Genomic DNA, 72,089 nt, shown 5'->3' with positions numbered 1-72,089 from the left:
TATGAGAGAAGAGAGAAGAGCAATGGATGAAAGACAAAATTCTTAAGTGTCAAAATCAGAAGAATTCTTAAAGGAAGCCAAAAATGAGTGGCCAGAGGGATGTCTCAGAAGCAAAAGGAATTGTTAAAACGCATCATTGAGATCCATAACATAAAGATTAAAAAGCTTCCTCAGAGTTGTCGATGAGAAGGACAGTAATAGAATTTGTCACAGTGGTCCAGTGTGGCGGTGAGAGTGGAAACCAACCTGTAGTTGAAGAATAAAGTGGTGAAAAAGTAGAGGCAGAGGGAGAAATCTAGCTGGAGGCTGACTGGGGGCCGAGTGAGAGGGGTTTGTCTGTTTCATCTTTACGGGGTCTACTTCATCATGTTGATAACAAGAGGCAAAGGAACCAAAATGAACAAACAGAGTAAATGAGAGGGCTGTGTGGCTGGCTGGCGGAGGAGATCAAGTTAGCTGAGCTAAGGAGCTCAGAGAGATTCCAGGCTACAGCGCTGAGTCATCCACGTGACTACGGACATCACCTGGAAGGCAATAAGACCTTGAGATAGACGGAAAAAGTAATCTCTGTACACTCATGGCATCTACAACAGTGCCATACACTTAATAATATTGTATTAGTTGATTTGGCAATGCATTGACTATTTCTTCTATGTTATTTATAAGGTCTGCCACCGAAGACAGAAGAAATGTTGCCTTCATTGAAGTTTTAGTGTAATTGTTCCTTTGGGACAAGTTCTCCCACGATCCCCCTACTTAATTCCTAATTTATTCCCACTGCATAAGTCCACATCTTTGTTATTGAAATGATTATCTTGGGATGCAGCCAATTCAGTTCTTCCAAGAAAAATCATTTCTAGAAATTCATTAGTAAGTTTAGTCCAAAAATAAGAATTAATGCAAATCTCCTGTCCAACTGGAGGATAAAGCAGGGCAAGTAGGAGGCTGTTTGGTGGGTGACCCAGGGCCTGGGCTCATAGGCTGGATAACTAGACTCATTTCCTTTCCAAGTCAAACGCACCTTCAGCCTTTCCCTTTCCGATTCATCAAACACATTCAGAACACCTTTTCTACAAATTGCCACCTTGGTCTCAAATTAGGTAGTTTCAATCAGCTTTCTCTCTCCACAATGTCTAAGTAACACCAGATTTGGGGACAGCATTTTAATTATGCCATAATTATTAAGGCAGCAGGTGGCTTTTAATAAGATCTTGAAACACAACTGTTTCCTCGATGTCAAATCAAAATCCACACTTTGTTGTGTTGACAGAAAACACTGAATGCTTTTCTCAGCTCTGGGGAGGTGAATCAAGGAAGATTGTGATTATTCTAGAAATTGAAGTTTCTGATTGAACTTATTTTTGTGTTTTACGTGATGGGGAAATACTATTTCTTGGAAATGAACAATAGCTACGTCGGCCCCAAATAAAAAGAAATTCATGCAAATTAGTTCCAACCTGGTGTGAATGATTAATTCGGAACTACAACTAAGAAGTTTTTTTTCACTTCTCAGTTTTATTGAGAAAAACCTGAAAATCTGTGAAAATGTACGCACTTATTCAACACGAGAGTTCTAGCAATAAAAACTTTTTAACAGTTTAGTTGAGCAAAGAGCTGCTATTACCTTCTTAAACCCAAATAGGTCTGTCAGATTTTTTTTTGTTTTTGCATATAGCTCAGAAAATTCAGTAAAATTTCTCAGAAATTACCTTCTCTCTATTTTTGAGAAGCTTGTTGGTTTAGAAATAAACAGAAACCAGGTCTTCTGCCAGTGGAGTAAACGCTCATATTTTAAATTATTATTTTCTTAAAGTTCACCATCAAGTCCCCTGCATATGACGGTGGAGTAAACAGATGACCTTTTATCAAAAATATAGAAATGCTTCTTATACTGCCAAAATATTAAACTTTTGCTTGGCGGATCCCAGATATTTTACTTCTTCTACTTCCTACGCACCTGTTTGCTTTTAGATAGAATTTAAAAATTTACAGAATGAGATAAGCTAGACTTCTAAGCTGCCAAGATAGTACCATAAATGGCTATTAGGGCGTTTACCTTTCCCACTCCTTTATCCCTACAATATCCAGCATTGTTGCTCAACAGCTGACTTAACTTGCTGTATGAAGAAAATGTCATAAGTCATGGCATGTTGGCCCCACTAAGAACTCACATTAATTTAGGTTCTAGGATTTAAGGAATCAGTAGCATCTCACTGGATACCCAGCAGTGGGGACTCTGCAGTCTTCAAATCAAGCAGTGTAGTGACCAGTGAATGACTGAACTGAAGCTAGTCAACTGGGATTGTCTTGTGCACAGATTCCTTGAGTCCAAAGAGTTTGACTGATTGCTTTTTCCCGCCTTGTCGCGACATCTATGTAAACCAATTTCCATCCCATAAAACTCAACAAGGAAAGCACTAGCAGGCGCTGGTGTCAGGAGTGAACATTGGGAGCTCTGGAAAGTACTTCGGTGGGCCCTGATTATGGAGTAGGCGTTGGCGGTGGAGACAGTGGAGAGGAAGCAAGCTCTAGAAATGTAGGTAACTTGGACTTGATTCTAAGAGTACTGGAAACCCATTGACTATTTGAAACAGGAGATTGACATATGCAAATTTGTATTTGAGAATAAATTTGAGGGAACAAGACTGAAAACAAGGAGATAATGTAACAGCACAGGAAGAGATGCAGAGAGCATGAAAAATGGTAGAGAAAAATAAAAACTTTAAGAAATGCAAAACTAAGCCAAAAAGGTAATGGAATTCTTAGTAGTGGGGACAGAGTGGAATCAAGGATGGCTTGAACAAGTGCATGGAGGATGCTATCTAATATCTTTATCTGGGAGCAGAATTAAAACTTTACAGCAGAAATAGAAGTTCATCACATTATTGAAAAAAGAGACACACACACAAAAAATCTCAGAAGAGTGAGTTCTTAAAGGATCGGGACCATACCTGACTTCTGCAGTGTCCTCTATGGAGGTGTCGTGGGTGGTCAGTAAAATTCTGATATTTTCTCTACATTCATTCTTTCCCATTGGGTATTGTCAGTTTTCCTATTATATTTTTGTCTCTCTCTCTTCTTTTGTATTTTCCCAAACAAGTATTTAGCACACAGTAGAAATTCTACTAAAATAAATTCGTGCAGAAGTACCTCACATACTAAGATGCAAATTTTCTGTGCGATATTTGGCATCATACCTCACTTGTAAGGCAATGATTTGAGAAGAATTGCCAGTTCCTTATATAACATATGCACAATTTCTTCTTCTATAACTTTTATACTCTGGTATTGCAATCAGGATGCGAAAATGGCTTAAGACATTTCCATGATGAAGAAATATAAAGATTTTAAAAGATGCGTTTCTTCATAATTTCAATAACAGCATTACCAATAAATTCCAGGTCTCATTTTACTATCATTATTAAAAAAAGAAAAGAAAAAAAAAGAAAAAAAGAAAAAAAGAAAAATTAAAATTTTTTTACTGTGATGGTAAAACATAATTCCTAATGTTGTAAATGATATCATTAACATTTTAAACAAAAGTTATAGTCATTCTTTTAAATATATTGTTATTATAAATCTGTTTCATTTTTAACATATCCAAGAATCAATATTATAAGATGTCCATTTTCCCTGATTTCATAGTGAAAGTAAATTAGAAGATAGGGTTTGCTTGGCATAAATTTGCTTTACTGAAAACTACTGGAATGCGCCAATGGCAAGACATATTTGAATGACTATGATTGCCATTATCTGACTTACACTTGAAAAGAATAGAAGGAAATAAAGTTTTTTATGTGTCCTTCACAGCACTTCATTCATTCTCTCACCTGCTCATTCATTCAGGAAATATTTATTGAGCATCTCCTAGGCGTGGACATTTCTGGCCAGCTAAGAGCCGCCTGACTTCCTTTTGAGGTGTTAACTTCCCTCCACTGTTTGAACCTTGGTTGGGTGGTGAATCAAAGCATCTCTGTCCCACCACAGAAGTCCAAGGGCCCCATGGAGGCTCCTGTCTCCATATCTTTCCTCTCACCATCCTGGCATACCTAGTGTGCTGATATATGACCTAAACTTGGCCAGTTAGACACTCTTTCCTGGAATGATAGTCTTTGAGGAGTGTAACATACCGACAGAAAATTGGTTAGAACTGGTCCCTTCATTCCAGTGTTGGTGGCAGGAAGGAAAGAGGTCACAGACTTTATTTTCTGTGTCTGAAACCATCGAAGTCCTTCTTGATCCCTGCCTCTTGCAAACCTGCTCTCTCTGCCTTCTCTTTTGTCCTCTCTGTGAGTACTTATTTTTCCAATAGTTCTCTTTTTCACTTAATTTAGCCACACTTCATTTCTGATGCTCACAGCCAAAGAATCCCAGCTAAGAAAGACACAAACCCTGAATCTGAGGAGCATGCAGTCTCGTAAGTACACACTAGATCTTTAGATCAGAATACTTTGAATGACAGTGGATATCATGTACCCTCCAGCTTTCTAGTTTTCAAGCCACCAACATTCCAGACTTGTGAAATACCAGGAGCACACACAGTCCCCATGTACTCACTACACAGTAGGAACCCAGCAGTGTATTTCTGAGTTGCTCTGTTATTTTAGGGGAGTGGATGTATGAGAGGTAAAACATGAAGCAAGGATGGTTTTGTCCATGTAACAATATCAAAATAACTTTAGATCTCCTCTAGCTCTAAGTAATTGATGGCAGGTGTAATCTGCTGCCATAAAGATCAAATGGAACCACTCAATGAGTTAATGTGAAGATCAATTTCATTTTCTTACCAAAAAAGCCTACTTTACATGATTTTTGGCGTTCGATTACATTAAAAAGGATTTAAATCAAAGGAAACAAAGCATCCAATATAATTTAATAAGAAATAAATCTATTACAGCGTATAGTTTCATTGCTTTGAGGAGATAAGGAAGAGTAAGTTTAACTTTTTTCTAAATGGATATTACTGGAGTACTTTCTCACGTAGCCTCTGCACCGGAGTCGAAAGATTTTTGCACAAATGCCAATAATGGTTTTAAACAATATAAACACTTGCTTGAAGATGGATACTAATGCCCTCTTTGGAACTATTGTGGTCTATCAGGTCAATAATATTCATTTAAAAAATTTTCCAAAAGTGTTTTCATACAATAGCCCCTGAAGATAATAAAAGAGCCATTATGGTCTCCAGAGTCAATAATCTACGTTTTTAATACATACCCCCAAATTCATTTCCTTTTCTATGCCAATGTCTGTTTAAACTATTTCAATTAATTATTAAGAGGAAGAGTTGTAATCAGTTTGAACTTTATCAACTGTTATTCATCATATGGCTCTGATAACAGGTTCTTTTTCCTGATATGTTAAACTAGATCACTACCCATAGGTTCGGCCAAAGGAAGATGGAAAAAATCATGTGTTAGACTGTAGCAAGAGTAAATATTTCTGAAGAAAAGAAAGGACTTTCTATATCAACATTGGAAAAACTGGGCAAAAGCAAGTTTTGTGCTCAATTGTCCAAGTTGTTGCAGGTAATTTCAAATTTTCTGGATTTTTTTTTAAAACTTACTTTTATAAAATGATTACATCAGAAATGTTAAACCTAGCCAAACGACACAAGCATGACCAATGGGCTCAAAACAGCCTGTTTTGAGCTATCATTTCACCTTTATTTGATTTGTGAGCATAGGAAACACTTTAATGTTTAAAACACACACATTTTAAATATAGTTTATATATTTAGGATCCAACGATTGAGACTAAGATTGCTTATACTTGTACAGAAACTCTGCTTAGGTTTTAAGGACTAAATTGTTAAATTTATTCTGGAGGGAAGCACTGACGATTTGAAATAAGGTTACATTTATTTTTTAAACATCTTGTTGGTATGTATGTATGCATGATTTAAAGTGTTGGTATTCTGTAATTTAACTGTATGATTTTATGCCTGCTGCTCTTCGGATGCTCGTGAAAATGAGATGCCCATTCTCCTTGCTTCTCTGCTGAACAATATTTCAATAAATATTTTCTTCCCCTTCCTCTCTATTGTGTCTTTCTAAAAAAGCCGTTTAGCTTAATTATTTAACCTTGGTTTATTTTGCTGGGTGGAAAGAAGCTAGCATTTCTGCCTACCCCTGTTATTTGAATCTGACAAGTTTCACAATTTCAATTAAGCTGGATTTTCTAATCTGCTGGTCTTTCCCTGCTGGTCGGGTGAAATCCTAAAAACAGGGCAGCCCATGGGAGCTGTCAGAGTTCACACAGCTGTGTCGTGAGGAAGGTAGATGGGCCCTGGAGTTACCTGAATCTGCAGCATGAGGGGAAATGATGTGGCCATGGTGGGTACTGGGAGTCCTGCCTTAGTAGGAAGACTCATCTTCTGGAACTGGGCACAGAAGCCAATATGTTGTGGCTGGTTCAGGAACTGTAGTGTACACAGATAAACCATGTTGGGAAAATAAAGACCAGTGCAACTTGCAAGCCAAGGGAAGTTCTGACTTCATCACCCTACACCCTGCTTGGCACCACCTCATTTATCTTATGAGATCTGTGTTCAAGTTGGCAGGATTAATCACTGAAATGAGAGTCTATGCCACAATTCATTCATTCATTCAACAAAGAGTTACTGAGGGCTGACCATGTGCCACACCCTATGAATTTGGGAAAAAGTGGTGAGCAAAGACCAGCTGGAGCCCACTGCCTTCATGGAGCTTCGTGGCTTCGTGAGAGAGACATTTATCAATGTATCAAAGAAAAGAACGTAAAATTAAAATGACAATAAAGAGAGGTCATAGGTAGGAAGAAAGAAGGGTCTGCTCTAGGAAATAAGGGTTTGGGTGGGAGATGAAGGATTATTATAAAAATAATGTATTAATAGTAATATAGTATTAATTATTTCTAGTGATAACAAGTAACATATACTCAATTTTCATTATATGTTTTGGGCACTGTTTAAATGTAATAATTCATTTAATCTTCACAGTAACTCTGCAAGGTAGGTATTGTAGTTAGCGTCATTTTACACAAGGGAAACAGGCACAGAGAGATGAAGTAACTTCCCCTACGTCACACAGCTCATAAAGGAGGAAGTGGAATTTGAATCAACACAGCCTAGCTCCAAAGTTCTTGCTCTTAACCATTACGCTTGAGCCTTCTAAGCAAATGATCTGGAATTGTAGGTCCTCAGCCACTAGAAAATCATTATAATAGTGAATACTTATAAAGTACTTTCCCTTTGTCAGACATTGTTGTAAAGCTTCTGATTATGTTAACTCATTTAATCCTCAAAACAATACTTCCAGCTGGTTTCTCTTATTACCCCCATTGTATCAGGGAGGAAATGTCGAGAACTGCTTACAGAGTTCTTGCTCTGAATCTCTTTGCTATTCAGCCTCGTACTAAGTAGGTAGTAGTTGGAAGCGCAGGACCCTTCTAACCATGTCATGACAGGGTCTCAGTTGTCTACTTGGGGACAAAGGATGCTCTAGAGTGCTGTATATAAGCAGCTGGAGACACCTGCAAGAGGATGGATTATATTGTATTGAAAAAAACTTGCTTCAGTATTGTAAATATTTACATAATCTCACAAGAATATTAGGAATTTGTGATAAAGAAGAGCTACGGAACATAGCCACGGATTACAAATGTCGCTCTACAGACCAGCCGGTTGAGTAGATATGTAAGAAGTGAGTTTACATACAAATCACACCAAAGGGGAGCCACTGACTCCAATCTAATATCTTTGAATCTGGGCAAAGTCTGTTGAAACAGTTCTCTGACAAATCAAATGATTTTCTAAATATTTGACTTTTTGTATATCTCAAGGCACAGACAAAGTTAGCTTACGATTGTTTTAATACTATATTAATTAAAAGCACTCATTAAAGGCCTGATGACCCTTTGGTTTTCTATAGAATTAAATGAGGGCTGTGTTATCTGCAATTTTAGAATGGAAAACAGAAATATTTTATTAGTTAATATTTGTGTTTACAATTTCATATTCTGTACACAATTTCCAAACCAGTCACCAGAGACAATTACCCATAAGGCTGTGTTTTCTTCTAATGTGAGCTTCGTATGCTTTTTAAAAAAGTTTAACATTAAAAAGAAAACACTACCGTCATGTTAAAGTTTGGTTCTTTTTTTTTTTTTTTTTTTGAGGAAGACTGGCCCTGAGCTAACATCTGTGCCCATCTTCCTCTACTTTATATGTGGGACTCCTGCCACAGCATGGCTGGACAAGTGGTGCGTAGGTCCACACCTGGGATCTGAACCTGATGAATTCCAGGCCACTGAAGTGGAACATGTGAACTTAACCGCTGTGCCACTGGGCTGGCCCCCAGTTCGTAATTTTTGAACCGATATTCATAGAGTACACGACAGTCATGAAAGGTCACTCTATGGCATCAATGGGGTCAGCATAAATGAGGAAAACTGGACATTACCGGTGGACTAATGGAACCTCATTGGCCACGGTTAGTCTGTGTTGGTCTTCACACAACTAAGAATTAGAAGTTCTAGTTCCAGTGATTTAAGATTCACTGTTTATAATCCACTAGGTTAAATCTTTTAGCAAGAGCTGGTTCTTACCTACCTCAGGCCACATGTAGCCATGAAATAGAAAACTGTTTTCTGTGACTCTAAACCTTGGGTTAGTAGAAATCTATTTATAGGTTTCTTCATCAAGTGGGAAGAAAAGTCACATTTCTCCCTCATGATCTGTGACCGGGGCTAGGGCTGAAGAGCACAAAAGAACAGAGTCCCAGACCCACATATTTGCCTTGAGTTGATCCTAGACCCCCACTGGCTTGGGGTGATCCTAGACCCCCAAGCATCCTTGAAGGATGGAGAGAGCTAAGTTTCTTCTAACTGCAAAAAAGGAGATTCAGCTCCGTCTTTCTAAATTCGGAGCCAGATTTTCAGTGGTGAAATTTCTTACCAGGGTGATTATTAATTTCTTAGACTTCTGTTATTCAGTTTCCAAAGGGTCCAGATTCCAAATCAAGAAGTTAGGAACATCTGAGTTACAGACACATACACATGCATGTATGAGATCCCGCGAGACACACACATTACATTGTTTTTAAATACCTAAATCTGGAGACGCGTGACTATGAGTTGATAGACATGTTCTTAAAAGACTCCTAACAACTCTCTAAGATCTTTGGGGAATTTCAGTTCCTCTGTTATAATAAAGTCATAATTTCAGACCCTAAATCCCAGGTTTGTTGTCACTTGCTCCTGGTCTCTCCCAGATAACAGGTGGCTCTTGGTACACATTTGAAGAATGAATGCTAATATATTTGCACTTGAGAGCTGTTAGGCTTCCCGAAGAGAAATGAAGATGCACAGAGATTAAAGCAATTCATGGAAAAAGGTAATTTTGGGGCATGTATTTAAATAGAAAGACTCATCAATATTTTCTCTATGAATAGCATGCAAATTGACTTTTCCCATTATTATCAGATTATTTCTAGCTATTTAAGAAGTCATTTTAAAAAATCAGTTTAAAACCAATTGCAAACAAGTTGTAAAGGCCTGTCTGCTTTCATCTTATCAGCGAGAATTTATGAAGCGATCTCCCTCTTCTTGTAAGTGACTGCTCTCAGAAATTCACAGAGCTTTGCTTAAACTATGTGAAAATAGAAACCAGGCACAGTATTTCTGTCATGAAAGACATCTTTCTTTCTACTTCTTTCACTATATTTGATCATAGACAATGAGATATATAGATGTATACAGACATGTACATGCCTCTCCATGGATAAAATTCTCACTAATATTTGGTCCATCATTCATCTTGACTATTTTGGCTTTCTCCTGGTTGACTTTTCTCATCTCATTTCTTTCCCTCATGCCCATTCTGAAGGTTTCTTCCAAGACTACCAATTTTTTCTTTCTTCTTCTCTTTTTCTTTTCTTTTTTTTTTTTTTATCAGTTCTGACAAAGAGCTGTGAATTTCCATAGAGCTTGCCTTTTTTGAGGGAGTATTTCTTGTTCAAAACACTGAGGACAGCTTTATATTTTGGTTATGAAGGGACAATTTTTCTTCAGTAGAACTGCCTTTTCCATCAAAAGAAGAAAAACAACTCTTTCCCTTCCTACTCAAATTTTAATACAGAAAAACTTTAACGTAGCTCTATGGATAGACAGTTGAATCCACAGGAAGCCACACATTTACCAAAAGAATTCATGGGATTTACTGAGTCAGTAATTTCTATTTGAGGCAATATTCTGAAAAATGCAGACTTGAAGCAGAACACTGAGCTTTGTTTTATAATAATGATTTTGGGGTTGTTTGTGAGGGTCATGTTTGAATTACATATCCTTTCATGCTCATAAATCAGAGGGGAATAGTAGCTACCGTCAACTCATCAACTTTTTTAATTCTGTGAAGCAAATCTCTCTGGAAAAATGAATATTAATAATTAGACAATATCCAATTAGGGGCCATAGGTCAGTGCTAATCCCTCAACTCAAAAATCCACAAAGTGCATGTAATAGTAGAAACTTAAGTTAACAAACCCTATTAACATAAAATTAATGATAATAGTATAGTGTGAGGGATTTCAGCCCCCTTCAACTAAGAGCCTATTGACATATTTTTTTTTTCCTCAGGAATTCATTTTCAGCATAAGACTTTAATATTGCTCTTTGAAAGAAGCATATAATCTTCTTTTTACATCAGTTTAAGAACCTGTGTTTGGATCGACTCTTAAATAGGAGCACTTTTTCCTCTCCAGTGGAGAACACGTCTAAATCTATATTTTCCTTTACTTGAACAGGGGAATTGCTGTGTTTCCAACAAACTAAACAAGGAATTGCTCCACTCCTCACTGTTGTAGAGTATCAAACAGATGCTCAGAATAATTTAGAGTTTTATTAGTATATCATCTTGCTAAAGACTTTTATATTCATGATCACAGCAGTCTTTAAATGGGACTCCATTTTACAGGGAAGGCAATGGTGGCTGTGATTCATTAAATGAGTCATACAGGGTCACCAGTAATACCAGCTGAATGAATTTTGGGTGGCAGAATGAGTCTTGAATTGACATGGTCTCCCCGTTTCTCATCGCCTCCATAACTTCATCTTCTACCAGTTGCCCAGCAACCTGAAGAGACTTCCTCTGGCTTTGGTTTCTCACCCTGACCCTTGGCTTAGTCAAATGGAAGGAAAATAAAGAGGCAGGAGAAGGGATGGGAATAAAGTCAGTTTCCTTCAATCCATGCCCATGTTCCCATTGGATCTAGTTAGGGATTTTCTTGCTCTTCCATAAAAAAATAATGTTTTAATATCACTCTCCTTCAACTTGCTGGAAACTATGAAGAATATCAGAGGCAGATCTGAAAGATATGTATATGTCTTTCTTATAGACACAAAACTGGAAACTAATCCTCCGTATTTCAGGTTTCACATATAAATTAAATCGACCAAATGCGACTGAAAGCAAGGTATTCATTCAGCATCCGAACAATAAAGGGAAAAAAGCTCCAAATATATTAAGTCCTAAATTATACAGTACACACAAGTAGACACAGGCAAGAATAATCTACAAACTGTTCCCTTTATGTATAATTCAGTACACAGATGCTTTTTATCTCACTAAATCAGAATGCGATAACAAGTGCTAAAGCTTCATTATTAACCAAATACCCCCCAATAAAATGCTGATGCTGCTTTTCAGTTCTCCAATTTAGAAATTATTTTCATGGGTACATTTTGAGTGTGCCTGATTTTTTTTCTTACAAGTTTCTTGAAAACAAATTTCTGTGGGATGCAAATGTCATAGTTTTAGTCTGATCCTTGCTTTTTGAAATGAGAATATCTGTTCATTTTGGTTGTCACAAGTCCTCAGCTATTCCAAACTAGAGACAAAGAGAGAGAAGAAGTAATTTTCTTTTATCCTTTCCATCCATACTCCCACGAAGTTTCATAAAATGTTTATTTTAGCCAATACAAAAATTTAACCTCAATAGTTTAAGAAATGAAGATCTGAAACAACAAAGAAACACTAGTTTTAGCCCATCGAATTGGCAAAGCTTAAGAAGAATGACGATGTTTGTGTCGGCTGAGGGGGTGGGGAGAAATGGGTATAATTACACACAGCTGGAAGGACTTTAGAATTGGTACAGCATGTGTAAAGCAATTTAGTAACATCTGTCAAAATACATTAAAATGTACCTAGCTTTCGACCCAGAAACTCCACTTCTAGGAATACCTAAAGAAAGTATCAAAGATGTGTATAAAGATATTTGTCCAGATATTTTTCTTGTGCAGTCATTTATAGTAAAAAAAACTTACAAAAATATCCAATAATAGTGGATTAGTTAAGCAAATTGTGGTACATCTATTTTATGTAAAAATTTGTCTTGTACATACATAAGACACAAAAGAGTTGGAGATGAGAAAATACTTACTATTCTCAGTATTTTTTTTTTTTTTGAGGAAGATTAGCCCTGAGCTAATATCCACTGTCAATCTTCCTCTTTTTGCTGAGGAAGACTGGCCCTGAGCTAACATCCATGCCCATCTTCCTCTACTTCATATGTGGGACGCCTACCACAGCATGGCTTGAGCAACAGTGCATAGGTCTGCACCCAGGATCCAAACTGGTGAACCCTGGGCCGCCAAAGCAGAACGTGTGAACTTAACTACTGTGCCACTGGCTTGGCCTTCTTACATAGTCTTTTTAAGTGAAAAGAAGAGTTTATAGAACAGAACACCCAGTGTGATGCTGTACAACTGTAAGGAGATCTATTTCTGGGAAAAAAATACGCCAAAACGTTATCAGTGGTTTTATCTATGTGGTAGATTTCAGATGGGTTCTTTCCTTCTTTTTTTATTTCTCTTCTTTCTTTTGCTCTTCATTTCCTCCAGCCTTCCCTCCATTCCTTTTATTCTCTCTTCCTAACGTTCTTTGTTGTAAGGAAATTTGGAATAAACAGACAAAATTACTGCGTATCTCCAGTGGAAACTATGCATTGTTTAGAGAACACTTTCTTGTGTTGTCTCATTTTAGTCTGTCATTGCCTTTAAGTTATTTTACAACTCTGTAAATCGTAGGTAACTGAGAGCAATGCAGGGTTGTTTTTGTCTTTAGATGTACAAATTAATTCTGCCCAGTGGAACTTCAATGGTCAGCCCTTCTTTCTGTTAGCAAAACCAGTTTGGTGTCCTTTTGTAAATTCATTTCAACATTCTTTTACTTCATATAAATTTGTATTCTTTGACTTCTCCTTTGAACTGGGTGTAACCTCTTTTTTGGTTCTCTCAGTTAATTAATAGGTTAAATAAAATATCAGACAAGTGTTCATTTTATATCTGTACGAGATTCCCTTTAGCTTTCTGGAAAATAATCTTTCAGTATGGGTTTCCTACTTTTATAAATTAAGCATGTATTACTTTTTTATTAGAAAAACCAAATACTAGCAAATGTGATTTAAAAGAGTAGATTGTGTTACAGTCGAGTATGACAATGTCAACATAGCAGTTTTAAAAAACATCTCACATCCAGTTTTCTTAACATCTCTATAAATAAATTTAATAAACACTTATTGAATGCATAGTATTTTTAGGTCAATAGACTAAATTGGAGAGTGTAAGGATAATAAGACCAGGGCCATAATGTTAAACATCCTGTAACATCTACAGTTTTTACACTAAATATCAAAATATCTATTTCATTATTAAATATCTGAAAATATCAACTATTTCAATAACTACTTACTCAAAATGGCTTTGGCCATTTTTGGCTTAGTCCCTGCAAGGCAGAAATAATGTACCGCTGAGAAGCACAGTGGTTCCTAAGATTCAGCAGTTGTTAATTTACAGAATAGGGACACGCAGGTTCCAGAGTTTTACATATTCACGAAGTGCTGTTTGCCTTCAGAATCCGTCCATTAACATATTGTCTATAATAGAGCCAAGAGTTAGATATGGAGGTAATAAAAAAGAATAAGACACATGACTTTGGGCAGGCGAGGCAATTCAGCGATTATGCATAAAATATAATACACAGTAGGCTGGAGAAAATACTGGCTTGGTCATCCCAGAATTTGTTTCAATAACAAATGATCTTTTGTGCATACGAAGTGTGTCTTTTCTTTTTCTTGGCCAAAGTCCATAATACAGTATGAGAATACGGAGGCACGTGTTTTTGTTGGTGTTTGGCGGACCTGCTCTTTCCCCATTCCCTTGGTTTTCATGAGAAGGTTGCCCTATATTCTTCTTGCTTCCTGCTCTTCCCTTGCTCTTTCCTTTGGAGAGAAGGAGCACCAAGCTCGTGGCTTTTCCTGCACAGGAAAGAAGCATCCGAAAGGGGACGAAGAGCTCTTTTCCCTCATCAGGATGACTGGCTGGCCTCCACAGCAGCAGCTCTGGGGGAACTCTTTGGTTTGGAAACTCTGCTTCATAGGGAAAGTGCTACTTCTCTTCCTTGGTCACATAGCTGGGTGGGTGCAGATTGCTGCCATCTGACTTTTGGGCACCATGCATCCCATTTTATAAGGGCAAAAACAAGAATCCAACACAGGCATCACAGGATACTTACAGTTAATAGAACACATCAGCCTAGAACTCTCATGGCATCCTGGGGAGGGCATCAATATCAAGCAAAGGTGAGGTCTTAATATTTGTATATTATTAGATTAGTTAATATCAATGGCTTCACTCTTTCTAAAGCCCCCAAACTATCTCCGATTTACTCCACAAGATCTAGACATAAGTAATTGACACTCCTGCATTCACAAGACTGTATTTGGTTTCCCAGGTGGATGCAGTTCCTAATCCAGGTGGTTTGAAGTATAAACTCTGTGAAGACTCTATTTGAATAGCCTTTGGTTTTGATAGCATTTCATATTGTAGATCTTACTTTTTGTAACTTCAGATAGAAACAAATCTCTTTCAATTTCCCCAGCTCCAACAGCAAGCATTTTAACCACAGAGGTCTCCAAAATAAATATAAAGTGTATTCCACAGCAGGTGGAAAGCCATCATCAAGATTTCCAGAAACTCCTCTCAAAGCCCTTTGAACATCTTGAAGACGTGAACACATTTGTTAACCTTCAATTAAAATGTTTGGTTGGTGCTGTCTCCTTCATCTTTCTCCTTTGTTGACCAGTTGAACTCTCTACTTAACATTTCCTATCAAATCTGAATTGTGGCATTTTGGTTACTTCTTTTCATTATTTCTCTGTGTGTTTTAAAAAAATGTTCTAGAATTTTCATGTTAATATCCCATTTCATAGCTACAACTTCTAATTGATTTGTCAATGTTTACAGTCTTTTCTATGAAGAAAGTAGTATTTTTAAACTACAGAAAATCTGGAACATATTGAGCAAAGGTGGAACATATTGAACATATTGAAAAGAGAGGGGAGGAGAAGAGAAATCGCCTGTATTACTTAAGTGCTATTAACATTTTTATGTACATTCTCATGAGCTTTCCTCTAAACTTATAGTGTTTTAAAAATATTTTCTCTAATGGTGCTGTGTGTAGATTTGTGTTACGAAAGTGGACTAAAAGGATGAAATTTGCTGCTTCTTTAACTGGCCCTTGAGCTATGTGATTATTCTCCCCTCTTCTGCATTTACCCCTCTATCCATCCGTCTATCCAAGACCTGTGAAAGAAAAGGGGCACTGAAAAACACAGCGAACAACTTTTAAAGTTTACGCATAGCTAGAGGCTGTGGTTACGTTTGCTTGTTTTTTCATTTTCTTCTGGCCCAGGATGGACGGTGTTACTGGTCAACTATTGCTTTAAATGTGCCAAGAAGGTGAAATTAGAGCAGAATAATATCTGGAATTCCACGTGATCTGAATTTTTTACTAAAAAATAATTTTATTTACTTATTTTACAAAGAAAGGCACACATTACTGAACACTTAAAAACATTTAAAAAAACAAATATTTTTTTTAAAAGCAGTAAAACAAACAAGCAAACACAGGATATCATCTGTCACCCATATACTCAGAAACAATCAATGTCACTCCTTCGAATATACTACTTGTTCCATCCATAAATATTTATTAAAATGTGTGCTTTATGCCAGACTGTCTTCTAGGCATGGCAGTAAATAAGAGAAAAATTCCATGCTCACAAGGAGCTTCCATTCCACTGGAGAGAAATAGACTTTAAACTGGAAATAAATTATGAGGAAAATAATGTTACCTTGTAATTACATTGTTATGAAGATAATAAGTAGGATATATATATAACAAAAGGATCTATCTCTATCTATCTATCTATCTATCTATCTATCTATCTATCTATCATCTATCCATCTATCTATGTGGGAACGTATATTTTCTACCCATACGTATATATGGGTAGAAACATACTACCCTTCTACGTGGGAATGTGTATTTTTTGATTTGTAGCGTCTCTGAAATTATTCTTCTCCCATTAGGGGAAGTAGAACTATATTCCCGTCTAAGGGAGGAAGTAGGGCCAATTACAGGAATATCTTAAAATCATGGAAACATGACTGGGTGATGTCACTCAAACGAGTGTTTGTCTTAGTTCCTTGTCTGTTCAGAAGTGACACGCATTCATTTTCTCTTAATTTATGACCCATAGAAGGATATGATGGATCCGTGTACCTCCTAAAATAGTTTGCAAACTTTTATATTTGCGGTATCTAGGAGGATGGTCATTAAAGATTTCTTTAAAGTCTCAAAGAAATTCATAAACTCACACTTAAGAACTCCTGGATTTAGTGTCTAATACCCACTTTTACTCCAACATTCTATGACATCTTTGCCGCAGGAGCATCCTGACAATAGCAGGATGCATCAATATTTATGCTAATATCACATCTGGTACATTTGGATCAGTTCAGAGTTGGAGCCGTATTTCAGTGTTTCAAGTAAATTTTGTTTCTAGTTTTCTTTTGAAAATCTGTGTCTCTTCTCTGTTTTGGGGTCCTGTAATCTCTGCAGATTTTCATTTCTGCTCTCGCAGAGTGGTTTCACTTGTACAGTTGCTTTATGAATAAAAAATCACATACACACATACTCATCTACGTTCTGATGAATTCAAAAAGAAGAACTAAAAATGGCTGCACAATCATATGCTATGGTCTGGAATATAATAATTTTAATTACTGATCACAAAACAAATAAAGTATGTGTATGTTGACAGCTATGAAAATGAGAAGCAGCTGCTTTTAATCCTTACTAGAACAGTCAGAGGATGTGTAAACAAACAAACAAACAACAAACAAACAATGATGAAAGTAGCCTTGTCTTCAGGGTATTGCAGCAAACTCTTTCTGATTCCTTTATGTACACATTTTTCATCCTGAAAAATAAATGAAACCATCTCCTTGTAACTCAGTCTTCCCAGTGGAAAATCTAATCAATGGTAACTGTATTTATTTATGCAGAATTTTATACCTCATTGACATTCTCAAAATGAGATCTCCAACATCCAGAAGGAAAATTCTCCAATATATGTCAAAGAATTTAAAGTACCTTCCTACTGACATGCATTATACGCTGAAACCAACACTGTGCCCAAGAAAAATGTTAGTGTTCCTCCACTGACGTGCCCACTCATTTGTTTCTCTAATACTGAATGTTGGCTTCAATTTCCCTGTCCTTAAATTAAAAAGAAGAGAGTTCCAGATTTCAGATTAAGAGAAGAAAACTCATAGATGCATAGATCTAGTGCTGAAGAAGAAGCAGCCTTAAGAGCTCAGGCTGGAAGCCTGCCCATTAATTATACGCTCTATTCCATTATGTTAGTAACTATTACTCCTTGCATGAGCAGGTACGACTCACCCTATAATCTATGTCCATATCAAATTTCTGTATGTTGATTCACGTTTAAAAGCCACTTTAAATGATCTCTTGCTTAAACTCTATGAGGGCAGGTATCTGGTCTACCCTCTTCACTGTTAAGTTCCAAGTGTTAACATAGTGCCTGGCATCTACAGAGACCTCAAGAGGAATTATTTGAATGAATAAATAAATGAATAGATGAATAAATGAGTTAATTAATGAAGATACTAGGAGATATTTCCCGGTTAAGACTTCCAATGACTTCTTTAATTTCTGTATTGTATAAATGTATATTTTCATGATATTAAGTTCTCAAAACTCACTATTTACTCTAATGATTATTTTATTAGAGAGTCCCTTTTTCTCTTCTCAGTGTTTTCAATAGCTGCAGTCAACTAAAGCTTTTGTGCGATACCTCCTAAGAGTTCATTTTTTTTTTAGAGGAGGAATGACTGGGAAATGTTACAAGATTCCAGCTGCTGAACAGTCCTGACGTCATAGGATGGTGTTGGTAAGCAGTGTGCAGTCTATACAACTATTCTGGAAGTTCTTAAATCATGGCATGATTTAAGGGTGGCTAAGGAAGCCAGAACCAGGAAGGGACAAGGTCTGGGGAAACTTACCTGGTTCTGGAGCTGGCCATTGGAAGTCCATGAATTTGTCCAAAGGCAGCTCGGAAGCTCAGGCTTGATTTGGATGGGAACAGAAATTAGTGATATAAACTGGTGGTTGTAGCAGGAATGCTGGCAGCCCAATATGCTCAAAATCAAGTGGGTGATGGTTATGTGATTTCAGGGTTAGGGCCTAGATAGGATGCTACAAGATGAAGGCTAACCTTATAACAAGACATCAATCATGGAGCCTGTATTTCAACTTGGATCAATATGACACAGTCTAGAGGCAGGACACAATTTAGAGGAGGGGGCACATGGCACCAAGGGGAAATTCAAGATCTGCCCTGCACCAGCTCTGCAATACTGAGCCTAATTCCAGATGGCAAGGCTAATTTCATGTGGAATGGCTGAGGGTCTCACTCGGCCTCCTGCTCAATTCTAGAATGGCTCAGGGTCCAGGAAGGGCTCACCTGCAGGTGAAGGGCTCTGAGCACTACAGCTGAGGTTTGAGAAAGGCAACAACTGACAAATTCAATCCATCAAGAAGTTAGCACCAAGTCTAGGTTCTGAGAATTCTCATCCATTTATAAAGGAGCTCTAAATATGTGTAAATGTGTCAATTTGCACCCCAAAGCTATCCCTCTCACAAAAACTATATTTCTATTCAGGTTCCTCCCTGGTTGAGTGTTCAGATGGGAGCTTGTCAAAGAAAAAACAAATCTGAACTTAGTAGGGAGAGATTTTTATTCAAAAAGAGGAGAAAAAGGACTATTGCAATCAGGTGAATGTGATCTAATATGACCTAATGCTCTGCAAGAGTCTTGTGAGTCTGGCAAAGGGTTTCTCTCTCTCTTTTTCTTTTTGTGGTGAGGAAGATTGGCCCTGAACTAACATCTGTGCCAATCTTCCACTATTTTGTATGTGGGATGCCACCACAACTTGGCTTGATGAGCAGGGTGTAGGTCCGCACCAGGGATCCGAACCCACAAACCCCGGGCCACCAAAGCAGAGCGTGCCAACTTAACCACTATGCCACCAGGCTGGCCCCAAAGGATTTCTCTTTTATACAGAGGAGTAGACAAAGTTAGAAAGAGCTGAGTATGAGGAAGTGGGATGGATGAAAAAGTGGCACAATCGGACAGTAGATCAGAGTGTGTTTTACCCCAAGGCCAGCCTGTTCTCAGGAGGGGTTGTTTGCTTGATCAAACTGAAGTTGCGCTAAAAGTTCAGGCCTCTGGGGGAAGGAGAGACATTTACCCAAGTTTGGTCAATAAGTATTTTGTTTAGAATGATTAGCAGTTCAGCTAATTATTTATGAGGTAAGGAAGGGAATTTTGAGTATCTCTGTCCAGCCTTGTCATAGTAAGACAAGGGGGCAGGCATCTGTGAGTCAAAGTCATATGGAGAAGGGTGCTTCTCTGCAGTAAGCTGTTTTCCAGAACATAAAAGTGTGGAGGGATGCCTTTAACCCTCGCTGATCACAGGCCTTGGGTAGGATTCAACACTGTCAAGCTCAACTCCGAGGCAGGCTTTTCTTTAGTAGGACCTCACTCCACTCCAAAGGGGGCATGGGAGCCACTACAAGTCCTGGCTTCTGCTTCAGGTGGCTCCTTCCATCTCAGGTCCATGTGGTTCTAGGTGCCCAATGCAAAGAAGAGAAGGGACGATATCATTGAAGTGACCGCTGGAAGGTCTTGCTTATTCGCCCGCTCCCTGGGTACCCACATGGCCAAATCTCGAGTCATCCAGACCACAGCAAGGAAACTGCCAAACTTACATGAATTTATGAAATTCTCTCTCCACTGTATGCATTTTCCAATAGTGAAACCCACTTATTGGGCTAAATATATTGACAAAATTCAGACTTTGATACCATGAATACAAAACTTCTAGATAACTGACTGAATCTTTTTTGTCTTCTTCATCTTGGTACAAAGGATTGTCTTGGCCAAGGTCATAAAAATTATCCTTGGGGCCAGCTGTGGTGCAGCGGTTTGGTTTGCATGTTCTGCTTCGACAGCCCGGGGTTCGGCAGTTCGGATCCCGGTTATGGACCTATGTACCACTTGGCAAGCCATGCTGTGGCAGGAGTCCCACATATAAAGTAGAGGAAGACAGGCACGGATGTCAGCTCAGGGCCAGTGTTCCTCAGAAAAAGGGGAGGATTGGCAGCAGATGTTAGCTCAAGGCTAATCTTTCTAAAAAAAAAAAAATTATCCTTATAGTGATCTAATGAGAGATAAAAGAAAGGATGTGATATTTGTGTGCAAGCAAAACCATCAAGAAGCATAGTAGTATTTTTTTTCTGAATACATTTAAAAAATAAAGATCCATATGGTGCCAGGCCACTGACCTGGGAGGCAAGAGAGTCTAGCTCAAATACAAATATACTGTTTGATTAAGAAAACACTTTTTTATTCATATAAAGTATTTATTAGGTATTGGATTTTATAAACTGTTGGATCCTTGAGTCTTTATTTTAGAAAGGTTATTCTGAATGCATTACCATATATCCTGTGGAATATTTCACATAAAAGGAGGGAGAAAATGTATAAATGTAAACAGGCTAATTGTATGCAGATATAAATTATGGATGTTGGTCTTATGAGAAAGCATTGCTGATTTGCAGGGGTCTTACTCAGCAGTGCTGCATCTTGTCTAAGGGGATATTTAGTATGGCTGTGATGTGCAGAATTTAAAACAAAACTTTAAATTCTGGAGAATAAAATATAGCCCAATTTTGCTAAGACCACAGTGTCGGGAGAACGAGGTTTTTAGTTTATTTTATTGCCGTTGACGTTGACACTCATTAGCTCTGATATCCCTGGTGTGTTCTTGTCTCCAGATGCTGTGCAAATGCGAAGGATTGGGAAGAACAGTTCATGTGATGCTCCACGGCAGTCATTGCAGGTGACACTGTCTCCAGTAGTCTGTGTGGTTTTCTTTGCTCAAGTGGGCATGTCGTACTCACAAGTAAAGATAAGATAGGGAGACAGTGGGAATCTCAGGTGACACAGGTTACTAAGGCTTCTTTTTTCCCCATTCACAAAACAATTTCAAATAGGAAATGTATCAAGGGTGCAATAAGACTAAAGACAGTCCAGCTGAATGGTGTCAATGGAAAGAACTATATGATTACACCGTATAGTAGATAATTCATCATGCCACCGCCAATTTTTATCTAAGTCATACCAACAAGCTTAAGTTTGAGCTTGAGACACTGCCCCATCCCATCCCAAAGCACCGAGGATTATGGGAAATGAACAACTTCGTAAGTGTAAAATAATTGGCCTAATATTTTATGATACATGACACAACATATTAGAGAGATTTATGTGGACAGCATAACCCTTTAGCTGACGTGTGCTGTAAATGCCTCATAGTAAACAATTGACCAGCACAAGGCTGACTCTCTGGGCCTCATCCACCTGTTAGTCTAATCAAAAGGCATAGACCTGAGATACGAACAAAGGCATTTTTTTCTTATTCTAATTCAAGAGTAGTAAACTTACCATTTAAATACAGCAGGAGTTTCCAGGATATACCTCAATAAAATATATTTTAAAATATTTTTTAATGCAGTCAAAAGAAGGCAGCGTTGGTGTTAATTCCCTGAAAGGAATGAAACGCATTGTGTAGCAGAGTTTTTCTACATGAAAGAATGAAAAAAGCACAAGGTTTGCAGTTGTGCACAGGATCTGCTTTTTCTCTTGGCTTGTACTGTTTGTAACCAAGGCACTCCCCAAGGGGATATTTTGAGGTGTGACCATCCTATAGACCAATTATCAGGAAGAAGTTTGGGCTCAGTATTTCAATTCTTTTTAAACTTACCTTCTCTCCATATTGCTACTCTTTATCCAACCCAGTGGAAGGGCTCCACACAGCAAATTTCTCTTCTCAGCAACATCAAAATCTCTTAGCCAGGACATGATACCCAGGGCACGCCTGGATGATTTAATGGGTTACCTAATTTGAATAAACTAGCTCAGGTCAAAGTGTTGATATATTGGCCTCCTTGCACCCAAATGCTCAGGTTTCCATTGGGAGCTTCAGAAATGTACTTTGGGCTAACACTGTGGGGCCGTCTCTTCTGCAAATATTCATTGAGTGCTTACTGCAAGCCAAAATGAGACAAAAATATTCTTTTAATAACCCTGCGAGGTAGGCATTAGTCAGTTTTAAGATAACAGAAATCAGGGTCAGAGATTAAGGATTTCCTGCAGCACTGTGTTGCCCTTTATCATCATTCTTGGATGTTGCATTTACAACAATTTGTCAAGAAGAGCCTAGCAATTGATTGGGTTAATTTAAGATGTGTGGACAGCCAATCTCATTCCAACTGGGGTCCTGATAATCAAGTTTGATCACCTATATTGCCTAAATTGTCCATTTAACTACCAAAGAGACCCTTCATTTAGTGCTGTATAGACTCAACTTTGTTATTTTGGAAACTGGATGCATTCTTGCTTTTCATGTCAAGTACAATTCCTCAAAAATTCATTATATATTAGGTCCATATATTTAAAATCTTATTTCATATGTATTTATTCAAGACTCACCATTTCAGGTCTGCAAGAGGTCCCTGGAAGGGTTGGAGGATGTATGGCTTATTGTTTAGTTACACGGGGCTTGTTTCCCATCCCCCACTCCATCCCAGTAGGTCCAGTAAGAGCTTCCCTGAGGCAAGCCTTCACTCTGCGGGATAATAAGGCTGATGAGTAAATGATTAATTAGAGGACACAACCAAACACCTGCTTGGTTAAACAAATTATCTCAGCTCAAAAAAGTGGGCTCATTCACTGAAATCTAAAGTTTATAATACATTTTTATGACTACTAAGACAGCTCTGTAAATATAACAAAAAGCCTGTTAATAAAGACTATTGTATCTGAATATTATTGCTATAATAACTAGAATTTTCAATAAAATTTCTGAGAGACTTGATGGCTTACTCTCCCTTGATAGAAATTACATTTGTAGACAAAAACTTTTTGATGTTATAAAAATGCTGTGATAGGATTCTGGAAGGCACTTCCTGTGGGGCACATAAGAGCTAAATTATCAAAGGGAACCCCAGAAATGTGGGGAAAATTCATCTCCACTTTCAAGGATTTAAAGAGTTCATCTCTGACCTTTCATCTACCTTGGTCTGCAAATGAACTGAGAGCTAGAGTCGTTTCAGGTGGAAAACTGGATTTTGGTGGGCAGCCACAAAAGAGTATGTGACCTTTCATTCAGAAAAGATGAAGAGCTATTTCTGGCTATTGGAGATGCTAAAGTAATGTAGATATCCCCCAGGCAAGCAACAGCCCTGAACTCAAGGTTACCTAAGCATCTGTGAGAGCAGGTCTAAATGAGAGTTTAGACCAGTATGTGGTAAAGGAAGTTTTATCAGAACATCAACAGTTTCTTATTCTTCATGTGACTTAATTCTCAAGTTGAGTTTGGGCCATGAATTTGGACTCTGCTTTATCATCAAATAAATTAAATGTGGTAATTTGGGGCTGAAGTACATTTCATTTTTTTTTTTCAAGTTTACTGCCTTTCTCCGTCCCATCTAGAAAGTGAAAGAATTAATTGCCCGCACTTACATGTCAAATCACCTGATGCCACCACCCTTAGTTCCAGAGTCAGGTTGACTCAAAATTTGAGATCCTACAATTATGAGCACTGTGCACACACACACACACACGCACACACACACACAAATGCTGTAGCACTTCACATTGAAATAATGAATAAATTTATTAATAAAGTCAATGAAAAGAGGGCATTTTGTTGAAAAAAATCCAGTCCTCCTGTGCTTGGCTAAGAACCCAATAGAGATACAAAATGAAGATCAGCAGCCAACAGACTCAAAAATGAAACATATGTTTGTGTATGAGAATGATTTGAAAAGAAGGCCTTACCTGTCTCATGAAGAACACCTGTTTGTGCCTTATGGCCGAGAGAAACTGCTCAGGATCAGTTACTCCACTGCACGAACAACAAAGCTCTCAGAGTGTGTGTAAACTCATGATTTCTGTTGATTTGCGTAATTTGTGTCTAATTTATTCATCAGTGAGTACTGAATAAATACATATGAAACAAGATCTTAAAAATATGTGGACCTAATAGGCAAAAAAAAGTTTTGCTAATTCAACCTAACATTCATAACCTCAAAACTAAGATGTCTCATTCAGAATTCAGGAGGGTTTCAACCCTTCTCTGACTGTGTCACCATCCTGGACATAGAGTAGATATGAAAGAACACTTGTGAATTGATTGGCTTATTTCAGAAGTATAGGGCAGACTACTCTTAATAACTAAACATAGTCATTCTAAACAAAGTCTCTCTGGTGTGTGTTCTTCACATATTTATCGGCACAGTCCTTATTTTCTATTTTTTAAATTGGAAAAGTGTCCTGTAATATTTAAGGATGTGTCCCTGGATTTCTTCAGCTTCTAATTTCCCTAATAAAAGAAGGAGAAATCAGACGTTATGACTAGAAAGTGTGCCAGCCCTCCGGGCTTCCAACCTGGGCTCTTCTACTGCCTGTTTTACAGGCCAGTTCTCTCATACCTCATTGCTCCCAGCTCCACCACCGCTTCTTGGGAATGACAGCATGGGGGAGTGAAGAAACATATAAGCTCCTATTGCATGGAGTACTCTCCTCCTTCCACATCATGGCCACTTTTAGATAATAATAACTTACAATTTTATTGTTAGTAAACACATAATAAGTAGTCTTGATCTAGTTGTGATTAGACCAAATATGTATTTCCATATAGAAACATACCTATCGTGACTCACTGTTGATGGACCATTTTTTTCATTCCTTTATCTCTTTACTGCCAATGTTATTAGATAATTTTCTGTTTGATTCAGCCCAAAGCAAAGCCAAAAATTACTAAACTGCAATAATGCTGTCTATTTATATATTAACTTACAGTTTATAAAGCATTTGGAGAAAATTTACACATTTATTGTCACAATAGCTTTGCAAAGTAGGTAAGACAATGTTATTATCTCTATTTTACAGATTGGGAAAACCAGAGAGGTGAGTGACCTGCACAAGGCCACATGGCTAGTGAGTGATAGAGCAACTAGTCATGTCCAAGGGCTTCAAATTGTGGGAAGGGTGTGCATGGAGTACATCGTGGTGCTTATAAGGAATAAGAAGCCGCTGTATAAACACGTGCGTCTCCTTGAGTGTTAAATTTACTCAGTGGTAATTATTTCTGGCCCCCCTCCTTCCTTCCTTCCTTGCTTCCTTCCTTTCCTGCTTCTTTTCTTCCTTGCTCCCTTCCTTCTCCTTCTACTTCCTCCCTCCTTTCCTTCATTCTTTCCATCTTTCTTTCAACAAACATTAATGAGGATTTACTATATCCTAGATGCTCTTCTAAATATTGAAGGCACAATGATGAAGAAAAGAAAAGGAAAGTCACGCTAAGATATGGTATACTCTGGAATCAAACTGAGCTCTCAGTAACATAACAAAAGTTTATTTCTTATTCATGGAAGTCTGATGAGGTCGGAGGCCTGCCTTCTGTTTGGGGCTATGCCATCTGGAAAAGGTAGTCTTCAAATAGTCTTGGTGGCAGGGGAAGATTGGGTCAGAGGAAGCCCCCTGGCTCTTAACTGTTTGATCTAGAAATGTCACACGTCACTTCTGCTCACAGTGCACTGGCTAGAACTAATGGCCCTCACCCAACTAAAAGGAAGGTTGATGAGCACGACTGTCTGCGCTACTGTCCTGTCCTCATGGAACTTTCAGTCCATGGGTAGGGGAGATGCAGATAATTAATAGATGAACAACTAAATAATTCCAAAGAGTGATAGTTATAATGAAGAAAATAAGCAGGAACACATAATAATAGAGCTCAATAAAAATTGGGAGGTCAAGGAAGACCACTCCGCCCCATAGAAACTGTGAGATAACGCATTTGTCTTGTTTTAAGCCGCTAAGCTTGCTGTAATTTGTTATTCAGTAATATAAAACCAATACAGTGTTACAGGTCTCTTATTATCTGTTGATTTACGTAAGTTTTTTTTTTCAAGGAAGATTAGCCCTGAGCTAACTGCTGTCAATCCTCCTCTTTTTGCTGAGGAAGACAGGCCTTGAGCTCACATCCGTGTCCATCTTCCTCTACTTTATATGTGGGATGCCTACCTCAGCATGGCTTTCCCAAGCAGTGCCATGTCCGCACCCAGGATCTGAACCGGTGAACCCCAGGCCGCCGAAGTGGCACATGCACACTCAACTGCTGGGCCATCAGGCCGGCACCTGTTTTACATAAGTTTTTAACCTGGGCTCTTTTATTTGACTTCCCCTTTAATATTTTTGTTAAAATTTGAATAGGTACAAAGAATGTATAAAACATATGAAAAGCGTAGAAAGTAAAACAATAACTCAAATACCTCCCAGCTCAAGAGGTAGTCTTTCCCCATAGGGCCCCTACATGCATCCCACAGTCCCCCATCCACCAGAAGTGAATAATATCTAGGACTTTTTTGTCACTCCTTTGCTTGTCTTTATAGATTTGTCACATATGTGTGTCTCCTTTAGACAAGGTGTCATTTGTTTTGCATGCCTTTGTTCTTTATATGAATGAATCATGCTAAAGGTGTTCTGCAAATTACTTTGTTTTTTCAATATCATGTTTTGAACTTCAACAATGTTGACGCGCATAGCTTCAGTTTATTATTTTTTCCATCACTGGATAGTATTTCATCTTGTGAAGCGTCTGTGATGTGTTTTTCCATTTTTTGTCAACGGACATTCGGGTTGTTTATTTCCAGGTTTTGTTTCTTTTATTCTAAACATTGCTAGAATGTACATCCTTGTCTATATAGGCCTGTAAGTGGAATTGCTGGATTGTGAGTCATGCACATTTTCAACTTTCTGAGGAAATGTCAAACTATTTTCTGAAGTGGTTGTATCAAATTATACTTCCACCCTTAGTTCATGAGAGTTCCTACTATTCTGCATTCTTGCTAAAACTTGTTACTATCAAGTGTTTGAAACTTGCCAATCTAGTGGGTGTGAAATGATATCACTCTGGTTTTATTTGCTATTTCCGTGATTGATAATGCTGTTGAGCATCTTTTCATGTGTTTATTGACCATATGGATTTTCTCTGATGTGAGAGGTCTCTTCAAGTCATTGGCTGAATCAGCCAGGGTTCCAGAAGGAAACATATGGCACATCCTTCCTGGGCGATTTCAGAATATTTTAATAAAAGGGTGATTTGCAAATGTGTGGGTATGTCCCCAAATCAGGTGAGCATGCCAGTTACTAGTTACACTCTTAGGCCTGAAGGTGCGAAGTGAGGGATCAATCAGAGACAGAGATGTGACCTTCTGTGGAGGGCGTAGCAGGCCTCAGGGGGCCCCACAGGGAAAGAGGTGTGGTGGAAGAAGGGGAGATACGCTCTTTGACATCAGTCTCTTCCCTCCCTCTCGTCTCCTGCCAGTGCTTCATTGTTTGAGGCCCACAGCGAGCCCCGGGGGAGCAGGGAGTCTATTGATGTGGTCTTACAGGCCCAGAGCTGGGCAGAGAAAGGTGGAGAATGGATTCTGAGGGGCAAAACGGAAAGTCTCCAGTCAAGGAGCCATTTCTCTACAAGATTGTCTTAGAGATTTGTCGGTGTTTTATAGATACGGGTGTTCTTCAGCCTCTGCCCGGCCTATTTCTGTGTGGGAATCTCACTGCTTTACAAGGATCCGTTTTATGTTTGGTGTGATGTTTCTCTTTACATTGAGTCAAAATTTGCCTTTCTGAAACACCCAGTTGTTGATCATGTTCTAATTCGCATAAAGGACAGGGCTTCAAAATTCAAAAGACACTCTCACATCCTCTTTGTTTCTTCAATACTTCTTTCTCTTTCTTTTTTTGGCCTCCATATCAGGTTGATGGTCCATATGGAGTTTGTAGTACACTAACCATGACTGGCCACCCCCATTTCACATGAATTGCTATCAAACCACGTCTCCTCCATCCCAGTCATACACAAATTACATTTAAATCTAAATTCTCACTGTGCAACTATATCTGCTATAATTTATCTTACTTGATTCAAATCTTGGACAAATATTCCTGTTGGAAACTATGTAAATTTGATGTTTCAGAAAATGTGTTAGTCCCTCTTCCTGGCCCTGAGTCATATACAATCTTTACTAATGTGGACTTTGCGTCAAGTAAACTCAAATTCAAATTTGGCTCTATTGTTTACAATTTGACTTTGTACAAATTTCTTGTCTTTTCAGAGTTTCATCTTGTCATTAATTGAAAGGTAATCAGATCTGTCTTGTAGGGCTATTGTTCACTATTTTCAAAAAACTTTAAGCTAGAGAGAACTAATTAGGATAATACATGTAAAAACACCTTAACAATAGAAGCTCTGTAGTGTAAGGGAGGCATCATTTTATTTTATTTTTTGCTGAAGAAGATTCACCATCAAATGTGCTTTTCTTTGGTGTCTTACCAAGTGTGTGACCTTTGCCCCAGCTCATCTCCGCCTCCATCTGCCTGAAGTGGTATTGATATTTGTTACGGCTAAAAGGCAGAGAGAAAAGCCAATCAGAATAAGATTATGCAGCAAGATAGTAATTATCCCAGGCAGGCTTTTGCCTTGAGAAAATGATTTGCTCTCCCATAATCATTCCTTTTTCTCCATCTTTGGCCTATTAAAAGACTCAGTGCCTACTATTCCCCTACAATGTAGGAGAGAAAGCTTGTCTACCATCAGGGTCTACCTGGAATTAGAGGAAAATATGACACAGGTAACATTTAAACAAACAAAAAAACCCTGCCTCCTTTCCAGCCCTAGAGTTTACGGGAAGAAGTAAAAACAGTGCAATCGTCAGATACCTGGTTGCTGATTTTCCCTCTTGGAGCTTTGATCCAGAGGGGAGGAGATGATTTAAATAAAATAACGGAGGCCCGAATGGCGGGGTCTTCCCCTTCTATTAGTTTGGGATGCTGGGAAGATGCTTGCTTTCAGACTGTCCTACACCGGGGCAGAGCAGAGCTACAGCAATAGCTTTGTGCGGTAAAGTAAATGAAAGCCCTTGTATTTAGCATCCCCATGCAGCCCTTGTTTCTGGATGGGAATGGGCATGGGCATGACCGGGAAGTCATGCTGAATGTCTAGCTGGAGAGCTTGTCCATGGGGGTTACTAGCAGAGGCATACCTAGTGGCTGTCACCTTGACGTCCAGAATGGACTACTCAAGCTGGGAGCAAATGGGTCGCACAAGCCCATCCCCAGGCTCTCGTTGCAACAGGGAAAGTCCAGATGGCCTTGCGCCAGCAGGGGGCACTCCTGAGCACTGATCAGACCAAGAGTGACCAAAGCAAAAATCACTTCAACTTCCTATTTCGTCTCCTAATGTCAGTTCAGGAAAGACAGAAGTAGCCTTCCCTGGGGAACTGACACTATCCTGCTGCCACAGGGAGCGGGAGAGCCCTCCACGATCTCTACACTCAGAACCAACAGAGGGAGAGAAAGGTGAAGGACCGTTTCAAAATGGAAGAGCATTTCCTTAAAAAGGGATTTCTTATGTTAAGGTAGTAGACCGAATTAAAACAGAACTGGACTCCTAGTTAAATTTTTCCTTCTTATCAGTAGATGAAGGATCATGAAGAGAAAAGCTACAAATAAGATAAACTTTTTATCTTTGCACAACCACTTTATAGTATAAGATGGCTTTTTAAAACTTTATTTGGTAGACATTCAGTAAATGTTAATTTCCCATATTTCTTTCTTCCTCCATAAGCAAATTTTAAAAAAATATCTAACAGCCTTGGCCTAAACACAGAATGCTGGAATTTTATTAAGGATAGATGACAAGTTCAGCCTTGATAATTTCCACTTTTACCTTTTATTTCCAATTTACTTCTCTTTTATTTTGCTGTTTATTTAAGCTAGAATCACAATTCAACCTGGCTTAAACAAACAGAGACAAAAATGTAATTTTTTTTGGTTTGTATAACTGAACCGTCTAGGGATTTATTTCAGACATAGTTAGATCTAGGTAGATGGTATATAAATACTTGATATTTATTCATTTTGTCTTTCAGCTTTATTTCTACCACTGTGGGCCTCAAGCCCAGATGGGCACCTCTATGTGGGACCTCTACCGGTCCCACGTCAATATTCTACCAGCGTCAAGGCCAGTGCAAAAGGATGTTTTTACGCCAACAACTCAAAAAACGTCCTAGAGTTGAGTTCTGTTGGCATGTCTGGGATCACTTGCTTACCTCTGAGACAACTGCTCTGGCCAGTGGGATGAAATGCCCCAAATGATTAAGCCCAAGTCAAGTGTCCCCACTTGGGGCAGCAAGTCAAGGCAGCTTTATCAGAACCACATAGACTAAAGGTGGGAGGAGATGGTTTCCCAAGGAAAAGGGGGCATGACATTATAAAAGGGGACTGTATGCTGAGCAGGAAAACCTTGCAAATGTCCACTGTTCACTTTCACGACCAATTGTCTGTCCATATTTTGCTCTCTGTAGTTCTGAAAGGTTTCTCATTGAAGGTTCCCCTTGCAAAGTTCACCAGTGAAGGTTCCCTATGTAAGGTTCCCCTCAGAAGATTCCATCAAAAGATTTCCCCAAGAGGTTCCCTTCAGAAGTTTCTCTCAGAGGTTCCCCTCAAAAGATTTCCCCAGAAGGTTCCTCTCAGGAGGTTTTCCCCAGGAGCTTCCCTCAGAAGGTCTTCCCAATATAGTTGTCCTCAGAAGGTTTCCTACAGAAAGTTCTCTTCAGAAGGTTTCCTACAGAAGGTTCCCCTAGAAGGTCTCCCCTAATATAGTTCTCCTCAGAAGGTTCCCTACAGAAGGTTCCCCATAGAAGATTCACCACAGAAGTTTTCCCCTAGAAGGTCCCCCCTAATATAGTTGTCCTCAGAAGGTTCCTACAGAAACTTCTCCTCAGAAGCTTTCCTACAGAAGGCTCCCCTCAGAAAATTCCCTTCAGATGGTTTCCCACAGAAGGACCCCCTCAGAAGGTTCCTCTCAGAAGTCACATGATTGTAGCTGCTACTTATTTCAGTAGCATGAGTTATAATTTACCAGTCCTGAAGAACTGAGCTTCCCATATTCTTGCTTGGAGAATGATCTCCCCCTCTCTGGAAAAGGCCTCGTTCCCATCTGAACATTCTGCTGTGAGAGCGGTAAAATAGAGCAGCAAGGTCCAAGGGAGCATCCCTTAGCCGTCCAGTCCAGCAGAATAACCATAGGTTGCCAACGGGTGGCAGATGGCCACAATCAGATCCTCCTTGTCTCTTGGTATCTGGTCTCCTTACCTAGAGCTCAACTCCCTGGTATATATATTTATTTTGCCTTTTCTGAGTGAAGAGCATTCTCAATGAAATGGAAAGCCAATCAATCTTGAATGAATAAAGGGATATGAGAATTTCCTACTCTTCATGGGTGAATAATACTCCATTGTGTATATATGTATATACCACATCTTCTTTATCTATTCATCTGTCAATGGACACTTGGGGTGTTTCCACGTCTTGGTTATTATGAATAATACTGCAATGAACATTCTCAAAGAGTCAGTTTCTTTCCTTTGCATATCTAGCTGGAAGTGGGATTGCTGCATCACATGGTTGTTCTATTTTAAACTTTTTGACGAACCTCCATGCTGCTTTCTGTAATAGCTGGACAAATTTACAGTCCCACCAACAGTGCACAACAGTTCCCTTTTCTCCACGTCCTCACCAACACGTGTTATCTTTTGTCTTTTTGATAACAGCCATTCCTAACAGGTGTGAGGTGATATTCATTGTGGTTTGACTTGCATTTCCCTGATAATTAAGTGTTGAGCATCTTCTTATATCTGTTGGCCATATGTACATCCTTTTTTGAAAAATACCTATTCAGGTCATTTGCCCATTTTTAAGTCAAGTTATTTGTTTTCTTGCTGTTGAGTTGAGTTCTTTATGTATTTTTGATATTGACCTCTTATCAGACATATAGTTTGCAAATATTTTCTCCCATTCCATAGACTGTCTCTTCACTCTGTTGATGGTTTCCTTTGCTGTGCAGAAGCTTTTGAGTTTGATGCAGTCCCATTTGTCTCTTTTTGCTTTTGTTTCCTATGCTTTTGAGATCGCATCCAAAAAAATCATTGCCCAGATCAATGCCAAGAAGCTATGTTTTCTCCCAGTAGATTCATGGTTTCAGGCCTAACATTAAAGTCTTGAATCCATTTGGAGTTGATTTCTATATGTGGAGTGAGATAGGGTCCAATTTCGTCCTTCCACATGTGGAAAACCAACTTTCCTGACACCATTTATTGAAAAGACTGTCCTTTCCTCATTGTGTGCCCTTGGCACCTTTGTGGAAGCTCAATCGACCATAAATCTGTGGACTTATTTCTGGACTCTATTCTGTTTGTTGGTCTGTATATTTGTTTTTATGCCAGTAGCATGCTGTTTTGATTGCTATAGCTTTTTGGTTTATTTTGAAATCAGGAAGTGAGATGCCCCCAATTTTGTTTCTTTTTCTCAAGATCTCTTTGGCTATTCCGAGTTTTTGTGGTTCCATACAAATTTTAATATTTTTTTTCCTATCTGTGAAAAATGTCATTGGAATCTTGATGGAGATTTCCAGGACTATGTAGATTGCTTTGAGTAGTCTGCACATTTTAACAATATTAATCCTTCCAGTCCATGAACATGGGGCATTTTTCCATCTATTTGTGTCTTCAATTTCTTTCATCAATGTTTTGTAGTTTTCAGCTCATGGATCTTTCAACTTCTTGGTTAAATTTATTCCCAAATATTTGTTTGATGCTATTGTAAATGGGATTGTTTTCTTAATATCGTTTTTGACTAGTTTGTGGTTAGGGTATGCAAATGTAACTGACTTTTGTGTGTTGATTTTGTATCTTAATCTCATTGTTCTTATTGTTTAAACCATATTTCATGAAACAAATTCCATTTACCCTAGTTTTATTGCTTTCCTAGATATCCGAAAATATTTTTGATTACTTTAAAGTGATACTTACTCTTTTAGAGAAGTGTTACTAGGGGGAAAATTGCCATTTGCCTAACTGTTCCGCACCCCCAGACTCTCCGTCACAAGTCTCTGAATCTAGTCCCCACCTAAGGCCTAGATTCAATTTCTGAACCATCTCTGAATGACAGTACATCCTACTCTACTCTCTACTTTCTATTGTGCTTTATAGCATTTGTAGTTTGCAGCACACAGTTTTGTACTTGTTCACTGCCAAGTTTCTCTATTTTTTGTTTATTGGTATTCTTTCTTCACCTAGATTTTTCAGCATGTGTAGGGCAGGATTAGGTTTTCTGGTTTTGTGTGTGTCCACATTGGTCAACAGTGCAGTGCTAGACACACAACCAATGATCAAAGAATATATGCACCTCCATGGTCAGTTTATCGAAATTCACTAACTGGAGCATTAAAGAGCTTTGCTCTTGTGTGAAGTGTGGCCAGACTCTCACTCCCCATTTCCATTCTCTGCTTCCTCTTCTGTTGTTATCCTACTTCCTGCTTTTATAGTGCAGCATCATCTTTATTTGATTTCACTTTTTCTAGTATTTCATGTTGGTTGGTACTTATTTCAGCCTTTTAAAAATTTTATCAGATTTTCTTTCACACTGGCCCTCTTCCAAGCTTCAGTTTTTTAACTTAATCTAATTAGCTAGTAAACTAAATCCAGTTAATGTGGGGCATTTGGTAATCAATTATTAGCCCATTTCTTATATAAACATTACTATATTCTATTCAAGGCTTTTTCACTTCAAATGAGTAGTATGTTATATGTATTCTCATTCCTACCATGTGATGAATTCTTTGTAGAGCCCTGCTATGGCGACTGGCTTATATCAGACAAAATATTTTTAGTGACTACTGCAAGTTTTGGCTTCTGCATGAGTTGTTGGGGTGATTCACTGTTGGCTAATATGCTGCGTTTGCAGACTTTCATTTATTTTCTGGTGTGTCCTCACTCCTCATTCGCTTCAGATGGCTTGCAATGTATTTGTAGGATTTGTGGAGTCCTGATTATTTGGCTACATTACTTCCTGCCTCACACATTGTTACCTAACATGACAGAATGACAGAGATTTCCTGGGATAGTAAAAGCAGAGAAACAATATTAGCATTAAGAAGTAATATTATTATTTACTCAGTGTTATTATTTGAAGGTGCATGAGGTTGACACAGTAATCTCAAAAGGTTTAAAAGCACAATGACAGAATCTGTAATGTTTATTAACAGGCAAAGATAAATGATAATTTAGCGGTTGGAATGCTGGGGTGGAATACAATCAATTTGGATTAGATGCACATTACCAAATTGAATACCTTTTATTTCTGCATAATGTTGGATCATGAATCAGATTTTTATTTATAACGTTAGACTATAGAAGCAATCGAAACTGAATTCACTCTAAATTACTATAAACAGAAAAAGTGCGACAGGTTTTCGTATTTCAAAAAGAAGTAGGTTACTTAAGGGTAACTACTTAATCATAGTTTTAAGAAATATGAACAGCCAAAGAATCTGTTTTTGTTTGGGTATAATGTTTTATAATGTCAGAGGGAGAACTTGCCTATATCACACTACAACTATGAGAATTCACCTTTTTTTTTTGGCGAGAAAGATTCGCACTGAGCTACCATCTGTTGCCAATCTTCCTCTTTTTGCTTGAGGAAGATTTTCACTGAGCTAACATCTGTGGCAATCTTCCTCTGTTTTGTGTGTAGGATGCCACCATGGCATGGCTTGATGAGCGGTGCATAGGTCCACACCCAGGATCCAAACCTGCAAACCCCGGGCTGCCAAAGCAGACCATGGGAACTTAACCACTTAGCCACTGGGCTGGCCCTGACAACTCACTTTTTATATGTGGATGGAGGAAGATAGACTGGATGGTACACTGCCTAGCAAAATAGAAAGCGTAATCAGAATACGCATGATTTTAGACTGTTGGTATTAACCGGGTCTAACTTGGAAAGAGAAAGTTTTGAAATATTCAGTGATAATGATATCTGGCATAATCCAGAAAGAAATAAAACTTTCTTCTGGCCTCCCAGGAGGGAAGTTGCCAGTGGGGACTCGGGGATTTGAAGGATGTTCGTGAATGTGTTTAGGGAGTGAGAGTTACATCAGCTGCGAACTGTCAGTTCAGAAAGACCAACTCGTGGAGCTAATGCGTCTGATCTCCAGGAGAATTGAGTGCCTTAAATTAAGTGTATTTTCTGCTAAAGCAACTATTATAATATTTCCTATTGAAAGAGATATTTAAGTCATTATGACATTTTTCTCTACTATTTCCGCTTGATATATCCTACCATCCTGGTGTCTGAGAATATCTATTAATACTGAAATACTATTGATGGCATATGTACATGGTACCTCAAACAACTACTCACCACCACAACACCCCCCCCCTTACAATTATTGAAAGCATTTGCACAAGATGAATTTCAAAGCACAGCTCAAAGGGAGTGAAATGACTTCTAGGAATATATTTTTAAAGGACTATCTACAGAGACTAAAAAATATTAAGCATGTCCATTAAAGAAACTCCACATCTACACAAATAAAGAGATTCATAACATTGCAAGGGCATCTGGCTACTGTTTACTATAGAATTTTTTCTTTAAAATTCTTTCCATTAAAAAAGAAATACACTTATTACTTAAAATAGTTTGGGGCATTGTATAACATTGAAATTCGTATTATAATTGATTTTTCCCCTTATTATTACTTGACTATTGACTATTTTTCTTTTAAAACATATTTAGTTGATTTCTATAATATGAAATTTCAGGAAGCAAAAAGTAGTTATATAACAAATATTTATATCTTAGCTTCTGTACTTTCTATCAAATTTATTTTATTAAAGATTTTCTTGTTTGGTTTAATAACTTGTCTTATGATTTCAAAAATTCACTATTTTAATGTTTTATCAATTCTTTAGTGTCCAAGAAATTGTTGCTATTTACCCAGTTTTTACAAGTAATGCTTCTAATGTCCAGCTTCTCTGTATTGTAGAAATTTCTTAAGGATTTTGCTATGGGGTAACCAGCATTTGGATTGGCTTATGGATCATTTCCTTTCTTCCACTAATCTTGGCTCATGATTGATCCTTTCTTCTTCCTTCTGATACTCCCCTCCCTCACTCAAAGAATTACTGTTTTCTTTATCCTGAACTTTCTTATGCTAAGTGAATTCCATATGACTGCAACTCCCCAGATTCAATTATATTCTAGAAATATTCGGTGTCTCTTTGTTTTCTTATATCTCTCAAACTTCAGACATTATGATTTATTTGAGACTTTAAACTCCTCCCATTCATTTTATACTATATCCATGCATCTCCATCATTACTATTTTTTCAATTCTCTTTAACACATGTAGTGTCTTTTCTTTATAAGATACTATACCTAGATGCCAAGGGGAAAGATAGAGCATAAAATGTTTTGCCAAATATGAGAAAATAAGTGAACAGAGTGGTGGAGGTGAGGACAGGGAAAGGATTTTATAGGTTTCTTAAAAAACTACCTGAAACCACCCATTTGAGATGCAAATAATTATTCTCTTATTGCAGATGAAAAAAAATGGCTCAGAAAGGTACAAGAGCTTGAGAAAGTCATACAACTAATACATGACAGCATAGGGATACGAAATAAAATTTTCCAAATTATGGTTCCAATTATCTTCTCCCTAGACTGCATCATCTTTCTCTGTGGACAAATAGATTCCATATCTCCTGGTTGCTGGTTCTTTCTAGAACACTTCAACTCAATTCCGCTTAGTTCTTAAGGTTGTATAACAGGCTGAAGCTTGATGGCCTTTGAGGTAAGGTCAGATACCATTCAAAGGACAAGCTGTGGACTGGCAGGGTATCAGACAGTTATCATGTTTTGATCCACTCTGCACATAACCATGAATTCTGACATAATTCTAACAGATCCTTGTGTTCCACTAGGGGATGAAGTTGAAACACAATCCTGATAGAAACCCCTCCATATGTCTGATTTTAAGTGAAAATGGCACCAGATGTCCTGGGGATTGATACCCTAAGATGACTGGCAGGGAATTTAGGGTGTTTTAGACTTGAAGAGGCTACCGAAAAATGCTTGTGGCTCCTTTGAGCCCGGCTCAGCACAGATCACCATCAAAAATTCCATAATTGCCTCCTTATATTTGAATCAAAATTTCAAAATATTAGTGAATTTTACTACCTTAAAAGAAAAATATCTGCATGGTAAAAATAATAATGTCAAATGATAAAGTAAGGAAAACATTGCCTTTCATATCAAAAACAAAGGACTAAATCCTTAATGTGCAAATAGTTGCCATAAAAATGGGCAAGAACATAGATAGTTAACAGTAAAATGAATACAGATAGTGCTTAAATATATGGAAGGAGGTTCCCCTTCAATGATAAGAAAACAAAAATTAAAACTACACTGATCTTCTGGTTGGAGTGTTTCAGGAATTTCAAAAGTGAAAGAGAATAGGATACAGACTAATAAGAGTCTGTTGGATTTGGCAATTGGGTGGCCACTGCTGACTTCAGTTACAGCAGTTTCTGAGCTATGATGAATGGAAAAGCCCAGAGGGTTAAAGAATAAGTAGGAAATGAATATCTGGGCAGAGAGTTGTAGCCTTCTTCTTGAGAAACCTGACTATGATGAGAAGGTAGGCAATAGAGCAGGTTTAATGAAGGCACAGAGATAGGGAATGTTTTTTTTCCTTTAAAAATTGAAGGTTGGACAGATATGAACATGTTTGTAGACTATGGTACAAAAGCTAGGAGAGAGAAATTCAGTTTTAAGTAATAGAAGTTAGGTAATTTGGATCAACCTCTCCATGAGGATTGGAAATATTGGACCCCAAATAATCTGCTCAAAGAGCTAACAAAACAAGGAAGAACTGTGAGGCCAAGATCTGATAGAAGATGGACCCCAGAAAGGTGATCATAGCTTTTCTACTAAGGATGTCCATTGATTCTGGGAGATTGAGCAGCTGAGAAGCTGACCATAATTTTGCTAGACTCTCATGACTAGGGTGACACAAAATGGAGTCTGGGTACCACTGAAGTCCAGGGTGTCTGGTAACTCCTGAGGCTTTGAGTAAGGAACTGGAAGGACAGCATCTTATGAGTAAGACACACTTAGTTAGATTAGTAAGAGATATTTAGTTAGACTTTTACAAGGACTGAAGATCTTATTGGATGAAGTTATCCTGAATTGCTAATTCTCTAAGCCACCTGCCAGAAATAAACACAATTTCTCTGGAGGGAGGCAGCATTATCCTAGGCCTCAAATTATTTCTCTTAATTTTTAAATAAAATATCAAGCAGTCAGTCAAAATAAACAGATAATCAAGGAAACACGACCCTATGAACAAAATCCAAGAGAAACAGACAGGGAAAAGAGATTACATAAAAATCAGATAATGAAGTAATTAGAAATAGACTTTTAAATAACTATTCCTAATATTTTAAAAGAGATAACAGATAAGGAGTGTTAAGTTTGGGAATTATGACAGAGAACAGGAAATTAAAAATACAAATTTCAGAACTGAAAAATACAACAATCACAGTTAAGATCTCAGTGAACGGATTTAACAGCATTTTAGGCATAACTGAAAAGAGAATGAGTGAATCAGAAGAAAGGCATAAGAAAAGATCCAAAATGAAGCATGAGGAAACAAAAGGATCAAAAATTACAGAGTCAAGAAACATCTCAGATACAAATAAGAAAGCTTAACATTGGTGTCCCAGAAAGAAAACAGAGAATGGATTATAACTAATATTTGAGAATTTTCCAAATTAACATAAGACATCATGCCATAGAGTCAAGAATCTTTACAAATCCTAAGTAGGACAAATAGAAAAAAATAATGCATCTAGATACATCAGAGTAAAACTAAAGACAAACAGAAAAATCTTAAAAAGCAGCTAGAGGGAGAAAAATTATATTATCTTGAAAGGAGCAGTTGTTCAATTGAGAGATGACTTCTCAACAGAAACAATGAAAGCCAAAAGACTGGAGAATGATATTTTCAGAGAGTACCTGGAATTCTACCACTAGTGAAAATACCCCTGAAGACTGAAGGTTAAATATCAACTGTTTCAGACAACAAAAACAGAGGATGTGCCATCAACAGACCTACACTAATATAAACACCAAAAGATGTGTGTGATTACAGATGGAAACTCAGAGACGAGGGAAGGAGTGAAGAGGGCAAATACATGACCAAATAAAAACCATAACTAATGTATACAACAAAAATAATGCATACGTTAGGAAGGGAGAAAAATGAACACTTCGTCTGGAATGGTGATAAAAATACACAATGACATTAGATTTTTATATGTCAAGGATGTTTTCATCTCTAATTTAACTCCCTAAAACAATGACAAATGAATATATAACTACTAAACAAATGGAGGAGAGAAACAATAATTTTTAAAAACCCCAAAAAACACAAGAAAGAGGAAAAAATATACAATTATGACAAAACTATAAAGCAAATAGTAAGATAGTAGATTTAAATAAAAGATATTAGCAATCAGGGGCTGGCCCTGTGGCCTAGTGGTAAAGTTCAGCGCACTCCGCTTTGGCGGCTCACGTTAGGTTCCTGGGCTCAGACCTACACCACTTGTCAGCAGCCATGCTGTGGTGGCAACCCACATACAAAATAGAGGAAGGTTGACACAGATGTTAGTTCAGGGAAAATCTTCCTTAGGAAAAAAAAAATCGATATATAGATATATAGATATATATAGCTATGTCAGCAATCACATTAAACATAAATGGAGACTAAATGATCCAATTAAAATACAAAATTGACAGGCCAAATAAAAAAAAAGAATACATACTGTTTACAAAAGACATATCCAATATATTAGGATACAAAAACACTGAAAAAGATATTCCATGCAAACACTGACCAAAATAGAGCTGATTTAGCAATACTAAAATCAAAGTACACTTTAAGAAAAAAAGTAATAGGAGAGATAAAGGGGGACGTTTAATAATAATGAAAGATTTAATTCACCAAGGAGACAAAACAATCCTAAGTTCTAGATTTACATACCTTGCATATAAAACAAAGCCACAAAATATATAAAGCCAAAATTAACAGAACTGAGGGAGAAACAGACAAATTTCCAATCACAGTGGGAGATTTTTTGATAGAACAGCCACCAAAAAAACACATTATACCAACAAGTACATTCCTTTCAAAAGCCAGAGAAAGATTGAAACTATCCAAGAGCAGGGGACAGCCCTTCCTATGACAGCCCATGCCTTGGCCACATGGAACTACTGGGTCTCCTAAATATGCCAGTCTTTCACATTTCCACATTTCTCACTTTTGTGGATGTGTGTGTGTGTGTGAGGAAGATTGTCCCTGAGCTAACATCTGTGCCGATCTTCCTCTATTTTATTTGGGATGCTGCCACAGCATGGCTTGACAACAGGTGTGTAGGTCGGCACCCAGGATCTGAACCCGTGAATTCCGGGCTGCTGAAGCAGAGCGTGTGAACTTAGTCACCAGACCACCAGGCCAGCCACCACATTTTTCACTTTTTGCTCTCTATTACTTCAATGTCCTACTCCTCCTCAACTGGTGAATTCTTACTCCCTTTTTTAAAGACTCGGTTCAAATATAATTCCCCTTGCGATTTCCCTCTCCTGGACTTTCACAGAACCTGAATCATATTATGGCATGTGTTGCATTGCAATTTAGGATGTTTTTAGACCTTGCACTGTGCCCTCTTTGAGGAAAGGCCCTGTGGCTTACAAGTAGATACACAGAGCACAGTTCTTGATATGCCTAAGATGCTCTCTGTTTATTGAATTATTTGCTAGATCACAATCCTCACTCTTTCTCCCTTTTCACCTCTATCTTAAAAGTAAACACATCCTCCCAAAGGCTCTCCCTACACAGGCTTGTTTAAAGTATTTTAGACTATTGGAAGCGTACCAACAGAAAATCATAGGAATTTTAGAAATATTTAGAAACACAGAGGCACTGTGAGTAGCTGGAGTGCATAGGAAATCCCTGGCTGCATTATCAACATCAAGGTTAAGGCCTGAAGGCCAGTCAATAGGGAAAGTGAAGAATGAATAATTAGGAAATCAGTTAATTGTACCACTTGAAACTTTATAGTATTACAGCTTAATATTTAAGTAAGGCCCTTGCTTTTGGCAGGAAACAACTAATTAGGATTAATAGGAGAATGGATTTTCAAGGTCTGAAAGGAGGGTGTGAAATGTGTCATAGTTTGCCAGCTGCCCTGTGTGCAACTTGGTCTTGCAGTTTCGGCCCGTGGAGACGAGAACATTCCTCACTCAGGAGCATTTCAGGCCGCTGCTGGACTAGGCAGTGAACAAGCTGCTTTGGTCTGAGAAAACAATGGTGGTCCTTTCTTCTTTGGGAACAGTCAAGAGAAACAATAAAAACAAAATAGCAAGTTATAAAATGGCACCTTCATTTTTTTTTTTAACACAGCTCATTTGCAATTATTAAAGGTTTACGTGTAATTTTTAAAGATGTTTTCTCCCTACAGTATCTCCTCACTGTATCCTCAGGTTAGTACATTATCAGATTCACGGTTTGTGCTCAACAAATGTTTGACCAAATGAATAAATGAACATCTCACCCTGTACTGCCATTAAAGATCTTGATTTTAAACCATAAAAATGGAAAGACAAATGCTTTTCAATAAACAAACAAAAAATACAAAAACAGTTCTAATGTCATTACATGGGACACGAACATTTGTTCTCAATTTTATTTCTGAATGCAATTCATTTCTTCTAGTCCAAATTTTGAACATGGCAAGTTTCAAAGCCGAATCTTAACTACTCACCCCCAAAGTGACTGGCTTCCTTTGTCTGATAATTTGTTACAGTTTTTCTTCTTTCAGACATCGCTGAGACTTTCCATATCCTCTCTTTTCACTACAAGTTTTCTCAACACAACCATTCCTCAATAGCCGGACACTTCTATACCAATCAGAGTCGTAAATCTCCATTAAAATTCTATTTTTCCTTATGAAGATCTTGTCTTTCCTCCCTTATTTATCATTAAAGCTGTAAATATCCAAAGAAAAACTGGTTAATAATTTTTCAGAACTCAAAGAAATATGAGAACTAGAGAAGAATAGACTTCAACTTGTTTATTTTCCTAAGGCTTGCCAAATTCAGTCTCAATTACAAAATGAAGAGCTTTTTTTTCACACTTTATACTGTCCAGACATCAAGGTATAATCTTTTAGTAAAATAAATAGAGAATTAATTCTCCTGATAGGTGGGTAAACATTAGGCTACTTGTGTGTGTGTGTGTGCCGCAGGAGTTATTCCAAGCTATTTGTCTTTTTAAGCTTTGCAAATGTAAAATATATTAATGTAGGTTACCTTAGTCTATTACAAATTCACCTCACTGTATATTAACATATTTCAACTCTAACTCAATGGCACTTCTACCTGTATTATTCATTTTTCATTATCCCATAATCCAGGGCTCTCTGCTGAGACTCTATAAAACACAACTATTAAGCTCAAACTCAGGGATATCCGTCTGTTGGGACACGGATTGGATCATCATGTATTTCACCACTCTAAACCAACTGCCACTCAACTGTAGTATGTGTCTCCCACCACTGCCTGTTCTAGCCACAGTCCACGATTAAAAATTTCCATGTTCATTTCAGATTGCCTCTAGCACCAACTTGAATTAACTTGCCAAGGTATCATGCATTTTTAGTTACTTAGCCAATAAAGTGGCTGCCTGGGTCTCCTCCTGTATATTTTCATCTAAATGAGGCTCTACAAACCTCAATTTCCCCCAAAGAGAGTTCCCACTGAGCGGAGGACAACAATTTCATGTTTTATCAATCTCACGTCAGAACATCATCTGTCAAAATCAATTGTCTTTCTTCTCACCTTTCTCCTTAAGAATTCCAGCAAAATATGTATGAGGTGAAACCCCAGAACAAACATGGTAGTCCAAAAAGTTTTAGAGTTTTAAAGTCAGCTCTGTGTCAGGGCAAAAAGCATTGGACTATAGACTTAAATTACTGGAGTTTATCAGAGCACTTTTTAAAATGTCAATAAGTTGGAAAAACTTAGCTGTCCCGTAATAGGGGATGAGTTAAATAGATATAATGCATGCATTCATTAGAATGCTATATGATCATTAAAATGGGTGACAAAAATCTACTTTTCTTGACTCAAAAGGCAAGTTATAGAATATTTATTTGATGTGTGTCTATAAAATATAAAGGGACATTATTAATGGTGATTATTTCTAGGTTAGAAAATGTCAAGCAGCTTTATTTTTTATTTTACTTTCCTGCATTATTGATTTTTATTAAAAATGAACACATAGACTTCTGCTTCCAGCCATGATAAGGATATGGGGGCCAGATTTACCCTCCCACGTTAAATATTGTAAAACTAGATAAAATATATGAAGTGGTTGTTTCAGACATTAGACAACAGGAAGTGCAGGACAGTAATCCTTGAAAGAAGGAAAATAAATGAGGTGAGCTTGACAAGGTCTCAGTTGACTGCATAGAGTGGGTTTCTAGGCTGCAGTACAGCAAAGAGGAACCCAAATTGAGCCTGGGTTGAGGAGACAGAGTTGAGAATTTGGGGAGTACAAGATGGCTAGAACTAGCAGAGCAGAGTAGCAGAGAGAAGAGAATGGCATGGAGAGTGAGCTGCAAAGACCTGCAGGGGATTCCTCTGGAGTCTCCAGCTTGGTATTAGTAAGCACTTGCTACGAGGAAACTACTTGAAGTCAGAAAAAGAATCACAAGAAAGAAGAATAGTCACACCAAGAGGGAAATTGTTCCTGTTCTCAACAACTACGGTGGAAAAACCTCATAATGTGCAGGTATCAGTTTAGTACTCAGAAGGATATTGTCTCAGTAGTGGGGACAAATTAACCCTAGATTAAAGACTGCCCTTATCTTGCCTATCTTATCTAGAACCCTATAACTACCAACAGCAGAATACATATAATCAAGCACACTCAGAATGTTTTACCAAGATAAGCCATGTTCTGAGGCATAAAAAAATACCAATAAATTGTGAAGTGTGGAAATTATAAAAGGTATGTTTTCTGACTAAAATGGAATTAAATTAGAAATCAGTAGTAGGAAGATATCTGGATATTTCTCAAATACTTAGAAAATAAACAGTACACTCTGAAATAACCCATGAATCAAAGGAAATTAGAAAGTATTTTGAATTAAATGAAAATTGAAATTTTACACAAAAAATTATGGGGGTTGCAGTTAGTCAGTACTTAAAGGAATTTTATAATATTAAATGCTTATATTAGAAATGAAGAAAATTTAAACCAATGGCCTCTATGAACATAGACATGTGTTTTCTTAACAAAATTTTAATGAATAAATTGCAACAATATATAAAAGGATAATATATCATAGCCAAGTAGAGATTATCTGGGAAATGCAAGGTTGATTTAATATGTAACTCATCACCTTAACAGGCTATCAATACAATTCACCATATCAACAGTTGAAGGAAGAAAAATCTTATGAGCACTATATATGTACAGAAAGCACTTGACAAAATCCAACGTTGATTTACAATTTAAAAAAAACTCTCAGTAAATAAGGAGAGAAAGGAATTTCTTTGATCTGATAAAGGGCATCTAGGTAAAATCTACAGCTAATTACACCTAATGGTGAAAGCCTGGATATTTTCCCCATACAATTGGGAATTAGTTAATGATGTGTGTTATTACCATTTCTATTCTATAGTGTGTTGCTGGTCCTAGCCAGTGCAATATGGCAAGAAAAAGAAACACAATGTACCCATATTGGAAAGTAAAAAATAAACTGAATTTTCATTTATTAGCCACAATGAAATAGAAATTGAAATTAAAGAAACAATACCATCAAAAATAGGAAATACTTAGGGATAAACTGCTAAGAGATTTGCAAGACATGTACACTCAGCTGCTTTGGCGGCCTGGGGTTCACCGGTTCAGAACTCGGGTGCGGACCTACACACCACTTCGCAACCCATGCTGTGGCAGGCATCTCACATAAAAAAGTAGAGGAATATGGGCATGGATGTGAGCTCAGGGCCAGTCTTCCTAAGAAAAGAGAGGAGGATTGGCAGGAGATGTTAGTTCAGGGCTGATCTCCCTCAAAAAAAAAAATAAATTAAATAAAGCAAAAAAATTTTAAAAAATTTAAAAAACGATGTACACTCAAAGTCTCAAAATTTTATGGTGAAAAAATAAGAGACCAAAATAATAGAAAGATAGAGCATGTTCATTGGTCAGAAGATGTAATAGTCTTAGAATATCAATTTTACCCAAATTGATTTCACACAATTTCAATCAAGATCCAAGCATATTTTGGGGCTGGCCCCGTGGCCGAGTGTTTAAGTTCGCGCGCTCCACTGCAGGCGGCCCAGTGTTTCGTTAGTTCGAATCCTGGGCGCGGACATGGCACTGCTCATCAGACCATGCTGAGGCAGCATCCCACATGCCACAACTAGAAGAACCCACAACGAAGAATATACAACTATGTACCGGGGGGCTTTGGGGAGAAAAAGGAAAAAATAAAATCTTTAAAAAAAAAAAAAAAGATCCAAGCATATTTTCTGCAGAAATTCACATGCTAATTCTACAAGTTACATGCAAATGCAAAGTATTTAGAATAGCCAAAATAGTTTTGAAAAAGAAGAGCAAAGTAAAGAACTAATGCTACGGGATTTCAAGGCTTGTTATAAAGCTACAAGTAACCAAGACAGTGCTGTATTGGTGTAAAGATACTCACATAGATTATTGGAACAGAAAACAGTCAGATATAGATCCACATAGACATGCTCAATTGATTTTCAAAACAAATGCCAAGGCAATTCAATAGCGAAAGGAATATTTTTTCAATAAATGGTGCTAGAAGAATCAGGTATCTATATGCAAAATATGAACTTTGACCCTTTCCTTAAACCACATACTGAAATTAACTCAGAATAGATCATAGACCTAAACTAGTATAAGAAAAAATAGGAGAAAATTAATGACCTTGTTTTTGGCAAAGACATCTTAAATATGACACAAAACCACGACAAACTGTAGAAAAAAATCAATGTGAGCCTTTTTCAAAATTAAAAAGTTTTATTCTTTAAAGTACCTATTATGGAAATGAAAAAGCAAGCCAAAAACTGGGAGAAAATGTGTGCAAACATATATATGACAAAAGACTTGTATCTGCGATATATAAAGAACTTTTGAAAATGATTAATAAGAATACAAATGACACAATTTAAAAATGGGTAAAGTTTTGAACAGAAACTTCATCAAAAGAGATAATGAGACTGCAAGTGAAAAGATGCTTAATCTCATTAGTCATTAGGGGAATGCAAACCAAAATCACCATGAAGTACCACTAGATTAAAACTAAAAATACTATAGTAGGCAGAATTCTAAGATGACCTCCAATGGCCCTTGTCCTGGTATAGTGCTCTTATATTCTCCTCCCCTTGAGTGTGGGTGGAACATGTGAATATGATGAAATAGTACTCTTGTGGCAAAAGGACTTTGCGGATATAATTATAAGTCAAGTCAGTTGACCAATGCCAGGAGATTATCTCAACTAGCCTGACCTAATCAAATGAGTCCTTTAAATCTGGATCTAGAAGTCAGTATTGGGGAAGTCAGAGAGATCAGAAGAAAGAGAAGACTTCTGTGCCCCAGTGCTAGCTTCCAAGATGGCGTGCAGCCACATGTCAAGGAATGCAGGGAGCTTGTAGGAGCAAAGAGCAGCCCATAGCAGACAACCAGCAAGGAAATGGGGATCTCACTTCTACATCAGGGAACTGAATTCTGCCCCACTGAGGGAGTTTGGAGAGGAACCTGAGCTCCCGCTGAGGATGCAGGCTGGAGAGCGTCTTGATTTTAGCCTTGTGAGAATCAAAGCAGTGAATCCAGCCACACTCACGCTGAGCCTCGATTTCTAACCTACAGGACCGTGAGCTAATAAATGTATGTTTTAAGTCACTAAGTTTGTGGAAATTTGTCACACTGCAACCGAAAATTAATACACTGACTATTACACATGTCTGCGAAGAGGTGAGACAATTGGAACTCTCACACACTGCTGGTAGGAACATAGACTGACACAGTCACTTAGGGAAACAGTCTGGCAGTTTCTTAAAAAGCTAAACATCACCCACCATAAGACACGGCCAATCCACTCCTCATATTTACCCAAGAGAAATGAGAACATATGCCCCACAAAGATTTGTACACAAATGTTCACAGCAGATTTATTTATAACAGCCCCAAACTGGAAGCAACCGAAATGTCTATCAACAGGTTAATGAATGAACAATCGTGGCGTGGAATAGTACTCAGGAATAAAGTTGCAGGAAATAACGGTAAATGCAACAACACAGGTGAATCTCAAATAATTTTTTTGAGTAAAAGAAACCAGACCAAAAAAAGATAGTGTACTACATATGTATTTACTATTTGATTCCATTTCCGTAAAATCCTAGAAAATGAGAAATAATCTATTAATGATGGAAGGTGGGTCAGTTCCTGTCCGCAGGCACTTGAGGAAGATCGAAAAGGATTACACTGGAGGAAGAAACTTTTGGAAGTCAAGGGTGTTTCCTTACCTTGATTGTGGTGATTGTTTCATGGGTGTGTATATACCAAAGGCCACCAAATTGTACACTTCAAAGAATTATGGTTTATTGTATGACAATTATACTTAAAGCTCTAATAAAAAAGAAGACTGATATTATCTGTAAAATAAAATACAAACAAAGGGGATAAAACTTCATGGTTTTCTGTCTTATTCCCCGCTGTTTCTAATTAGTTGTATGAGCTTAGGCAAGGAACATTTCATCTCTAGTCTCAATACACTCTTCCATAAAATGGGTTGGTAGCATGAGATGCCATTTAAAGAGCTTTCCTATGAATCTGTAACAATATCAGATTATTATTATATATATAACAGTGCACCTTTTTATTCTATTTATTTATTTGTACCTTTATATGTTGTTATATATATAGCGGCGTAGCTATTATATATATAACAGTGGACCTTTCACTGTACATTTATTAAACACCAAGCCCTGTACTCAGTTTACATCATGAGATGTGACTTAGAGAAATCAATAACTTTTCTAAGATCTCAAAGTGAAGAAGTGGAAAATCCAGAGTCAATCATTTCTGCCTGACTCTCTACACCGACATTCAGCCAACCCGCTCTACACTGATAAATGCAATTGTCTGATCCATGTTTGCTTCCTAGTAGCCTTCCTAGCAGCTTAGCTTTGATATGTCCTATTACCTCTCATTTGACCTATCCCGTCCCCTCCTATTTGCCATCTTTTCCCACAGTTTAACACCCAGGGCGGAGAGTTTGTCCTGTGATTTGTGGAATTTAACAGCACAGCTCTTATTAACGTTAATGGGAGTCATTGAGCAGAACTTCATTCTTGTGCTGAGAATTTATACTAGATACAATTTCATCACTAACATAACAGCTCACAAATTACAAGGCTTCAACATCAGTCTGAACCTTACTTTTTATTTTCTATCACTGCCTCTTCACTCAAGAAGAAACGTGGAAGCAAAAAATCCATTGTATATAGAACAATGCATTATTTCTCCTCTTGCGGAATTTAACTTCACTTGAAAGAAAGGATCATATAAATCCCCAAAGAGACCTCTCGTAAGAGAGCTCTGTTATACGCTTTCTCTGTCTTTTGCTTGCATGTATTTCTCCAGAGAGCATATATGTATTATATATATTCAAAGAAAAAATATTATGCTAATTAATTAATTAATTAGTTTCCCTTCTGAAACAGAAGAAAATAGGCTCATCAGAAAATTTCCCCACCGCAGATCAGCCCCGGATCCTCTTCCTGTCTTAAGTGGGCATATTGCTGCTGAAGTTGTAACAGCCTGGAGAGCGAGCTGATTAACAAGAATCTGCTCAGCTTTAGAGAAATACTCGTTCTTTATTGACATCATGGCTTACTCTTTTTACGATGGGTCCAGAATGAGGATTTCAGGAGGTACGTGGAAGAAGCTATTGCCAAACACATTCCATGGAAACAGTTCAGGACGCAGAAACCAACCGGATGGGACTGGACTGTTTCCTCTATCTACTACCAATGTTCCCCCTACCTATGTATGCTCTTCTCCAACCTTGTATGGTTCTCTTAGATCTTTTGGGGTTTTTTTTTTTTGAGGAAGATTAGCCCTGAGATAACCTCTGCCACCAATCCGCGTCTTTTTGCTGAGGAAGACTGGCCCTGAGCTAACATCCATGCCCATCTTCCCCTACTTTATATCTGGGACGCCTGCCACCGCATGGCTTGACAAGCAGTGTGTAGGTCTGCACCCAGGATCTGAACCAGTGAACCCCTGGCTGCTGAAGCAGAACATGTGAACTTAACTGCTGCGCCACCAGGTCGGCCCTCTTGGATCTTAATTTGTGAGAAACAAGAGACTAAGAAAGTCAGAGACTTAACGCCATCGTCCCGTGTTCTTTTACCTTGAGCCACCTCCAATCAGGTAAATGAGGCAAGTGATGCTGGAAAACCTTTGTAAGTAGGGAACACATTTATTTTAATTGTACTGTTTTTTGATGTTGGAAGGCATATTTCTTTCTCTTTTGTTTTCTTTTTCTTTCTTTCTTTTTTTTTTTTTGAGGAAGATTAGCCCTGAGCTAACATCTGCTACCAATCCTCGTCATTTTGCTGAGGAAGACTGGTCCTGAGCTCACATCCGTGTCCATCTTATTCTACTTTATATGTGGGGTGCCTACCACAGCATGGCTTGCCAAGCGGTGCCATGTCTGCATCCGGGATCTGAACGGGCGAACCCCAGGCCGCCGAAGCGGAACGTGCAAACTTAACCACAACACCACCGGGCCAGTCCCCTGTACTTCTTTCTTTTAACTTTTAAAAACATCTTTGTCAAGATATATTTGACATACAATAAAGTACACACATTTGAAGTGTACAGTGAGTTTTGACATATATTTAGGTAGTGAAACCATCACCACAATCAAGATAATGCACGTCTCCGTCACCTACAAAAGCAAAACACATTTATGACTTCAGTTTTCCCTTTCCCAATCTGTTCCCACCCACCTTTTCAGCCTTGTCACCTATGTGGTAGGATTCTCACCCTGGCCATCTGCGGGTCAGACAACCCACAAATGTATTTTGTTTGATTATTACATCATATTAAAATTTCTAAATCATTTCTCAAAAACAAAAAATTGATAGATTTCATATAAAAGTCCAGATTTCTGTTCTTCTCTTTTTGAATCCCAAACTCAGGAAAGTCGGAGCCAGCTTTTCAGCTGGCAACCATGCATCTGTCGGAGCTGTGTAGCCACCAGTCTCTCTAGACAAGACACTCACCCTCCACTTTGACTCAGTCTCCACAAGGCTTGCTTTACTTATTGGTGTTGTTTATATGGCCTTTGAATTTACCACTCCTGCCACTCAGTTGGCCCTGTATCCCAACACAAGCATCCATTAGTCGCCCCAAACACCATAAACTTTTCCTGTTTGTGCTCCTGCAAAGAACCCTGCTGGTCTCTGCCTAGCTAGAACAACAGTGGCCTCCAGCACTGCTTGTCTGTTTTTAAATCTCTTTAGGCAGGATGCATTGCTCCTGGCCCTGCGCACCTGCAGCCTTTTTTCTCCCTGTTCTTATGGAGCACATCACATTGTTAGTTGTTTGCACACATGGCACTCCTGTCAGACTGTGAGCTCCTCAAACCCAGGACAGACATTTTTTTGTCCTCGGGTTCTCAGCATCTAACCTGGTGCCATACACAAAGCAGAGACCCGTAATATGTTTTTGTAAATGTCAAATTAAATTGATTCTTAAAAACATAATGCATTTATTCTAGGCAGGAAAAAAATCCCATGAATGCAACCCCAAATTAAAAAAGAACAACTAAATATTTTATCACCAATTCAAATTTAAAAATGTATATGTATCAGCTACGTTGATGCTGTCTGTTGACTGAGTTAGATGCAATAACCACGGAGACTCACACGTGAGATCATTGAAACAGAGAGGTCATCTGGCTCATAGGTGAGAAATTTTACAATTGAATTTCCCACATTTTGGAAAGTGCAAGGTCCTACTAACACATATACTGGCAGTTTTATCTATGAGCACAAAAAAACATAACATATATACATTATATAGAGCTTTTCTAAATGAGAGCTTCTCACCCAAAAAGTTTCCGAAACATAGTCAAGTTCTTTCAATTTCTTTCTTTTTTAACTCCTAGCTAGTTTTCCTACATTTTGGTGATTCTCCAACTAGAATCCATCCTATTTCTGACCATAAGCCATCATATTTCTGTTGGGCCACATAAAAATAAAAACACAACAACGACTTGAAAACAATCTTCATGCTGCAAGTCTTTCCTTAGATAAAATGTGTTGGAGTTCAATGCTATTTCTCAGCAGCAGGCATGAAAAACCAACAAATAAAAACCTGACATTTTTTTCAACCCAGTTCTTTTTAAAAAAGCATTTTGTGAATGTTGACCATGTTCAAAAACACTATAAGCACTGGAGAGACTAAAGAAATGAATAATACCCTAGTGCATCTCCTCAAGCATCTTGCAATGTAGTGGGAGCAACTGAAAACTGTTGGAACATTTCGGGTAATGGAAACAGCTCAAATAAAAGCCCAAAGATTGGGATGTCGGCCAGTGTGTTCAAAGAACAGTCAAATATACTACTTCTGCCTGAAACCCAGTTTGTATGCTGAGGTAGGGAGAAAATGCAAAGCCGGACATTGGGAAGCCAAACAGGAAATTGTCTAAAATGTAAATATCAGATCTGTGGAGTTTGGATTGGTATTGCATATAGGTAATAGGGAGCCATTAAATATTGTAGAGTGAGAGTTCAGATTGGAAATGAATATTTGAATATCTGTTGTGTGTCAGGGTATCCTTTCAGCATTTACACATTGACTTTTAAGGTTAAGGCAAGTTTTGGCTTCACTCTCTCTCAAGCAGATATTTATTGAAGATCCCAAGAATAGTTTTAAATTAGCAACAGGGTATCGAAGACCCATGGGAAAGGAGCCATCTCAAAAATCCAGAAAATTCAGCCCTCAAGGATAATTTTATGGCATATTTGAGATTTATATGGCCATACAAAATTGAGCACATTTTACTATTTAGACAAATTTTGTGACATTTGTTTTGATCTAGTAGAAAAACAATTTCAACCTGGTGACCTATGGCCCACTGGAGATGGAGACCACTATCCTGACTGCTCCAATGTGTTGGGTTGTATTTTAAAAACTGGCCTGTGACTCCAGTAGATAGCAAGAGAAAGCAGGACTAAGCCCCACAGGGTGTCTCATTAAGACTCTTTTCCTGTCTTCTGTGCCACTCTGATGGATGATAATAATTTTCTTTTTCCCTGCTGATAATAAATTTATGCTTTCTTCTATCCGTGTGTGAATGTTTCCAGAGTTTTTCTCAGCTCAGCCTTGATAAAATTATCCTTCAGAGAAAGGCAATAGAGCTCTCTATTCCTGTCCCCTCAGGAATGGACCCTTGGGGACTGGCTTCTGCCGTACTCACAATACAAGGCAAAGAACCAGCCTTGAGACACTCTTAGCAAAGCTGAGCATTCCCTGTACAAGGCAAAGAGCCCAAGGCTACAGTCAAGGACTAAAAGGGTAAGAAGATGACAACCTTCCCTGCTGAGGAGGCTCCTGGTGGATCAGGAAGCCGGTGACACAGCAGCCCGGTGCCCATGCTGGTTTAGACACTTGACATCCTGGTTTGCCAATCTGCTTCCAGCAGGGAACCCACACTGACCAAGGAATCTTCCTCAATGGCACAATCTCGCCCAGCGCAGCCAGGCCACCCCTTCAGTCTGAGTTACCACCTGTCCGGATGGATCTGCGCATGCTCAATGTGACGGTGTTGGACTGAAAATGCCTCCGTGTTCTGTGGTTGGGAGGGGATGTGTGAAACTGGGGCTGCGAAGAAGGGGGAAGTCAAATATGACATTGTAGAGGGTTTAACTATTGGATCTGAGGATTTGGATTGTTACTGCGTATAGGTAATAGGAAATAGGGAGTTTTTGTGACATAGTGTTAGATGGATAAATATTAAGGATGTGGTCTGTTTTAAGCCCTTGGGTGGGTCGGTGTGTGATGATGCGAGAGTGGGGGACCAGGAGGAACAACAGTGGAGTAGGAATTGAAGCATTTTGAGAAGATTTAAAGAGAACCCTGCTCTCCGGTTAGCTGCCCGTCTCCGGTCCCCACAGCTAACAAGTAGAATATCATTGACAGATTGCAACTGAGAGGTTCCTGCCTCGATACCCTGGCCATCTCCCTGTGTATAAAAGAACTTTCAGGAAAATAGTTGTTAGTGAGAACTTATAGTTGGAAAAGTTAAAATACTTATGAATATGATTTTATTGAGGAAACCGTGAGCCAAACCTGATCACGATAATTTGAGGTTTAATTAATTAATGACTAAAGCACTTTGGAAACACAAAGGACTATATAAATGCTAAATATTATTAAATGTTAATAGCCATGTTCTCGAAGAACACTGATATTAATTTAAATTCCTGAACCTTATTATCAGAATGAAATGCATGCTAATGAGGCTTTCCTAATAAATATTTTGTTTATGATGTATTTGGAGTGATATTACTTATCTTGCTGGAGCGAGTATAAATTACAGCACGTGGAAAAGGGCTGCTGCCTTTTCTTCATGATAATTAAAATGGAAATGTAGAGAAATATAATGAATATATTAGGTGAAAAATTCCGTGTTAGAACCGCTGAAGTTCACTTTACGACCCAGCCAGCGATTTCCATTACTCCTTCGAGTAGTGGTGGTTTCAGTGTTTTCTTGGTCCACTTTTGCCTTCTTAGACTCCCCTAACAGTACTAAATAAAACAGTTACATTTTAAACAAATTGGATTAAAATTAAAATTGTCAAGGAATTTTCTGAAAATCTCATGTCATCCTTTGAGATCACTGGAGATATCCTGGGATGCTTTCAATCAAGCTTGGGGACTCCTTTTTATGCTGCTTCTTGGCTGGAACAACTGACAAGCCACTATCATTGCTACACAGATGGAAGGCGGGCTTGCCTTGTTTTTCAATTCGTGCATTGACTGAGTAATAACTAGAGCTTGCTTCTTGGGGCATTGAATCATTTGTGTGTCAATTAGTGAAGATCTGAGTGAAATCCTCAGGTAGAATGTATTCACACGGTTATTTATACATGGTTTTTTCAAACTGCGGTGGCTGTTTCTATTTAGTCTTAGTCCAGACTCCCTGAAAGTTTAGAAGTCTGAAATTATCCATACCCTGGAATCAGGAAACAGAAACCTTTTCTTTTAATCTTCGTCTTACTAGTAGAGTGCTATACTTTACATGTATTATTTAATTCAATCCTCACGAAAACTCCATGGAGCAGGTGATAATATTATCCCATTTTTTTAAAAAGCCCAAGTGTACACATTTATTTAGTTTGATGGCTCTCTAAGGAGTTTGACAGCCAATTTTGAAAATAAATATTTACATTTGTTAGCTTTAGTTTAGAACAATCCATTTATAGTTAGGATAACGTAATTTTATCATTAGTTTGTGAAGACATTTTATAAATTAAAGATAATAAATCTTCTCTGTCATATTTTGTGCAAATAGTTTTCTAATTTTTCAATGTTTCAAAGTATTAAAGTTAAAAATAAGCATATTATAGTTAGTCATATCTGGCCACATTTTCCTCTGGGATCTCTTCCATTGTTTACAAACTTACAAAGCCTCTCCCCATGCAAAGACCAGAAAACTATTCAGAAATAATTTTTTTAGCTCTTTAATTACTTGAAATTGTTTAAAGGTTTTTTTCTCTTTTTTTACACTTAACTCATTAATCTATCTGCAATTTATTGTGATAGATATCATAAGGCGAAGCTCCAAATAGACCTTTTTCCTTCAAAAGATTAACCATTATTTCTAGAATTTATAGAAAGCATGATTATTGCTTGGAAAAGAAATCAGACTTAGGCTGCACTTTTGTAGCACAGAATATGTCGTGCTAAAATGAAGCATCGCTCTAAATGGCTGCCCAGGCTTGGGATGTTTTGGTTGAATTCTCGGGAGGGGAAGAACCGTGTTCTCAAGTCATTAGCTTGAGTGTTTGAATCCCTTGGGCGTGAACAGCAGAAATGTCTGTCCTGAAGGACCAAGAACCTTGGCTTTGTAGATGCTTCTATCATTTTTTTCAAAGGCCAAGACTTAAAGTCGCATACTGATATCCATAGCTGAGGAAAGACTCCAGACGAGATGCCAGCGATACAGCAGCCTTGGATGGGGCCACAGGATAGATGATCTTTATGTCAAACGCCACTTAATGCAGCCAGAATGGTGGCTGCAATCGAGTCATATAGGACATGGGCTCATGTTGCCTAATTGATTTTTTTCCAAACAGTGGCAATTTTAGGGCCTCTAGGTAATAGTTTTGCTGTTGAACTAAAACAGAAAAAAATGCAGATTTCTGGAATTACTGCTCAGAGGAGAGGAAAGGGAAATTAATGCACGTCACACCTTGCACGCAGCAACATTGATAATGGCTAACACGCTCTGAGAGCACACTGTTTGTATGAACCTCACGTTTGACATGCATTTTCCCATTCAGCCTTCACAATAGTCCTATGAAGTAGTGACTATGGTCATCCGGAATAATTTATCCTCATTTTACAGACATCTACCTCAGAAGTGGAGAACCAGGGTTTTAAACTTGATTCCAGAGGCTAATCACTTAATCATTATATTGGCTTTTTGAATTAGATACAATACGTATTGAGTAAGATTTTGAACAAATAAATGAATAAGTTAATTATTGGGGAAGCATGTAAAATAACACTCGTTATAAATATTTAAGAGCAACAAAATTATTATAATTACTGTAGAAGAATTTACTCATTTAGCATACCTATAAAATCTATTTCAACAACTTTAAAAGGGGAAAATACTTTAGTATTTAGAAAAAATATGTCTTTGGCTGATAGAATAATTGAATAAACACAAAGGAATATCTCTCAGAAAAGACCATATGCTTTCCTCGTAGCTCAATAGCATCAATTATGAAGAAAATAATTTAAAGTGCCCATTTACATGTTTTTTAATATAGATTATGAAAAGCTACATGACAATGAAGGAACCAAAACTACTCTAATGAATGGTCAGTGAAACACAGCGTCTCAAAAGAGCTGACAGTTTTTACTGGGTTTTCTCTTATTACATTTCTGTACACATTAAAAGAAGTAAAGCATGCCTCAGAGAAATACAAACCAAAAAGTCTTCATGGAAATGGATTATCTGTAACAATTCAAATGTAAGTGAGAAAACTAGTCAAAAAGTAGAACACTGAAAATCTTAAAGAAATATACATAGTTCTACGTAATATAAATGTTTTCAGGTTTGCAAAAATATAATATGTAAACAATAATTATCTAAACAAATAATTAATGAATTCCACAAGTAACTATTAGAGAAGAGATGGTTCTATTCACATAACCTTAAAAAAAATTTCAAAGAAAAGAATATGAAATTATGTTACATAATACAATGTCACTACAATCATATAAATTCAAATATCTAGAAAGTATATTGATTTCACACTGTAAAAATTATTTAGAAAACTAAAATATAAATAGGAAATGAGGTGCCATTATTCTACTGTTTATTATTTGTTTAAGCTTATAAACATCAGAGATTTGTGGATCGAGGACAAGGAAATGAACGTTAAGTAAATCTGTAGAAATATTAAGGTCCTGAGCATGGTAGGTGACATTGGGCACAGAGATACAGGTATAGGAAAAATATTAAAGATTAAAGCATCATGCTAAATAATGACAGATTATCCCAACAGGATGGCAACCAGTTAGTGACGACACCATTTGATTATCAAGAAAGCAAAGGTCGCAGCAGACTGACTGAGGTTTTTAAGCAGGGCATAAACAAAGTGCTTTTCCATATTAGCATAGTGTTTTTCTCAACATATAGCACTTTGAAGAAGCCACAAAACTTTAAAGATGCTACATGGAAAGAAAGATAAATGATGTGCCTAAGGCAATTGTCATGCTATTAAAATCTTGGCCAAATTCTTCTTTGTACTTTTCCATATTTCCTAAAATTTATGTAGTGAAAAATGTGTATTTTGTAGTCATTTAAAAGAATAAGTATATCCTTTCATATAAATGACTAGTCTTCTATCTTGTTATAAAGAAAATTACACAGTTGAACTCTAAAATTGAAATTAAAAAAATTCTTAAACCCAAGTCTTTCTGATCAGTTACAGTCATGTGCCGCATAACAAGGTTTTGGTCAACGATGGACCATTTATGTGACAGCGGTCCCATAAGATTAGTACCACATAGCCTAGGTGTGTCATAAGCTATACCATCTAGGTTTGCACAAGTACACTCCATGTTGTTCACACAATGACGAAATCACCCAATGATGCATTTCTCAGAACATGTTCTCCATTGTTAAGGGACACATGACTGTATATTATTTCATTCATTCATTCATTTATGCAAAATTTCTGTTAAGGATACACAATGCGCCAGATTCTTTTGTACCCTTGGGGTAAAAAGTCCCATAAGACAAAGTTCCTGCCATCCAGGAGTTCAAAGTTTACTAGCAGATATAGACATAAAGTAATCAGAATAAACTAAATATAATTAAAGATGCTACTTTGGGCTTAACTGTAGCAAAAAAAGAGGGTGTGGACAATTCCATTTGGATGCCCCAAGGAAGGCTCTACAGAGGGGGATATCACTGAGCTGGATAGGAATGATGTGCTAGTACTGGGGGACCAGGAGTGAGAGATTCCCAACAGCTGGAACATCATGCTCAACCCTGTGGGAGGAACAGCAGGGTGTGGAGGAAGTGGGGAGCTTCTCCTCATGGCCTGAGCAAATGTACTTTTAGGAGATGGTTGAGGAGTAATGCTAGAGAGACGTGCTGGTTAAGGAATGCTCATAGCTCCCGCTCTCATCCCTCCTCGCCCACAGCAAAGAAAAAAATGAATTGAAAGGGTTCACAGAGGTGTTTGGGGGTCTCAGTCCCAGATGCTGGAGTTCTTCCTGTTCTGGCTTTTAGGGGCCAAGTAAGGCAAGAATGACTGTTGCCACCCCCTCTTGGGAGATGGCCTGCCATCCTTATTCCACTGGGCTCCTCCATTGCTCTTTCCCCTTCCAGAACTTGGCATATGCTTCTTTACATGTAACCAGAGTGTGTACGGTCTTGGGGCTGCTCATCGTTGGCAGGAAGCCTGCTCTCTGCATCTCCATTGGCTCCCTTGTTGCAGGATTGGGCGTCTTGATGGACCCAGCACCCATTCCTCTTGTAAAGAAATGCATCGCTCTCCTCTCAGCCCCTTTTCACCCTTGCAGAAATGCAAGTAGGAGACAGAGAAGAGGGGAGAGGAGTTCAGCCTCGCTAATCTAGGCAGAAGGATCCTTCCTGGCTCCCTACAATCTAGCCCAGTTCACCAATTTCCACATTAGTGATGGGGCCAGAGTTCCTGCTTGTAGTAAAGTGTGCTTTTGCAGTATATTGATCTCATTCATGTATTTCTCCCTGAGAAGCTCTCGGAGACTGGTTGCTGTGATTTCAGAACCTGGACGCTCCTGAGTTTCCCAAACGTACAATGTCTGTCTGTCTGTCTCTGTTTCTTTCTTTTTGCATGTGCATCCAGCAAGGGCAATGTCATAAGAGGGCTTTATATGTCATTCTGGGGGTTTATGCAGGTGTCCTCAGGAGGGTTTAAGCCACGTGATCAGATAAGCATTTGTAAAAGATCATTTGAGCAGCTGTATTGAGGCTAGATTGCGGGGAGTGGCAGGGTGGGCTAGTGATGCAAGAGGCAGAGGACTAAATAAAAGATGGTGGCATTCCAGAGAGGGAGAGGAGACAAAGGAAGACATCTGTCAGTTAATGGGGCTTAATAGTGATTAGAATGGGGAATCTGGTTGGGGAACTGGATGATACAACTCACTACCTAAGAAGTTGTTCAATATGGAGAAAGACAATATGTGTATTTTAATAAGAACAGATTGAGATGCCTCTGGGAAATAAATGCACTGGCCTCCAGTTAGTAGATTTGATACATGGCTCTGGCCCTTGTGAAAGAGATCAAACCATATGGGAGGTCACTGAAGCCAGGCATTGAGGTGAGATCGACCAGTGAGGGCCTTTGAGATATAAAGGGCACAGAGCTGAGAATGGAAGTTTGGGGAACATATTTATAAGGTGAGTAGAGAAAGAGGAAGAGAGAGAGTAAAGAAGACTGAGAAGCAATTTTCCAAGATACAAAATCCTTCTAGGATTTTTCTATGGCTTTAGACCAGGGAAAAGAAAACTATGGACTCTGGGCCAAATTCAGCCTGTCAACTGTTTTTGTTAAAAAAAAAAAAAAGTTTTATTGGAACACAGCCACATTCACTCATTTACATATTTCCTATGGCAGCTTTCATGCTACAATGGCAGAGATGAGTAGTTGTGTTGTTGCAATAGAGACCACGTGCCCTATAAAGTCCCAAATATTTATAGCCCTTTACAGAAAGCTTGCTGACTCCTACTTTAGACCACAGAGGCATGACATAGTGACTATTTTTCTTAAATGTCAGCTACAGAAAGTGTGAAGAAGACAGCTTTAAGATCTCATCTGTCTCTGTTGATCTTTGCATCCATTAGGAGAATAGAACTCTGAGAGCTATAAAATAAGTTCACCAGCCCCAGTATAGACTGGAAACAAAAACTGGGAAGAAAAACACAGGATATTTTATCAAGATGGATGGTCTCCTACTAATCAATGTCTCCTTACAAGGAGAATTAAACAGACTCTAATCTTTTGGTTTGGAGGCACTCACTCAATTTTGGGCAACTATTCTTAGAGATGCTGAAATACTGAGGGTGGTGTCAGAAGACACTGAATATCTAGGGAAATGTCAGAACAAGAGACTATGGTCATTAAAAAAATTCCTATATGCAGATATTCAGGAACTGAAAAAAGCTAGCTGTGCAATTAGTATGTTTATATACAAAGACACAGATTGCTTCTCTAAGTCAGCCCAAGGCAAGAAACTCATCAGAAGATTAAAGATGGTTGCTGTGTATGGAGGCCTGAGAGCCAGGGTAGCAGCTCAGCACTGCAAGAAACTCTCATGGCCATCTCTCAACCATGTCCCTGGGCTTCCCAGTGATGCATTTTGACAGTTAGGTACCAATGACTATCATGGGTGCTGTTAGGAAAAATTATGATTAATGCACATCACTGTTGAAATACCTAAAATGACCTATTTAAAATATCAATATCTAAAAGTATTTGGAGGCACCTTTGTGACTTTAAGAGAAAGAAAATAATCTATCTTCTGAGAAAGGCTCAAGAAAATCAAAGGGAACTCAGTGAGCTGGCCTTGAATTTCCACTATTCTCTCCCTCCACCTGCTATGAATATCTACTCTTGGAAGCTGCTGCTTATTGGTTGGGAAGAAAGAATACTAATTAATTCATTCTACTGAGAATTTTTATATAATCACATCATTTATCACTCCATAGAGGAATAAGGAGATGATTTCTTACTATCTCTTTGGGACAAGGCTGGTTACAGAATTTGGAGACTCAGTTCAAAATGAAAATGTGGGGCCCCTTGTTCACAAAGCAGGAAAAAAGTGACATTAAAGGTACTAAAATATACAACTTTTTACTTTCTTCCATAATCTTTCTCTCAACTTGTCATGGTGTTTTTTATGTTATTTCATGTTTTTCTAAGAAAAGAAAAATTAGAATTTTAAATCATTGCCATGTACTGTTTATCATGTTGTGCATTGCTAGTTTCAAATGCAAAAAAATATAAGAGCATTTAACTAGTATGCAGAATCACCGAAATTACAAAAATTGTACATGCATATGTATTTTGTTCTTACTAGAACAGTGGAATTTCTGCACAAAACTAAATCAACTCTTCCTATTTCACTTTTTGATATGTGCACATTCTAACAACACGCTGCCTTGAGCTCAGTGAGGACTAGGGAGGGGTAAAAAAGGAAGGGAACTATGGTTCGCCCTATCTTTCCTTGTCCTTCTATGTCATCATATGGCTAATATGCGTTAACGTGCGTAACAAAGAATCTGATCGAGTCCCTTGGCAGTTCATGTTTCTTAGAGATCACCATCACCTCTTTCTGTGTTCAGATGGAAAGAGTGGCCTCTCAGGACTGTCAACACCCCCAGGAACTTGGTCGTGGACATAACAGACTGACTTTGTATTCACATTGAGTCTTGCCCAATTCCTACCCATCACGGGCCCAATGGAATTCTGCACTGTATGTCAACAGCAGACATGCATATGGCGCTGGGCCTCTCCTGCTCATGTGCACGCTGCGTTGTTCCATTGAGCTTCACTTACAAAACACAAGTTCAAAGCTAAAATTATTAAGAATTTTGAAACAATGCCAGCACAGCATTAAACCACATGGGGCCCTTCACAGTGGGGGCCCAGTGCAACTGTTTAAGTCGCATTTCCCATGAAGCCAGCTGTGTTTCCTGGTTTCGATGAGAAGTCTGCTCGTACCAGCCTGTTTCCTGTCATCTCTAGGAGCAGCCGGGAGCGGCTGGGAGCTGATTCTACGTAGACATCAGATCAATTCTAAGCTCTTTGCTTGGCTCCTGTTTTCTCCACATCCTACTGCAATCATGATAGTACGTAGCTTCCCACAGGCTCCCAGCTGCTCTCCGCTCAGTCCTAGCAGCTCTTTTAGAGTCACCTAACAAACCTTCCTAAATGTAATTTCTTCCTTGCTCAAGGGACTCTGACAAGGGTAGGACTGGGCATTATGACATTCAGCTGTCAAGAATCAACGAGGTGTTTTTCATCTTTAGTCACTCACTTTCTCCAAAGAGAGGCACAGCCCCACACTTGCCCCTGCAACCAAGCTGAGCAGGGCCACATGGGCACTTTGTCTCTCCTGTCTCTCCGCTGGCCTTCATTTCACCAGGATGTAGTGCTGTGTTTGCAAACACACACATGCTAAGGCACGCACAAGAATCCAGCACTCAGATGACAAAGCCCGTGAAGGTGAATACCGCCCAGCCAGGCTCATGGTCTTGTCGCCCCATGGTGGAATAGCGAGAATGTGTAACCTGGTCCTTGAGTCCCCCACAGCAGCCACGTTTAGTTCATTTTGTATTAGATACATCACGTGCCTCGAACCCCATCTGAACCTCTCATAACATCGCTCTTCCTGGGCTCTAAACATTTAGGATTGATCCACATTGTCACTTTTCTCTCATAGGGGACCAAAAATATGCCTTCCTAAAATAGGCCACCTTGGCATAAGGATTATTTTGAGGTGGTGGTAAATGAGAATCAATAGATACAGAAAGACACCTTCTCAGAGCTTCTCCTACCTGATTAAAAGCAGAAGCTTCTGAAAAATGGGGACTGCTGTAAATCTCTCCTGGGCAAGGTTTATGGCCATGAGGGGAAAAGAAGGAAAATTGGCACCAAGATGGACTTGCACAAACAAACCTTGCTCCATTGGTTTCCCCCATGTATTTATTTTTCCACAGTTTGTGCCCCCCTTGAAAGCCTAAAACCCTTTTCTTTTGTCTTGTCTCTTCTCTACAAATTAATTGTTCTTTGCTAAGATCCTACATAGTCTTAAGTTGTAACCATGCCTTTGAGTTAGTCATCAGAGGTTTCTCCCACTTGATATGTGCCACATGCATTAGTAAACTTCTTGCTTTCTCTTATTAATCTTCCGTGTGTGTGTATGAGGAAGATTGTTGCTGAGCTAACATCCGTGCCAGTCCTCCTCTGTTTTGTATGTGGGACGCCACCAGAGCATGGCTTGATGAGCAGTGTGTAGGTCCGCACCTGGGATCTGAACCCATGAAACCTGGGCTGCCAAAGCAGAGTGTGTGAATTTAACCACTACGCCACCAGGCTGACCCCCTCTCTTATTAATCCTATATCAGTCTAATTTTACAGGGCCCCAACTGGAGAGCCTAAGAGGGTAGAAGGATAAAGAATCTCATCCTCCCCTACACAATCTTCCAAATCACCTAATCTAGTGACTTTCCGTACTCCCGTGTGCAAGCGTGTGGCAGTGCCAGGGCACAAAATGAGCCAGTCATGGTCTTCATTCTGAAATGTTTATTGTCAAATGACTGTCCTGATGATCATAAAGCTGTCTTCTTTGAGTCTTAGACCTTAGGTCTTATTTACACAATGTTCGTCTACTCTGCACTTCACTCATTTTCCCCCTGAAGATCCTCTCACGGTGGAGGAAGAGATCTGAGGGCACGGCTGGAAGCAGCTGCCTGGTGAAATTGCTTTGAAGTCTCAAGTTTTAATCTTACCAACTCATGTGAATTTTGCATTCTACCCATAAATAATCCAAATTAGGTTTAATGTAGATCTACTTTAATTACCCTTGTTAAATTACTTAACTTTCCTTTCAAACTTTTCAGGAAAGTTGATCCTCAAGAAAGAAAATGATTCTGTGGCTTTACATAGCATGCCCACCCACGTTGTGAAGTATAGATGCTTACGCATTTAATTTTTGATCTTTTTCAACAATATTAATTGAGCACTGACTATGGAGAAGCAACATGCTGGGCACTGAGGATACAAGGGGAAGCAAATCAGACTGTTCCTAGACTCCCAAAGCTTGTAGTCTAACACTGCCCGGGATGAAGGACCGAGGTAAGGTTAATGTTATTTCATTAGAATCACAAAATACAATACCATTTGTATGTTCAGTAACTGAAGCTCATAAAAGACAAAAACTCAGGTCTTCTGAAACAACTCATTTAGTGGGCTTTCCAATCCTTGATACTGACGCTATCACTCTTACAATAAAAAAATGTTTGCATGGGTGTGGTTAGGGGGATGGGGCACGGGATAGGAAGAAAATTAAAAGAATAGAGAGTTTATTGCTCTAGCCAGAGTTTCAACATGGATTCATTAGTTTAAATGAACTCCCTCCCTGGTCAACTGAACTGAGTTTAATCGCTATGAAATAATTCAGTGCTGACAGACAGGATGAGCCAAATGACCTTGTTCCTTGTATTCCATTTCTGGATTTTTATGAGACTTTTCCACCTCACTGGAAAGTCGTCTTAGTCAATCAATTTTACGTATTTCGTTTGGATCACTTTCCTTAGGTAGATTAAGATCCAAGGGTGCTTTTGTGTTTTTAACTATATTAATTGCTTGATCAACTCCCATTTCAGAGAGGCTCAGTGAAATGCTTCGTGCCTACATCTCTGCTTCTTCGAAAGCTGCTTCTCTGCTTTTTCTTTTCGTTTATTAACCCTATGCTTGCCATGCAAATTATACAAATTTTGTACTTCTGGCACTAGTAAACTACGTTATATTTGAATTTCATTAGAAGCTTTCACATGTGATTGAGCTTGTTTATATTCTTCCTTTCTGATCAAATGACTTAGATCTGAAATCTGTCCCTGTCTCAATGGTATGGCAAACAAGTTTTATCCTCATAAAATAATTTATAAGTAATTCAAAATGGGAAAAGAGGAGGAAAAACATATCCAAAAATTCAGACTTTTTTCATTTTAGGAGTAAATGAGTTCCTGGAATTTACAAAGGTTTAATTAAGCATTTTGAAGTAATCACAAATAACCTGATGAGAAAACAATATATACAAAATCATTTGTATATTTCCAATTCTCGTGCTGAAGATAAGAATGTAGACACACAAAAAATATGTCTTTGTAAGGGCAAAACAAAGCAATCAAATAGTTCCAAATGGATTTGGAGATTCGAGAGCCCCAGACAATCAATAGGAAATGATCTCAATCTTGCCATGAAAAAATACTGTTCTCTAGTATTTACGTAGATCTTTTAAAGCAGACAACAAAGCATGGTGTTCACTGAAAATGGAAAAAGTCTTCCTGGAAAATCATAAATAATGAGATTGTGTGAATAAGCAATCCATCATTCATTTTGGTACAATATTTCTAGATATGTTAAATATATATTTTAATATTCTAAAATCGCACACAGTTAAGAATTAATTGATTTACTAAAGCATTTTATGTTTTTATATTCTCTTACCAAAGAAATACAAATTACTTTGGAGATGTCTCCTTACAGTAATGACTGTTCACTTGAGAAGAAAAACAAAGAACATTAAAAACATAATTGGCCTCAGATGATAATTTGAGATTTCGCTAAACTCCAGCTACGTGGGGCTAAATTTTTAGTAATTATTTCTCACGTCCTACCTCTAATTTCTCAGATTCCTAATAAATAAACACACATTATATATTAAAAACTATCCATTGTCTTTCCTTTTGTCCCGTACAGCTTTTCCAATCCCCTACCTTCTAACCAAACTGGATGAACTGTTGGTTCCCAAACATTTGTACACTCCCAACCTCATGCTTTGGTTCATATATTTCCAGCTGCCTAAAATAGATTTCCTAGGATCTACGCTTAGCATCATTCAGCTGCCCTTCATTTCTCATCACAAATACCAGCTTCTCTGTGAAGTTGTCTGTGAAAGTGATCTCTCCCATCTTTGAAACACTACATTTAGAATATTCTGAAGTAGAGCATTAACAAAAAGGAGAAAAGCATGAGCTTTGGAGTCAGACTTAGATTTTAGCTGTAGCTGAGCACTGGCTGTATATCCTTGGGCACACTACCTGACCTCTCAGACGGTGTTTTCTCATCTGTAAGATGGGAATAGCGATGCCCTTGTTACTGAGATGAGGATCAAATGACACAACTTATGTGAAACTCTTGGTCCAGTGTCAGTTCAATACAAAGGCCTCAAGATTAGTAGCTGGGGTTACATTATTATTATTCCTCAAATTTCATCCATGGTGAATAGTTTCAGTTGGGAGGGAACGGGTCTATTTCCATAACTAGATGGTTATGGTAAGAAAATGTCTTATGATTCTTTGCTTTTATCCATCACAATGTCTAATACAATGTCATGGTATTTAATAAGCATTTCTTAACTCACAGTTTCTTCTATGAGTAACCTAAACGGCTATTCACAAAAAAAAAAAAAAATAAGAGGGGCCAGTCCAGTGGCAGAGCGGTTAAGTTCCCACGCTCTGCTTCAGTGCCTCAGGCTTTATGGGTTCAGATCCCGGGAGCAGACATACACATCATTCATCAAGCCATGCTGTGGCAGCATCCCACATACAAAATAGAGGGAGACTGGCACAGATGTTAGCTCAGGGACAATCTTCCTCAACAACAACAAAAAAAGAAAGATAGAAAAGAAAAAAGGAATCCAACTATTTTCCTTTCTTATCCAAAAGTATGTGTGTACGTGTGGGTCTCTGCAGGTGTGTGGGTATATGTGTGGACGACAACTACTAGAAAGGAGAGTCTGCTAATTTTATATTCCCACAGCAAAAATGTGAACGCTTCTAAAGATTTGGTCATTCTCACCTATAAACAAAGTGTAATTAAATGTGCGGGTATGTTCAGAGCATTACCAGTTAGAATAAACAAGTTTTCCTAATAATAAATTCTTAACAATCTAATCTAGCCAAAGATATTTAGCTCCATCTCAAGTTTTCAAGCTTTTCTTAGCGTTAGAAAATTATAATTTCTGAGTAACTAAAACTTGAGAAATAAAAGACATCTTGCTAGCATAATTTGTAAAGCATTCAGTGGTTAAAATAAGAAAAATTAGCGTTTGAGTGAAACTTAAAACACGTTTGTCAAAAGCTGGCAGCCAAAACACAAGAAAGCAATTTATCCAAAATTAGATTGCTTTGAAATCCTAAGGTTAATGGAATCAAGGGAGGGAAAAGGTGGTGAGATAATTTGGCATCGTTAAAACCTTCAACTTAGATGAGAGATAATCTAAGTTAACTATGTGAGCATTAACTGGTGTCTTAAAATGCTCCAAACAATCAGGAGCTGTTAGAAAAAATATTCCAAGAAAAAGAAGAATATAGAGTGATTTTTGTATCTATCTTTTAGAAGACTAATGTGAAACCCACTGGAATCCTTTTCTGGTGAAGCTGCCTTTAACTTACAGTGAACTTAACTGAAAATCCAAGCCCACGAAGAGAAAACAAGTTAATACTCAAATGAGTACCAGTCCAATTTGTAGAATAACTTGAGAAAAAGCAAGTTTTTTGAGTCAGTGAAATATACTTTTGAGTGTTACTTGGGGCTTTTGGAGTGACTGTAGGAAATGATGCAGAAGTAAAATTACTGGGTTTGCCACAAGGTTGCCTCCCACTTGCATCATTTACTTATATTAATTTCATTCATCCCTTTATTTATATTTGTTCATATTCAAATGTTTAAATGGGTCCTAAGAAATATGACATTGTGACAATGATAACAGCAAAATGGAATTTTGAATTCCGCTTTTCTTAAATGGAAGTGAATAGCTACCATGTTTATTACAATAGGTTCCCTTGGGTTGTACTTAGTATTTAATATTTTTTAAGTCAAATAATTCTGTAAGGGTTACTTTTTCTCCCTTTGGACCCCTATGAAACCAGAAAAGTGTAAATTAAATGTACCAGTATCCAGAGATATAGGACTTATATTTTTTGAAGAGAGTAATATTATTTGTTAGAGATCTGGTTCAGTCATTTATAAATAGTTACCTTTGTAAAGCAAGAAATAATCTTGTTTAAAAAACACTGACATTGTTGTTCTATTGTCACCTGCTGGTAATTGAAAATGTGTTTCTGTCAGTTCTACCTAAGATGGAATGTAATTCCTTCTAAGATCTTGATCTTAAATTGGTAGCAAGAAAGCCAAAGAGAAAAAGCAAGAAGTCTTTACTTGTTCTTTGCACGAGTAATTTTGTACTGCCCTTTCTGATAACGTGAGTTATTATTCTTACTGCCTCTTGGAAGGCAGCAATAGGCTTCTATTTTTTTACATCTCTCAGCTCTGTTTTACTCAACGGATATGGAAGCGGGTCTCTGACTGGCTTTGGAACACACATTTGTAATGTTTATTTTAAAATAAAATCCAGATTGCTTTGTTAGAACACACAGTAAATAGCTGAATCCTTGCCACAATCTCGTCAGCCTCGCTTTTTCTGTGAGACCGCACACTTGTTCTAGAACGTGTGTAACCTTATAACCTGAAGTATACCAATGTTTACAGGGCATTAGTCTTCATCTCAGAATCCTGCATCCAGAATAACTCAGACTGTTACCAGCCTCGATTGGATAACTACTCGAATCTGATGTTTCAGAACGATCACACTCTGCGATGCTTATCTATGTTTCAAGGAATGCAAACAGAATTTTAATTACACTTGTAACACTGCCTGAGGTAATCATATCACAGAAAATACTGAAGAGCTCTTCTGAAATTCCTTTTTTTTCTATTTGAGGGAATGCAGAGGACAGCTGGAAATGTGAGTAAAATTCTTTCTTAACCATCAAAGAATTTGAAAAATAAACAAGTTGATTTGGAAGAGATTCCATTTGTCATCAACCAAGTATAAGGAGTCACTCAATCTTGGAATGAATTTATGAGGTCACATAAGCAAATCTCTGCCCTAGAGCAACAATTCCATCCATGTCATTCTGGATAGAGGTCCCCCGACTCTGTTTAAACACTTCTAGAAACTGCGAGTTCCCAATTACCAAAGCAGTCCGGCCCAACCCGTTTATAAAGAGTTCTGAATGTTCAAGAGTTCCCTGTATTGAGGCCAAAAAATTAGCCTCCCCTAGAACTTCTTTTTATTGTTCTTTGTGCCGTCTCGTGGAGTTAACAGAGTAAATCTAATTAACTCCTGTTTCGCATTGCAGTCTTTCAAACATTTGAAGATACCTACCATGACCAGTGTTTGCAGTGCTGTGGTTCACTGGTGTTCATTTTATTTCTTTTGATTTCCTGTACACTGTAGGGATCCAAGGATGGGGTTAGCTCCTTCTTCCTTTTTTTTTTTTAAACCATAATAAAAGAGTCTTTTAAAAAGGTTACTCTTCCATTGTCTTTGTATAAGACCTTTGTTAAATTGTCATGCCCATTTTAGCCCTTCAATATATATGATATTTTTATATCTGAGTATACATGCACTTGGATATTTAAAATGTATAATCATTAGGCATATAAGCATTTGGACTTTTTTTTCCCTCAAAGTCTCAGGACATGGTTGTGTATCCTAGTTGTAGGTTAGTCTAGTTCTTCTGTATGGGACGCTGCCACAGCATGGCTTGATGAGCAGTGTGTAGATCTGTGTCCAGGATCTGAACCTGCAAATCCCAGGGTGCCAAAGCAGAGCACGTGAACTTAACCACTCGGCCACAGGGTCGGCCCCACATTTGGACTTTTTAACAGAATGCCATCTTAATGATATATTGTATGAAATAAGTATATTTACAGTGTAGGTTAAAAACTAGAATGTATGTGTTTGTTTGTCATTGTTTATATCTCCTACTTATGAGTGAGATCATATGGTATTTGACTTTCTCCCTCTGACTTATTTCACTCAGCATAATACCCTCAAGTTCCATCCGTGTGGTCACAAAGGGCCGGATTTCATCATGGCTGCAATTTCATCATTTCTTATGGCTGTGTAGTAGCATCGGAGATTGGACTGGTGGTTACCATAGGGGAAAGGGGGAGGAAGGGGGGGAAAAGGGGTGATTAAGCTCACATGTGAGGGGATGGACTATAATTAGTTTTCGGGTGGTGAACATGATGTAATCTATACAGAATTCAAAATATATTATGATGTACATCCGAAAATAAACAAATAAATAAAAATAAATAAATAAATAAAATGTGAATCTGAAAAAAGACACTAGAATCTAATATGCCTTAGTTTGTTGACGTTAAAAATTGGTTCTTGTGGCATACGGGTGTTGGAAATATAAATCTGAAGCTGAACCATCACATGTATAACTACTTAAAGGCAATATAATAAATAAGAAGCAGTAATTATCTGCATACTCACTTATCCAGCTGTTATTAGAAGGAAGTCAGGTAGATATACGTGAAAGTGGGTGTCAGACCTGTAGTATGTCATTCTCAAAAATGCAAATAAACTTTTGGTTCACGTTTGGGAAGTTTTCTTGGTAAATTTATTTGCTGAGGCATTCTAACATCAACATGTTGTTGCAGATGAATATATGGATTATCTGAGCCTGCAGATACTCTTCTGAAACCTGAAATCACTTTGTGCTATGTACCTAAGAGACACGGAGGAGGGGGGTGGCACAGTGGCGATATGAACTGGGAAAAGTCAAAAGGAAGTTTTCTAAATACTAGATTGTGGTAGACGGGTGGGCATCCATCAAACTGATTGACCAATGCATTCCACTATGTATAAACTAGACATCAACTGAAAAATAAAGAAAAAAATCAAATGAATTTTAAAGAAAACTTTCAGAGACCCCATTACAATATCCAGACTTGGTTTTGTCTCCTTGCAAGTGAATCGTCACATGTAGCTTTCCAAATGTTAATATCTGAAGACTGAAAAGCCCAAGACTCTAGGAGCAAAGGAGGAAGGAAACTTTAATTTATTAGGGACCTTCCACACATTCAGAGGACGAAACTTGATTTTGTGGCTGCAGTGGTGCATAAATCCCATAAAGCTAGTCAGCCATTGGCTAATGTTCCAAAATCCCTAAAGCATCAGTTAGAGCCGCAGAAAGAAGTCCCATTTAACTGGGCATCTAAGATGCTTTACTGATAAAGCAGGACCAACAGCTCTGTCTGAGGCATTGCAGCAAAGAGCTTCCCCGAAACTAATGGGATCACCATACTTTTATTAACCATCCTTACAAAGCATCCGTTTAATGAAGATTTGGGTAGGAATTAACTTTTTTCTCCCTTTGGTGCCCAAAGAACTCCTATCTAGTTAAGGTCACTCCACTTAAAATCATGTTCCTCACTACTCCTCAAATGCATCAACAAACGGAGGTCTGAATTTCTTGCCTCAGTAGGATGGTGCAGTCCCAAATGGGAGAGCCTGATAAACAATTCATGAAGAACACGGAAAATATGCAGAACCTAGAGTTTCCTGGATCAACTGTATATACAGTCTCATAAAGATTAATGATTATAGAAAGCGTTCAGTCAGATAAGGCAGAAAGGGTAAGGAAAACAATTCTATATAAAATTGTCAAAAAAAATTCCTGGATGGTACATATATCTATAATTTCCTTTTTCTTAAGTGTTATTTAAAATGTAGAGTCAAAAACATACGAATATTTAGTATTTTCAAAGGGTTACCTCCATCAGAATGTTGGAGAGCAGAATGTTAATATTAATTTAGATTCATTGTGAGAACATGACTTGTAGTTAAATGTTTTACTCTTATATGGTGTCAACCAAGATTTTGGAGCCAAAAGTTTGTGAAATTAAGAAATATCAATTATCAATCATCAAAGTATGTATTTGTGAAAAATAGAAGAGAAATATATGATAAGATCCTTACTTCAAAGATAGTATGATCTGGTTAGGAGAATAAAATTAACACGCATAGTCAACATTTAAATGATAGCAAGATAGGTACGAGTGCTAAATAATCTGGTATAAAATGTAGATGCTAAGGGGATTTAAGTTCTAAGAGAGGAGGTGTTAGTATGGCTTACAGTTGTCATGGGCGGTGTCACAGAG

Source organism: Equus quagga, chromosome 8, assembly GCF_021613505.1.
Source record: "Equus quagga isolate Etosha38 chromosome 8, UCLA_HA_Equagga_1.0, whole genome shotgun sequence".
NCBI lineage: Eukaryota > Metazoa > Chordata > Mammalia > Perissodactyla > Equidae > Equus > Equus quagga.
Note: the sequence above shows the minus strand (reverse complement) of the source record.